The sequence below is a fragment of the Bos javanicus genome, chromosome X (assembly GCF_032452875.1).
Source record: "Bos javanicus breed banteng chromosome X, ARS-OSU_banteng_1.0, whole genome shotgun sequence".
Lineage (NCBI taxonomy): Eukaryota > Metazoa > Chordata > Mammalia > Artiodactyla > Bovidae > Bos > Bos javanicus.
Genome location: NC_083897.1, coordinates 11,941,639 through 12,013,727, shown reverse-complemented (window position 1 = coordinate 12,013,727; position 72,089 = coordinate 11,941,639). Strand labels below are relative to the sequence as shown.

Here is a 72,089-nt window from a genome sequence, read left to right as displayed (position 1 = left end):
AATAACTAAGTTAGAATCATTCAGCAATCTATTCAATAAATATATTTTGAGCATGTTATGCATGATGGGTATAATAGATCAAATAAGCAAATAAATCTAATGCAGTTTGGTATATGCCACTGTAGAAGATATGCAAACTCCTGAGAGTGTACATCTAAAGCATTCTAATTCCTAGAATATGAAAACACTGTAGAAGATATAATCCTCCAATTTTTTCTTCAATAAGTTCTATAAAGTTAAGTAAATTATATATGTATTAGCATACAAACACAACAATAAGAAATCAAATACTATACAGGATTTGGAATATAAATGCTAAAAAGATTTTGAAAAAAAATAAAGGTCACTGGAGCAGTGAACTAAAAGAATTTGAGCAGGACCCTGATGAAAGAGTTGGCCTTCAGTGAGTGGAAGTGTAGTGCAAGAATATTATAGTCAGAGTATACAACATGGAATAGAGGAACAGCAACGAAAATGGCAGCTAAGGGGATGGGGAATAAGAAAGAGGCACAGTGAAGACTAGAACAAGAATTTTGTGGAAGGGGATAGTATGTGATAAGCTTGATTTAAAAAAAAAATCGTGGGCCAATATTGTGAAGTGTTGGAGATTTTTGGTTTGTTCAGGTCATTTATAATGAGCTCTTGGGTCAACCATAAAAATACAGCTCTAAGATCTCGTACTACAGAGAATGTAATAGAAGATTCCAGGAGCACCTAAAGGTGGCTGCCAGTGAATGACTGAATGCCACAGTGATACTAAGGCAGATCCATTCCTATGAGATGTAGGACTAATCTCACAGGGCAACTTTGGTCTCAGGATACTGTATCAACCTGACCTTAATTTTCCTAAAACTGTGTTGCAGTCTGAGACTCTTCATAGCTAATTCTTTTCTTCAAAAAGGCCAGACTTGCAGTGAAGAGTAACAGTTCTTTCCCTCTTCTCTAGCTTCCTGTCTCAACTTCCCCATGCTCCCACAGGACTTTATGGCAATAAAATTTCTTGCCCTTTGGATAACATGACTTATAAATTCTTAACCTGGAAAGTGCAATAATGAAAATGAGATTTTATTAGGACTAAAATTGTAATGCTATACCAAAAGAAGTGAAAAGTAAAGCCCTGGAAATTGGGAAAGTATGGATTTATTTAAGAGCTATGTGAGATGATAGGAAATTCAAATTTGACAACACATATGGCAAGAAACCTGTGTTATGAAGATTCCCCAGGAGGAGGGCATGGCAACCCACTCCAGTGTTATTGCCTGGAGAATCCCCATGGACAGAGGAACCTGGCAGGCTACAGTCCATGGGGTTGCAGAGGCAGACCAGACTGAGCAACCAAGCTCATCACAGATGGCAAGAAAACAATAAAACAGGTATGATGTAGAACGATTTGCTCTGATAAAAAGAAGCAATACATATATCCAATCAAGGATTTCCTTCCAAAATACATAACGAACTTCTTCAAATCAGTTTAATAAGACTGTTCAAGTCAGATTAGCTTGAACAGGTTCTTCCCTATAGATGATTCCAAATCTCCAATAAACATATTAATATGTAGTCAGCATCAATTAGTTATCAAAGGGATGCTAATTAAAATCTGAGGAACTATTAAATGCTTGTAATAATGCTGAATTTTTTTTTAATTTAAATTTATTTATTTTATTTAGAGGCTAATTACTTTACAATATTGTATTGGTTTTGCCATACATCAACATGAATCCGCCACAGGTAAAAGCAGATAGATAGTATCAAGTTTTTGTTAAGATGTAAGACAATCTGATTTCCTGTATACTCCTGGTAGTGTAAACTGGTACATTCACTTTGGCAATGGCTAATATAGTTGACTATATGTAAACTCGCTAGTCCAGGATTTCCATTTCATTCCTGGTATATTAATTCTCATTGCTGTGTAGTTTCTATTATTTGAATATACTAAAGATTATGTATTCATTCTACTGTATGTATATAAAGGCATATAAAGTTTGAAACCAAGGGGAACTAATCTGTGAAGCTAAAAGTAAACACAGTGGTCATTCTTGGTTGAGTGTGCTCCAATGCTGTTGAAAATATTATATTTCTTGGTTTGAATGATGGTTATCCATTTATTCACTTTGAAAATTCATATAATTATATGCTTATGATTTATGCATCAATAAAATATTTTATGTTGTGTGTTATACATGCATATTGTACTTATATATAAAGGGAAATTTTAAGATAACAAAAAGTTACAGTCTTGTGGATTAGACAGTTAAGAATTTGCCCGCAATGCGGAAGAGCCGGGTTCGATCCCTGGGTCAGGAAGATCCCATGGAGAGGGAATGGCATCCCACTCCAGTATTCTTGCCAGGAGAATTCCATGGACAGAGGGGCCTGGTGGGCTACAGTCCATGGGGTCGCAAAGAGTCGGACACACTTTCCAAACTAAAATGTTCACATTATTCTTGTTCTATCGATCTTACTGTATACAGTTTTACTGTTGGATTTGTTCAATGTTTTTTATTTTATAGATTTATCAGGTTAAATAGGATTTGACTTTCCCATTATAGAGCAAAATCCTGAGCACTAGGATAATCTTCATATTCATTCATGGATCTCTCCTTAAACAGAAGATACCTTGGTCCCAAAAACTTTGGTCATTGCTCTTGTATCTCCATTTCTTGTATGAAGGATGCATCAATACACACATATTCCATGTTTGTGTGTGCTAGGTTGAAAATTATATGTATTTTTAACTTCCCAATATTATCACCTTAAATTTCCACTATTATGTTTTAATAAATAAGACTTTTTAATTATTTAAAATTTTTATTAACAGGTGCTTACAGTTTGTTGACTTTTTTGAAAAAATCAAGCTGTAAACTTTTATTACAAATTAGAAATGAGGTTTTTAAAAATATCAAACCTTGACCAAATATTAAACAATATTAAACAATTAAAAAACCTTTAAAGGTATATAAAGAAAAACCAGGCTCTTCGAAAAAAAAAAAAACACACCTTTTTTATTAACAAAAAGAAATGTCTTTATCTAAAAATAATAAAAACTCCATGCTAAATAGATAATGCAGACAGTTCTAGTTATCTGTTCAATGGACAAAAAGCAAGAACTTATGATCTTCTGTTGCAATATTTTGTTCATTTCTAATTGCTGGAATTTGATTTTAATTACTTCTTGTAGAATGACTAAACCAAACGATGGTAGAGATGATAGACTGTCATTGACTCAGCTCCGTCCTGCTCAGTCTAGAAAGCAGACAGATTCTTAGCTTATGGGTCAGCTGCTGTTTCTTTCCCATCTCCTGGTTGAGTGTCTGTATCAGTAACTGAGGTTGTGGCAGCACCAAGGTTGAGGTGGCTGCTGACTTTGGGCCTCATCTTGATTTTCCTTATTTTCTTCATTGCTGTCCTCTCTGGTCTGTGTTTGGCGAGGACAGCCTCTGTAGAATTGTGATCTAGGTATAACCCCATAGTTTATTCTGTCTCACTGGTCTACCTTGTTCTCTTGCACCCTGGTTTTCAGCACCCTCCATCACTTCTCCCTGCACAGGATGGTTGGAATGCTGTAGTCATTGTCCATAGGGTCTCCATACGTACTAAAGTGGGAACCTTCGCCTGCCATAGGGCCCTGGCATTCAGGAGCATTCTCCAATCTCTCATTCTCTTCCTCATTCTCACTGTTCTGCTAATTCTGCTGATAACTGGGTGGACATGGATAGCTTCCCTAATGGTTATGGTCTGCTATATTTACTGCCTGGTGATGGAACTCCACCAGGACCAGTAACATCTGCTGCCTCCACAACCTTTTCTCCTTCAACAACATCAGACTCCACACTCTCTCCATTTCCTACTCTGCAAAGCTACTTCCTGGGGCTATTTTTCTTTATGGGGTTTGCTGTACTAATATTGATACATTTTCCTTGGTGGCATTCCTGTTGGTGAAACCATATCTGTTTCTTACATTGAACCATTTAACAGTTCCTTCAACCTTCATTGTGATGACCTTGTCGCCACTGATATATGAGCCTGCCCAGGCCACTGCTTCTTGCATGACTGCCCATTTGACATGGTTTGTGTCCTCTGTGCTGAGGGCAGGGCAGCAGGCAGCTGTTGGGTCAGCCTCTCACTGTTCATGGTTGCGATGATGACTAGGACCAACTGTGGCAGCTGGGGTTCCTCCCGGTTTGTTATGATAACAAGGTGGCAATGTGGGCTGCTCAGGACTTTCTGGGGTCGTGCTCTTCAAATTTCAGTGAAACAGTTGTCACTACACTGTCATTCAAGGACTCGCCGTTTGCCCTAATGAGCCATTTTCACATCTTTGCTATGAAGGTTCTAGATATAATTTAGATTCTGACAATGAGCTGCACCAGAAATAGACTTATAGAGCAGAAGAGTAAAAGAAGTTGTTTGTCTTTATTGCAGTAGGCAGCAACTGTTGATATTGCATTCACCAGACCTGACTAATTGTAACAGTCAGCAAGAGTTCTTTCCTCCCTGTAAGTCACAAATGTCAGAGCTCCAGGGAAAGTGTGACATTTTCAGATGTTTCCTACACTGTCCTTACCAAATTTATTTTCAGTTCAGTTCAGTCACTCAGTCATGTCCGACTCTTTGCAACCCCATGAACTATAGCAGCCAGGCTTCCCTGTCCATCACCAACTCCAAAAGCTTGCTCAAACTCATGCCCATTGAATCGGTCTCATCCTCTGCCATCCTGTTCTCCTCCTGCCTTCAATCTTGCCCAGCATCAGGGTCCTTCCAATGAGTCAGCTCTTCGCATCAGGTGGCCAAAGTATTGGAGTTTCAGCTTCAGCACCAGTCTTTCCAATGAATATTCAGGACTGATTCCCTTTAGGATAGACTGGTTGGATCTCCTTGCAGTCCAAGGGACTCTCAAGAGTCTTCTCCAACACCACAGTTCAAAAGCATCAATTCTTCAGCACTCAACTTTCTTTATAGTCCAATTCTCACATCCGTACATGCTGCTGCTGCTACTAAGTCACTTCAGTCATGTCCAACTCCTTGTGACCCCATAGATGGCAGCCCACCAGGCTCCCCCGTCCCTGAGATTCTCCAGGCAAGAACACTGGCATGGGTTGCCATTTTCTTCTCCAATGCATGCAAGTGAAAAGTGAAAGTGAAGTCACTCAGTCCTATCTGACTCTTAGTGACCCCATGGACTGCATCCTACCAGACTCCTCCGTCCATGGGGTTTTCCAGTCAAGAGTATTGGAGTGGGTTGTCATTGCCTTCTCTGATGACAACTGGTAAAACCATAGCTTTGACTAGACAGACCTTTGTTGGCAAAGTAACGTCTCTGCTTTTTAATATACTGGTCTAGGTTGGTCATAGCTTTTCTTCCAAGGAGCTAGTGTGTTTTAATGTCATGGCTGCAGCCACTATCTGCAGTGATTTTGGAGCCCAAGAAAATAAAGTCTCTCACTGTTTCCACAGTCTTGATTCCAGCTTGTGCTTCATCCAGCCTGGCATTTCACATGATATTCTCTGCATATAAGTTAAGTAAGCAGAGTGACAATCTACAACCTTGATGTACTCCTGTCTCTATTTGGAACCAGTCTGTTGTTCCATGTCCAGTTCTAACTGTTGCTTCTTGACTTGCATACAGATTTCTCAGGAGGCAGGTCAGGTGTTCTGGTATTCCCATCTCTTTAAGAGTTTTGCACAGTTTATTGTGATCCACACAGTCAAAGGTTTTAGCATAGTCAATAAAGCAAATGTAGGTGTTTTTCTGGAACTCTCTTGCTTTTTCTATGATCCAGCGAATGTTGGCAATTTGATCTCTGGTTCCTCTGTCTTTTCTAAATCCAGCTTGAACATCTGGAAGTTCATGTACTGTTGAAGCCTGGCTTGGAGAATTTTGAGCATTACTGTGCTGCACTCAATATGCCAGCAAATTTGGAAAACTCAGCAGTGGCCACAGGACTGGAAAATGTCAGATTTCATTCCTATCCCAAAGAAAGGCAATGCCAAAGAATGCTCAAACTACAGCACAATTGCACTCATCTCACACGCTAGTAAAGTAATGCTCAAAATTCTCCAAGCCAGGCTTCAGCAATACGTGAACTGTGAACTTCCAGATGTTCAAGCTGGTTTTAGAAAAGACAGAGGAACCAGATACCAAATTGCAAACATCCACTGGATCATCAAAAAAGCAAGAGAGTTCCAGAAAAACATCTATTTCTGCTTTATTGACTATGCCAAAGCCTTTGACTGTGTGGATCACAATAAACTGTGGAAAATTCTGAAATAGATTGGAATACCAGGCTACCTGACCTGCCTCTTGAGAAATTTGTATGCAGGTAAGGAAGCAACAGTTAGAACTGGACATGGAACAACAGACTGGTTCCAAATAAGAAAAGAGTACGTCAAGGCTGTATATTGTCACCCTGCTTATTTAACTTATATGCAGAGTACATCATGAGAAACGCTGGGCTGGAGGAAGCACAAGCTGGAATCAAGATTGCCAGGAGAAATATCAATAACCTCAGATATGCAGATGACACCACCCTTATGGCAGAAAGTGAAGAGGAACTAAAAAGCCTCTTGATGAAGGTGAAAGTGGAGAGTGAAAAAGTTGGCTTAAAACTCAACATTCAGAAAATGAAGATCATGGCATCTGGACCCATCACTTCATGGGAAATAGATGGGGAAACAGTGGAAACAGTGGCAGACTTTATTTTCAGGGGCTCCAAAATCACTGCAGATGGTGACTGCAGCCATGAAATTAAAAGACACTTACTCCTTGGAAGGAAAGTTATGACCAACCTAGATAGCATATTCAAAACCACAGACATTACTTTGCCAACAAAGGTCCGTCTAGTCAAGGCTATGGTTTTTCCAGTCGTCATGTATGGATGTGAGAGTTGGACTGTGAAGAAAGCTGAGCGCCAAAGAATTGATGCTTTTGAACTGTGGTGTTGGAGAAGACTCTTGAGAGTCCCTTGGACTGCAAGGAGGTCCAACCAGTCCATTCTGAAGGAGATCAGCCCTGGGATTTCTTTGGAAGGGATGATGCCAAGGCTGAAACTCCAGTACTTTGGCCATCTCATGTGAAGAGTTGACTCATTGGAAAAGACTCTCGGATGACAGAGGATGAGATGGCTGGATGGCATCACTGACTTGATGGACTCGAGTCTGAGTGAACTCCGGGAGTTGTTGATGCACAGGGAGGTCTGGCGTGCTGCGATTCATGGGGTCACAAAGTGTCAGACACGACTGAGCAACTGAACTGAACTTGCTAGCATGTGAGATAAGTGCCTCTGCCAGAGACTCCTGGACCCTCACAGTCTTGAGGGTGAGGGACCTTCACAAAACTTGACCCCCTGGAGAAGGCAATGGCAAACCACTTCAGTATTCTTGCCTTGAGAACCCCATGAACAGTGTCAAAATTTGCTTTAGTAAATCTGAAATATGCTGGTGCTCTGCAACTGACTTCCAAGCCTAGCAATGGTTTTAAGCACTTAATTCCTTGTATTAAATCCCTTTTCAGAAGAAATACCTAGAATGATTTTTATATCCCATATCATGCTGATATAGTCTCAATATTATAATGTTGTAGGAAATAACTATTTTTAGCAAACATAACTACTCCAATTACATTTTCTTAGGTGAATTGTTGAATTCAGCAAGTACATGTGCTTTTATTGTTTTTAAAGTTCATTTTTACCCTTATATCAGCTTACATTGGGGCTTCCCTGGTGTCTTAGTGGTAAAGTATCTGCATGCAATGCAGGAGCCACAGGAAACATGGGTTTGATCTCTGTGTCCTGAAGATCCTCTGGAAAAGGGAATGGCTACCCATTCCAGGATTCTTGCCTGGAGAATTCTATGGACAGAGCAGCCTAACGGGTTGCAGTCTGTGGGGTCACAAAGAGTCAGACACGACTGATTAATACTTTCACAGCTTATGTTAGGGCACATGTAAATTACAATTATTCATTGATCATCTACAGCCATGCCTCTGAGTATTATAGGTTTAGTTTCAGACCACTATAAGAAAGCAAATAGTATAGGAAAGTGAGTCAAACAATTTTTTTGGCTTTCCAGTGCATATAAAAGTTATGTTCATACTGTACTGTAGTCTATTAGGTATACAATAGCATTATGTGTAAAAAAATTTATATACCTTAATTATAAAGTAATGCTGAGGGGGAAGGATAAACTAAGAGTTTGGGATTAATATATACACACTACTGTATATAAAATAGATTACCAAGAAGGACCAACTGTATAGCACAGGGACCTATGCTCAGTTTTCCATAATAACCTATAATGAAAAAGATTATGAAAAGGAATATATTTAATAAAAATTATATGTATAATTGAATCACTTAGCTGTATATTTGAAAAATAACACAATGTTGTAAATTAACTATACTTCAATAAAAATAATACTGCTGTTGGGAAAATGGTCCTATACACTTACTTGAGGAAGGGTTGTCACAAACCTTCATTATGTAAAAAGCACTATCTATGAAGAGTGATAAAGCAAAGTACATTAAAACAAGATACGCCTCTTCTATCTTCTTAACATTGTTCTATGTCCTGGTGTTATAAGAATATTGTATAACATACTTTATGCTTACAATATATTATAAATTATAATCCTTGGTTTGGCAACTAAGACTTCTTTTGTTATAAGGACACTTGGATTAGGTAAAAGATTGTCTTATTTTATTCCACACTATAACCTGTCATATTGTAAGAATTGATTGCATTATAAACTTTACCATTTACTTAATAAACATAATTTCCTTCTATGTACAAAAATATATATTTGTTTGCAGAATTACAAAGATGAATGCAAAGTGGTCTATTTCCCAATGCACACACAATCCAAATGACAAGGATAAGCATAGTCATGGCAAATTATAATGAGTTTAGCTTATGTTGAACTCAACATAGAAGTATTAAAAAATAGCAAACTATGATAGCATAACCAAAGGGTTTCTTTCTGCATCAAGAGTTTAATAAACCTTGACATTTGAATAGAAATGTTGTCTGCCCCTAATTTGAATTCAATCAAGGCTAACAAGGAAGAAGGACATTTTGGATATACAGAATAGCTAGAAAATAATATAAATGCATCAAAATAAAAGCACTCTTAGGTAATTAAAAATATTACATGATACTGGAGTATAAATTTTATGCTATCAGGATGAGTTTGAATTTTATTCTCTAGGCAATCAGAAGCCAACAAAAGAGAGTTCTCAGTGGAAAACATGATCAAAGTTGAATTTAGAATTTCAGTGGTAATAGGAATTATGGAATAGAGGGGAGAATAATAGGTGTTCTGAAAATACCAATATCCTTCCTTTTCCTTGTCCTTAATGTCCATTTTGCAAAGGTGATGCTGTGTCTTTGACATAACTGCTGGAGTGTAAGCGCTTGACATTAAACTTTTAAAATTATTGATTGTAATGTAAGTGTCTGATGTTAAGTTTTTGATTGCCAAGGAATCCATTTCAAAGGCATCCATCTCAAACATATTGTCAGCTATATGACATAGCTCAACTAAATGAAAAACAAGGCTGCCCCACCATGAGATTTTCCTTTTAGAAAACCTTGAGTAACCTAGGTTTACCGAGAGTGATCTCTATTTTTCCTTCCCATGCTCTAATTCCCACTCTTATGCTTAAATTCTCCAATAAAGAGTGAACATGTGAAGTCTTAGGCATCCCTCTTTTGGACACCAATAAAGGCAAAGCTCCAGGTTGGCATGCTTTCTCTCTCTTTCTCCATGACTTTGCTATGTGGCCCTTGAGTGTGCCATGTACCTTCCAGGACCTCTGTCTGAGTAATACATATCTTTTTTCCCAGAAGTTCCTTGATGGCTTTTTTGCTGATGTGCATCTTGCAATCAAAACAAGAACTGCAAGAGCCTGTCCAGCCACAACACTGACTTTGGTTGGGAAGCTATCTGTGGGAGATCCCATAAGTACATCAAACATTCTTAGACAATAGTGTCACTATTGATATGCCGAGAATGACAGTAAAAACCTGGCTTATAACAAAAATGAGGTACTTAACAACTGAAGTTCTTCAGAAGTGAAAATGAAAGTGAAAGTGGCTTAGTCATGTCCGACTCTTTGCGACCCCATTGACTACACAGTCCATGGAATTCTCCAGGCCAGAATTCTTGAGTGGGTAGCCTTTCCCTTCTCCAGGGGATCTTCCCAACCCAGGGATCGAACCCAGGTCTCCAGGATTGTAGGCAGATTCTTTACCAGCTGAGCCAGAAGGGAAGTTCTTCAGACAAGGGTCCAAACCAATCTTTCAAAAGTTATATTTTTTTGAATTCTGCTATGTATAATAAGAAATATTAATGCATGACTTCATGAACTCATACCTGGTTAGTTACCTTAATATTATAATTTTAATGTTTTGTTTTTTCAAAAAAGCATGCCCATAATTTGTATAGTTGGTCTAAATTCTACCCATTTTTATATTTTGTCTAATGATATTGTTGATCAATTTACTTTTTGAATAAATTTGGCCTATTATCAAATCCCCAATAAGCAGTAAGAACTGAGAAATCCTCCAAGCTAAAGTGAAGCATTAACAATAGGGTTTCAAACCTAAAATGGTTTATGACAGACCATTTTATATTTAAGAAAATCAATGTAAAAGTGTCTAGTAAAAGCTAGCTCATTACCTATATTTCTCCAATTTTTCAAGGACAAATATAATGTCTCTGATATTTTTCCCTTATTATTCTTTCTTTGGCTGTCTTTTTTGTCATTGAACAAATTTTGCTGGATCCCAAGGGATGAAAAGTTCATTTTAAAGTCAAATATATAAGCTGTAATTAGGTTCAGGACTTTATTTCTTTAATGAAAAAACTGAGGTCACAGTATAGTTCTGGTTTATCCTTATGGATAAAGATGTTAAGATCCCTTCTTATTAAGTTTTGTGCTTTTTTGATCACATTCAAGAAACAAACAAAAAATTCAATTATTTAATCACTGTGTCTTTTTCTATGATGGAGTAATGGAACCATCATATTATTCCTGTTTTTATTATCCATCTTCCTATGTTCTATTATGACTGAATAAATGACAAAGTTAAAAACAATACTTTTTGTTCAATACTTCTGAGTGTCTTTGAATGCCATACTTTTGCACCAAACTAAACATTACTTTGGCCACCTCATGCAAAGAGTTGACTCATTGGAAAAGACCCTGATGCTGGGAGGGATTGGGGGCAGGAGGAAAAGGGGACAACAGAGGCTGAGATGGCTGGATGGCATCACCGACTCGATGGACATGAGTTTGAGTGAACTCCGGGAGACGGTGATGGACAGGGAGACCTGGCGTGCTGCAATTCATGGGGTTGCAAAGAATTGGACACGACTGAGTGACTGAACTGAACTGAACTGAAACATTACTCTTAAAATTTATTATATTCCCAAAACAGGGAAGTTTCTCATAAGGAAATATTTAAAGAGTTCTAGTTTCTCAAATTACCCTTGGATTGACTAGTGAGTAAAAAACAATGTTCTTGACTCACTGGGTTTTAATTCTCTGTCAGAGTTATCTCCAGAGAACTGCATTTCTACATCTAGGGAGACTCTTGCCTGTCATTCTTAATTGAGAACAGCAGCCCAAGTAACACAACAGTGTAAAGAAAGAGCATCAGTAAAAACGTCACATCACTATGAATTAAAGTAAATGGATTTACTAGCTATCAGTGCATCTGTCAGGACATTGCCAGTCTTGACTCACATATCATATGTATGAACTGTTGATCATGGTTGATTTTTCCTGATACAATATGTACACCAACAATTATAGCAATTGCCTGCACAATGTAAAATCAGTTGGCAAAAGCTGTAATAAAAATTGTGTTATACTACTGTAAGTATGTGCATACAGATTAATTGGACAAAACGGCAATTATAGAAGGACAAAGAGAAGTTAATTATTTATTATATGATAAATAGAGCATACCAAATTGGAATGAAAAAAAATTATTATCCAGTCAAGTATCTTAGGATAAATAGTGATTTAGGAAACATACATTTAATTTCTATAACTGCATCTGTACGTTTACTTCATTTTTTTTTTTTTACTTCAATAGGTACTTGATGGACTAAAGCAGTACTTTAAAGCTAGGAGATACATGTCAGAATAACTTTTTCAGCTCTCTCAAAATATGCATTACAGCTGTATTCACTTGAAAAATTTGGGCAAACTAAAATATCAAACATAGAAGATGTTATATATTGGTACATCAAATTAAAAGACTGTAATGGAAAAGATATAAGAATAACACCTAATTTTATTGATATGAAAAAACATCATAATATGGTATTGAGAAAATTGACCAGGATATAAAATTACATGTGTAGTATACCAGAGGTGGGAAGTAAAAGAGAGAGAAGAATTAGAGAAAATATACCACAAAACAATAACAATTATTCCTAGATACTGGAATTAAAATAGATTTTCCTATTTCATTTACTCTGTTACCTTTGCTTATCTATATTTTCTAATTCGTCTTCCCTTGGTACATACTTATTTTGCATTAATAATATTATCAAAGTTAGAAGAATGACTGAGTTATGTATTATGTGTTATATATAATAATTATACATAAATAGGGCTTCCCTGATAGCTCGGTTGGTAAAGAATCTGCTTGCAATGCAGGAGACTCCAGTTCAATTCCTGGGTCAGGAAGATCCCCTGGAGAAAGGATAGGCTACCCACCCCAGTATTCTTGGGCTTCCCTTGCGGCTAAGCTGGTAAAGAATCCACCTGCAATGAGGGAGACCTGGGTTTGATCCCTGGGTTGGGTAGATCCCCTGAAGGGAAAGGCTACCCACTCCAGTATTCTGGCCTGGAGGATTCCATGGACTGTACAGTCCGTGGGGTCACGAAGAGTGGGATGTGACTGAGGGACTTTCACTTTCATACATAAATAATGCATTAAATTATATTTAATGTGCAATTTCATATTATGTATTAGGGTTTCCCCAGTGACTCAGATGGTAAAGAATCTGCCTGCAATGCAGGAGACACAGGTTCAATCCCTGGGTTGGGAAGATCCCCTGGAGAAGGAAATGGCAACCCACTCCAGTATTCTTGCCTGGAGAATTCCATGGAGAGAGGAGCCTGGAGGGCTACAGTCCATGGGGTCACAAAGAGTCAGACAGAACTGAGCGACTAACACACTAATATTATATATTATTTATATTCTGTATTATATGTTATATATTTCTATACTACTGTAAATTTTATTCTGTGTTATATATTATAATTTCTAAATTGTATCATATAATTTATATAATTTCTATATTATATATAATATATGTAATTTCTACAACCAGTTCTATTTCACCTAACATAATTATTTTTACTTACCTTTCTTTTTACTGTGTCAGCATGATATAAATACAACTTGTTGAAAAGTGAAAATTGAAAAATCCAGTCAACTGTGCCTCTTTTCCACACATTTCTTTCTGTGAAGTGAATTAACTGAAAGATTGGATGACTTGTAGAAATAATGATAGAATACATTGAATGGTAAATGAAAACTATATCTGTCAAACTATAATCATTATAGATCTTTAGAATTGCAAAAGACTTTAGACATCATATAATATAATCCTATCTTCCAGGAAATGAGAAAACTGATTAATCAGTAGTCTTTTTGAAATATAGTATGGACTTTGAACATGTATTTCTCAAAAGACTGTATAAGAAACAGTGGAAACAACAAAACAAGCCATACAAATTAAGAAGCAAACCACTGAAACACCAGCTACAATGTTCTGGCAATTCTTTCCAGGTCTATGTAATTTTGGATTAAACTAAACTGTCCCTTTAGAGATAGGGTATAAATCAGACCTAAGGAGTTGTTTTCAAAAGGAAAGGCTGATCATCTTTTTCTCCATGGCTTATCCTCATTCTTAAACTTGTACAAAAATTTCTGAGCCTCATAGAAAAACTGTCTTCACTGGTACGGTGGTCAGATTTCCAACAAATTAAAATTCTCAAGTAATTCACTTGGAACTAAGGCAATGGGGAAAAAGAAAAGATCCACAAGTTCCAAAATCTTATGGAAGAAGACTCTGCCCATAAAACAGAAAGAAGCACAATGTACTGAAATTTCACTGAGGTGGTAGATTGAAGGCAGAATCACCATGATGATATCACAGGCATGCAGAATTAGAATAGACAGTAAAATCAATATAGAAAGTTTTGTTGTTATAAAACAATTGTCACAGTGGTAAAGAATCTGCCTGCAATACAGGAGACAAGGGTTCCATCCCTGATCTGGGAGGATCCCACATGCCAAGGAGCAACTGAGCCTGTGTACCACAACTACTGAGTCTGTGCTCTTAGTGCCCAGGAACTGCAACTACTGAAGCCCAGGCACCCTAGAGCCTGTGCTCCACAATAAGAGAAACCACCTCAATAGAGTAGCCCCTGCTTTCTGCAACTAGAAAATAGCCCATACAGCAATGAAGACCCAACACAGCCAAATTAATTAATTAAAAAAATTGTCTATTACCATTCAAACTGCATCCATTTTTGTAATCAAAATTTATGATTATTTTTAAATTTTATTTATTTATTTATGTTGTTGTTGTTGTTCAGTTGCCCAGTCATGTCCAACTCTTTGTGACCCTATGGGCTGAAACAGAGGCTTCTCTGTCCCTCTGCATCTCCTGAAGTTTGCCCAAGTTCATGCCCTTTGCATCAGTGATGCCATCCAGCCATCTCATCCTCTGATACCCTCTTCTCCTTCTGCCCTCAATCTTTCCCAGCATCAGGGACATTTCCAATGAGTCAGCTGTTCACATTAGGTGACCAAAACACTGGAGTTTCAGCTTCAACATCAGTCCTTCCAACAAGTATTCAGGAGTGATTTCCCTTAAGATTGACTGGTTTGATCTCCTAGCTGTCCAAGGGACTCTCAGGAGTCTTCTTCAGCACCACAGTTTGAAGGCATCAGTTCTTCGATGCTATGCCTTCTTTATAGTCCAGCTCTCACAACTATATGTGACCACTGGGAAGACCAGAGCCTTGACTATAGAGACTTTTGTTGGCAGAGTAATGTCTCTGCTTTTCAACATAATGTTTATGTTTGTCACAGTTTTCCTGTCAAGAAGCAATTGTCTTGTAATTTCATGACTGCAGTCATCATCTGCAGTGATTTTAGAGCCCAAAAAGAGGAAATCTGTCACTACTTCCACCTTTTCCCTCTCTATTTGCCATGAAGTAATGGGGCCAGATGCCATGATCTTCTTCTTCTTCTTTTTTTTTTTTTTAATATTTAGTTTTAAGCTAGTTCTTTCACTTTCCTCCTTCACCCTCATCAAGAGGCTCTTTAGTTCCTCTTCCTTTTTTTGCCATTAGAGTGGTAGTATCTGCATATCTGAGGTTGTAGATATTTCTCCCACCTATCTTGATTCTAGCTTGTAACTCATCCAGCCCAGCATTTCTCATGATGTGCTCAGTGTATAGATTAAACAAACAGAGTGACAGCAGACAGCCCTGTCGTACTCCTTTCTCAATCTTGAACCAATCAGTTGTTCCATACAGGGTTCTAACTGTTGCTTCTTGACCTGCATATGGGTTTCTCAAGAGACAGGTAATATGGTCTGGTATTTCCATCTCTTTCAGAGCTTTCCACAGTTTATTATGATACACACAGTCAAAGGCTTTGGCATAGTAGATGAAAGAGAAGTGGATGTTTTCCTGAAATTCCCTAGCTTTCTGTATGATACAGCGAATGTTGGCAATTTGATCTCTGGTTCCTCTTCCTTTTATAAACTGAGCTTGGACATCTGGAAGTTCTTGGTTTGCATAATGCTGAAGCCTAGCATGCAAGATTTTAAGCATGACCTTACTAGCATGGGAGATGTGTGCAATTGTCCAATAGTACATTCTTTAGTACTACCCTTCTTGGGAATTGGGATAAGGATTGATCTTTTCCAGTCCTGTGGCCACTGCTAGGCCTTTCAGATTTGCTAACATATTGAATCCAACACCTTGATGGCATCATGCTTTACGGTTTTGAATATTTCCACTGGAATTCCATCACATCCACTAGCTTTATTAACAGCAATGTTTCCTAAGGCCCACTTGAATTTGCTCTCTGGAATGTCGGGCTCTGGGTGGCTGACCACACCATTGAAGTAATCGGGTTCTTTAAGATCTTTTTATTTATACCTGATTTATATTCTCACTAGACTTTCTTTCATATGATAACTTCCCCATTATTTTGTTTTATCTCTCAGTTTATATTTATGTCTTCAATTTTTTTTCAAGATAAGTAGATAGTTTATTTTCAAATTTCTTACATATTACAACTTCATTTCTGTTGTCGTCATTCATTAAAGCAACTTGGTTGGTAGAACTGCTTGTGCTCCAAATTTTATCGGCTCACATTCTCTGAATATTTCTTTGTCTTGCCCAGAATGTTTCAAGAGAATAAATCTGATGACAGCTTGATTCTTATTTTTTTTGGTTTGAACCAATTTGCTTTTCAGGTCTTAATGCATAAACAATTGTTTTGTAAATATTTGAAATATTTTATTTTTCCCATATGTGTCCATATGTGGGCCATTTTCTCTTGAATCCATGGGTGTATGGTGATTGTGGCTTATTGATTGTAAAGTATTTTTGAGCACTGTTGAAGTAATTCTTGTATGAAAACAAATAAATTAGGATGTAGCCTTTAGCCATTGAACGATGATCATTTTTTCTGGGAAGGATTGATGCAAGGTTAGAACCCTATTTTTATCAGTTGCATGTGTGAGTCATCAACTCATTACATGTGCCTAGTGACAAAGGATAGTGAGGAAAAATGTTTATTTTTAGTTTTTATTCATGTAAAGCTCAAACTGGGAGTTTCTTCTCACATTATCTTCATTATTACTACCGTATATCATCTCCACTGCATCAGAAAATATTTTCTCTTAGGCATTTTTAGCTTTTGAAGTTTAAAGATTGACTTTGGAAAGAAGGTGCTGTACTGAGGCTCTGTAAATATTTAGAGTTTACTGTTTTAGGTTGAGACTAATTCAGTGATTTGATGTTGCAGGTATGAATCTGTCTGATATCCAGTTAGTGTCTGTCTGTCTTATAATGTGTCAGGGTAGATAAGTAGGCCCATTATAAAGACTGAAACATTAAAAATGTCAATATTAATAAAGTCCAGAAACTGAACATATGTCATTATTATGTGTATTCTATATACCTTAATTTGTATGAGTCTGATAGAAGATGGATGATGGGAACTGGTTGCAAAAATCTACAAGTTAATGAAATTAAACTGTATTGTTTGTGATGGATGAAGTCTCAGTTACCAGGTGTTTAATAATAATATAGATAATGCAAACACTGAAAAGGGATTCTGGTTTAATTATGTATTTTCTGTGTAGCTTTACTAATGAATTTAATTGGTCTCTGGGAGATAGCACAACTGAAATGTCAAAAAGCATTTTTTAGCCTCCCAATCCAAAGTAGAATGGCACTTTAAATAACAATCCTGAGTAATAGTAAAAGAAATAATATTAGAAAGATTTATTGAGATAAATATATGCAATTGTAACTGAAGCATCATATCATATAATTCTGTACATCATCTGTGTATATAAACTATGAGAATTAATTATTTGTATTTACTTTTCTTGATAATTCCCTGTTTTGAGTTTGATATATTAACACTTAAAAAAATATCAGGAGTATGCTGTTTGCTGTCCTCTAAGCCATATGCTTTTTAAACATCCCTATTAATAATTTTTACTTTTTTAAGTTTGATATATGCCAGCTATCTTGGTTGTTTTGGGTTGCTGTAACAAAAATTCCGTGGAAACACTTATTTCTTTTTTTTTTTTTCTTGTTCCTGATTTTATTTTATTTTTTAACTTTACAATATTGTATTGGTTTTGCCATATATCAAAATGAATCCGCCACAGGTATACATGTGTTCCCCATCCTGAACCCTCCTCCTTCCTCCCTCCCCATACCATCCTTCTTATAGTTCCAGGTTAATTGTCTGGTGACGGTTAACTTCCTGGTTCACAGATGGCCGTCTTCTTGCTATATCCTTACATGTTGAAGAGGGAGAACTCTGGTCTTTTCAGTCTCTTATAAGGGAGCACTGTTCCCATTTTTGAGGGTTCCGCCCTCATGACTTAATTACCTCCCAAATGTTCCAGCTCCAAATACAAGCACACTGGGGACTTAGGCTTAAACATATGAATATTGGGTGAAAACAAACATTCAGAGCATAGCACCAGCAAACTAAGGTATTTCATAAATTATGATTGCTATATTATTATTTTCTAAAATTTATACATAAATGCTGGGACAAATGTAGAGGTTTTTCTCTACTTACATGCCAATATTGGAAATTTTATCCATATTTTCACCATGATTTGGGCAATAGAGGATTTTTCCCCTACCTTCTTAAATGTTGTCTGTGCATGAGGCTTGAAGGAATATTGATGCTTTCTGGGTTAGACTTTGTATGAGAGATGATTACTGAAAATCTGACAGACTGATTTTTAAAAATTCAGCAGATACATCAACATGAATCCACCACAGGTGTACATGTGTTCCCCCCCAAAAAAAAATAAATTAAAAAAAAATAAAATAAAATAAATTAAATAAAGAGAGTTGGAACTGGAAAAAAAAATTCAGCAGATAGAAACACCAAGCAAAAATCAGTGGTATTTTTTTTTATTTATTTATTCATTTTTGGTTGTGCTGGGTCTTCGTTGCTGTGTGGGCTTTTCTCTAGTGGTGAGCTGGAGTTACTATCTAATTGTAGTGAATGAGTTTCTCATTGCAGTGGCTTCTCTTGTTGCGGAGTGGGGACTCTATGGTGTGTGGGCTCAGTAGTTGCAGCTCCTAGGCTCTAGAGCATAGGCTCAGTAGTTGTGGCACACAGGCTTAGCTGCTCAGCAACACGTGGGATCCTCCCGATACAAGGATCGAACCCATATCTCCTTCCTTAGCAGGCAGACTCTCCACCACTGAGCCACCAGGGAAGCCCCAAGTCAGTGATCTTTTACATGCAATAAAATATTGCCACATTTGTGCTATAGAAGGCTTTCCTGGTGGCTCAGCTGGTAAAGAACCTGCCTGCAGTGTGGGAGACCTGGGTTCGATCCCTGGGTTGGGAAGATCCCCTGGAGCAGGGAAAGGCTACCCACTTCAGTATTCTGGCCTGGAGAATTCCATGGACTGTACAGTCCATGGGGTTGCAAAGAGCCAGACACGATTGAGCGACTTTTACTTTCACTTTGAGCTATAGAAAGGACCTGCCTGATATAGAGAACAGACTTGTGGACACAGGCGAGGAAGGAGAGGGTGGGACAAATTCAGAGAGTAGCATTGAAACATATACATTATCATATGTAAAATTAGATAACTAGTGAAAATTTACTGTATGATGCAGAGAGCTCAAACCCAGTGTTCCCTGGTGGGATAGGGTGAGAGGTATGAGGAAGGTTCAAGAGGGATGGGAAACACATATACCTATGGCCTGATTCATGCTGATATATGGCAGAAACCAACACAATATTGTAAAGCCATTATCCTCCAGTTGCAGAGGAAGGTAAACTTCCAAACTCATTCTATGAGGCCACCATCACCCTAATACCAAAACCTGACAAAGATCTCACAAAAAAAGAAAACTACAGGCCAATATCACTGATGAACATAGATGCAAAAATCCTTAACAAAATTCTAGCAATCAGAATCCAACAACACATTAAAAAGATCATACACCATGACCAAGTGGGCTTTATCCCAGGGATGCTAGGATTCTTCAATATCCACAAATCAATCAATGTAATACACCACATTAACAAATTGAAAAATAAAAACCATATGATTATCTCAATAGATGCAGAGAAAGCCTTTGACAAAATTCAACATCCAAAAATAAACAAAATTTTTTAAAAGTAAGTGTCTGCCTTACTGAGACACCGATATCTGAGTTGAAAGGGAATGGACAGATCTGCTTTCATGGGATACAAATACATTCCAAACACACGTTACTCAGAAATGCAGTTATTAAAACACTGAGCCAATTTTGTATCAGGACAATAGTCCAGTTTTTTACAAAGCAAGTCCACTCATTCTGTGATAGAAAAGGTTGAGAATGAAAATCTGGCTTGGCTAAGACTTGTCTAATGCCGCCTTCCTTAGTATGCACATCACATCCTGCCAGCTGTAGCAGGGAGCAAACAGTTATCACACAAACGAGCATCCTTGAAGCCAGAATAAAAACGCTGCTACTCTCCATCTAAACTAGTTTTATAAACGGAAGATAAAATAAATAGGGACAAGAAAAAAGACAGACGGAGAATGAGGAAAGGGGAGAATGAAATAACCCTTTTCTAAGAAGGCAACAACCAATAGAATCTTTTTTTTTTTTTTTTTTTTTTTTACCATTTTCTACTAGAAAAAATAAAATAAGTGTTATCTCAACCACTAAACAGAAGAGCCAATGACTAGGGTTCCAAGCTGTGAAAGGAAGTAGCAACTTATACCAGGTACAAATTCCTTTCTGTCTCCTCTTTAATTTTTCTAAACCATGATTTCTCTATTAAAATCCTAGTACTGACTTCTAGAGATCTGGTGTCTGTCCTCTACCTGTTCCTGAGTGAAAAAGCCCTTGGGGAAACTTCATTACTAATGACCTTCAGGATATTTATTGGAAAGGAGAGGAGGCAGTGCAATAAAAGGAGGCAGTCTCTACTTCTATTTTCTTGAGCAGAGGTCTGTGGAACATTAGAATGCAGCTGACAAAACTGCAGCTGTTGCCTATCTATGAACTCGTGTCCCAAATTAGTAAAAATTAGCTGTTTTGCAATTATAGAAACAGCTGTTCTGCTTATTTAGGAATACTGTTGCAATAGCTTTTATAAAACCTATCACCATATGTTTTGTTCTGTACAATAGGTGAAAGTGGCTGAGGGTACTCAGACATGCTACAACTTAACATATTGTTTTTGTTTTCTGAATACGTTACATGTATTTCATTCACAGTTTTTCAGCACTGAGTTTCTTTAGTGGCAGTTGTTTTTCTTACAAAAAAATCGATGTCTTTCCCTTTTTCTACTGTATATATTTAACAATGTATGCTTTTTCCATTTCCTGTACCTATTGGGATTTGAATGTGGAAGGCATTCTTGAATTTATTCATTTTACTGTGCTTCATTTATAAAATTCTTAGATAGTGACTAATTTATTAAAATTCTTAATTTGAGAGAGATTTTTTTTTTTTTTTGAAAAAACCCATCTTTCGGTTTATTGAAGGAGGAAAAGGGGGTAAGATGGGGGGGGCAATAAAATGCTTTTGCTTCATTTATAAAGAGCTAGATTTCAGGAGGCCCCTTCTCAAGGAGGAGGGGGCCACCTCTCCCTCAACTACAAGCAGCAGCAAAGCCAAGCCAAGGAGGGGAGAGGGAAACCAGAGGGGTCAGGGGACCCCAAACACCCCCTCGGACAGAAGGTTTCTCCCCCCACCCTCAATGCATCTACCCCAGGGGACCCATCTGGGATAAGGAAGTGGGTATGTACACAGGTGAGGGAGGCACAGGCCTGGGTAGGGGAGGGAATAATTTATCCACAGCAGCGGTGGGTGGCAAGGGGTGGAGGGGGGCGGGGGTGGATGGGCAGTAGACTGGTGGCAGTGGTGGCCTAGGGGTCCCGTTCTTTCTTAACCTTGATGTCTCCAGCAAGGATGGTGGCGATCTCTCCCTGCATGAAGGCCCAGGGGACAGAGGAGCCCACTAGCGGGCACTTGTCTCCACTGGGGCAGTAAACCTCTCCAGCAGGGCCCTGAGCCTTGATGAATTCGCGGGAGCAGGGAAAACAAAACTTATGTCCTGGCACTGAGGGGCACTGGACAAAGTGGGTGTCTTCCAGATGCTCCCGGCAGAGAGTGCAGCACAGGGGGGCCCCAGGGGTTGCCCGGGCGCCACTACCACCCCCGCTAACAGCTTCCGCCCCTGCTGTGGGGCTCACTTCTGCCTCACAGTTGCGGGCCACTAGACGATGCTGGGCTGGAGGCGGGGCCGTGGAGGAGGCGGCGGGGCTGGCACCCCCGGCGCGCACAGGGCCCCCACTCCCGGCAGGGTCCTTGGGGGAGTGGCCCAGGGCCTCGGCCACGTTCTTCAGGGCAGCAATGGGGGAGGGCACACCAGGGGTATCAGCGGAGAATGGGCCACCGGGTGCCACCCAGTGCCGCTGCTGCTGCTCCTCTGTGGTCATCTTCCCAGCTGCCTCGCCCTCTGGCTCAGGGGAGGCCTTGCGACGGCGTGGAGTGGGAGCCAGATTCCGGTATGGGGCTCGTGGGGGGAGGGCCGCAGAGGGCTGCAGGGGCCAGCTCTGGATACTGCTGGGGCAGGGCCTCCGCGGGAGCTGGCTCGCGGAAGCTGTGGACCCCATCCGTTAGCAGCTCCCCCAGCTGGCGCCATTCCCCAGAGCCGTGCTGGCGTTCATATTCGAGGTACTTGAAGCCTGATGAGGCCAGCGCCTTGCCCGGCTCGCGCAGAGCATCATGAAACATCTGGCGAGCGACGGCCAGGACTCCCGCGTACACGTTGCCAGAACCACAGGGGTATTCGGTGAAGAGCTTCAGCTCGAACTCGTAGCCTGGCGGGCGGGCAGTAGCATTGAAGGCGAACACACGTCCCACCAGCCCATGATCCTTCTTGAAACGGACATTGAAAGGGGCGCAGGCGGACAGCGCCAGCAGTTGTTCCCGGACGGCTTTGGGGCGCCCGTGCCATTCCTCTGCCCGGCCCCTCATGGCCTCGTTCAGTTCTGCAAGACAGTCCACATTCCTCTGTTGCTTCTCCTTCTCGAAATCGGAGCCGAAAGCTGGACGGGCAGGACTCAAGCCAGGTGCCAGCGTCAGGCCTCGGCTTCCCAGGCCAGACACTGCAGCTGCTAGCAGCCCGGGGGGCACCAAGCCGGGCATGGAGCCAAGCAGGGCCCTTCGCGCCCCCTCCGCCACAGCCTCTTCACGGCCCAGCCCATTGGCCAGGCGGGACCCCAGGGTGTACTCCAGGGCGGGCGAGGGCAGGGGGAGGCGGCCCGATGATGTGGCCCTGTCATAGCGGTCCTGGCCGGAGACAGCGCCGCCTGTCCCCGACGGCTGGGGCTGGGCCTGTGGAGGCGGCAACTGAGGGCCCTGTGCGGCGGCGGCAGCCAGGTCCTTAGTGGCTGGGTGCTTGAGGGCCGGGGGCCCAGGCGAACGGCCCTCGGGGAGCACGTGGCTGTGCTTGAGCTGGCGGGCGGCATCAATGAGCAGCTCGATGCGATCCGCGCCCTCAAAGTTCACGCATCCGCGGCACTAATTTGATAATTTGATATTTGATTAATTTGATATTCATTTTTTTCTTAGCTCTCTTCTTATTTCTCATATTTAACTTGATTTGTATACTTAATTTCGCTCAAGCCTTCACTTTCTGTATTAGATTTAGGTTTAGATTTAGTAAATTTAGATTTAGATTTAGTAAATCTGCATTTACTAAAATGGAATCTAAAAAAAAATGATACAAATGAACTTATTTACAAAACAGGAACAGACTTAGAGAACAAAGAACTTATCATCACCAGGGGGAATGGTGGGGTAGAGGGATAGATAGGGAGTTTGGGACTGACAAGAAAAGAATTGTAAATTACTATATTGTGCACTTGTAACATATATGATGTTGTATACTACACATCAATAAAAAAGAAAGTGAAAAAAATTAATAAAGTTATGCTTCCTCTCACAATGAGTGGCTATTTTATGTTAAAATGTCTTTGAATTGAGCTTAATAAGATCCCTGTTTTCAAAAGTGGGATTTCAAACACAGTCATGATAGCTTACCCAAGTACTAATATAAAAAATTTATAGTAATTTAATGCATTATTATGAATGATCCATCTTAAAGAGTCTAACATCATGTTTGCAGTGTAACTGTTTTGATTCATATGACTGTAGAGAGATTTATACCATATATAAAGGAGGGCAATCCATTTAATGTGTGAATAAAATTAAGAATAAAATTCTATGTGAGGGAAATTCTCTAGTGGACCAGTGGGTAGGACTCTTGTGCTTTTACTACCATGGCCCAGGTTAGATCCCTGGTCAGGGAACTAAGATGCTACAAACCACGGGGCACAGCCACACAAAAAATTATGTGTGTTTTGTGATAGGACTATGAAGTGAGGTTTTTGTTTTTATATTTGTCTTTGTAACTCAAGAATGAAAGTCAATATTCATTTTGCTACAAATTTTGTGCATACATAGGACTTATTTAGATGCATACAACTTTTAAAATACACTTAGGCTATTATCACCAAGAAACCAGTCAGTACAAGCAGTGCAGCATTAGTTTTTTTTAGTTCATTGTGATCAATTAATGTTTTCAACACAATGATTGCTAAATAAAGTAGCAGTATCCCCATAGAGGTGGCTTTTACAATTGAATTATGCATGTGCTATAGTCCTTTCTCCCAATAAGAAACAGAGAATTTATAAATTTTAAATGTAAAACATAATTTGATAAATAAACATCTCATATTTGGTGTATTTAAAGGAAGCAGCACCTAGCATATGTGTGTAATAGAAAGATATAGCATTCCACGTGACTGTTTTATTGTTCTTGGACTGTTCATTTATTCTTGCACTGTTCATTTATTTATTTTTGAATTATCTGCCTTAATGAAAGATAGTGATGGCTCATATAAAATTGGATGATGGATGTTGTTCATTCACATTGTATTTGGTGCTGGAAGGGCCTTTTATTCTTCTGTTCAAATATGGATTCTGGGAATTCCTGACAATGCAGTCCAAAAACCAATCTCACAGAGAAAAAAAAAAAATCAGTAGATAGCTTCTGCATCTTTTGTTTTTCACTCAGCCTCTTCTCTTGCCCTTTCCTTTATGCAGGACCTGATTTCATGTCCAGTACAAGAGAATCTCACAATTTGTACAATACCACATATACTGCTCTAATTGCCATTACATTTCTGTCAACTAGTCAGGAAACCTCAGTTGTAACATTTCAGGTAATAAGGATCATTATCTTCCTTTGGACTCCTTTGAACCTTTCTGACTACAAGTCAATTGTTCTATGTTGAGAAAAGTCAGATTGCATAGCATATTAAAGTGCTTTGGTTCTAAAATCAGAAAAACCTAGTTATGAGTATTAACTCTCAAAGATACACAAGTTGCTTACTTTCTGTGAGCTGAGTTTCTTCTACACAAAATGGGAGTAAAAATAGCATTACCTCCTACGGTTGTGGCAATTCAGTGAGCTAATGTACCCACAAAAGCTAAGCTCAAGTGACTTAAAAATAGTTCAGTTCAGTCGCTCAGTCATGTCCGACTCTTTGCGACCCCATGAACTGCAGCACGCCAGACCTCCCTGTCCATCACCAACTCCCGGAGTTCACTCAAACTCATGTGCATCAAGTCGGTGATGCCATCCAGCCATCTGATCCTCTGTTGTCCCCTTCTCCTCCTGCCCCCAATCCCTCCCAGCATCAGGGTCTTTTCCAATGAGTCAACTCTTCACATGAGGTGGCTAAAGTATTGGAGTTTCAGCCTCAGCATCAGTCCTTCCAGTGAACACCCAGGACTGGTCTCCTTTAGGATGGACTGGTTGGATCTCCTTGCAGTGCAAGGTACTCACAAGAGTCTTCTCCAACACCACAGTTCAAAAGCATCAATTCTTCAGCACTCGGCTTTCTACACAGTCCAGCTCTCACATCTGTACATGATCACTGGAAAAACCATAGCCTCGACTATACAGACCTTTGTTGGCAAAGTAATATCTCTGCTTTTTAATATGCTATCTAGATTGGTCATAACTTTCCCTTCAAGGAGTAAGTGTCTTTTAATTTCATGGCTGCAATCACCATCTGCAGTGATTTTGGAGCCCAGAAAAATAAACTCTGACACCATTTCCACTGTTTCCCCATCTATTTGGCGTGAAGTGATGAGACCAGATGCCATGATCTTCGTTTTCTGAATGTTGAGCTTTAAGCCAACTTTTTCATTCTCTTCTTTCACTTTCATCAAGAGGCTATTTAGTTCCTCTTCACTTTCTGCCTTAAGGGTGGTGTCATCTGCATATCTGAGATTATTGATATTTCTCCCGGCAATCTTGATTCCAGCTTGTGCTTCTTCCAGCCCAGCGTTTCTCATGATGTACTCTGCATATAAGTTAAATAAGAAGGGTGACAATATACAGCTTTGACGTACTCCTTTTCCTGTTTGGAACCAGTCTGTTGTTCCATGTCCAGTTCTAACAGCTCCTTCCCGACCTGCATACATGTTTCTCAAGAGGCAGGTCAGGTGGTCTGGTATTCCCACCTCTTTCAGAATTTTCCAGTTTATTGTGATCCACACAGTCAAAGGCTTTGGCATAGTCAGTAAAGCAGAAATAGATGTTTTTCTGAAATTCTCTTGCTTTTTCCATGATCCAGCAGATGTTGGCAATTTGATCTCTGGTTCCTCTGCCTTTTCTAAAACCAGCTTGAACATCTGGAAGTTCATGGTTCATGTACTGCTGAAGCCTGGCTTGGAGAATTTTGAGCATTACTTTACTAGCGTGTGAGATGAGTGCAAATGTGTGGTAGTTTGAGAATTCTTTGGCATTACCTTTCTTTGGGAATGGAATGAAAACTGACCTTTTCTAGTCCTGTGGCCACTGCTGAGTTTTCCAAATTTGCTGGCATATTGAGTGCAACACTTTCACAGCATCATCTTTCAGGATTTATAATAGCTGAACTGGAATTCCATCACCTCCACTAGCTTTGTTGGTAGTGACGCTTTCTAAGGCCCACTTGACTTCACATTCCAGGATGTCTGGCTCTAGGTGAGTGATCACACCATTGTGATTATCTGGGTCATGAAGATCTTTTTTGTATAGTTCTTCTGTGTATTCTTGCCACCTCTTCTTAATATCTTCTGCTTCTTTTAGGTCCATACCATTTCTGTCCTTTATCGAGTCCATCTTTGCATGAAATGTTCCCTAGGTATCTCTAATTTTCTTGAAGAGATCACTAGTCTTTCCCATTCTGTTGTTTTCCTCTTTTTTTTTTTTTTTGCATTGATCACTGAGGAAGGCTTTCTTATCTCTCCTTGCTATTCTTTGGAACTCTGCATTCAAATGGGAATATTTTTCCTTTTCTCCTTTGTTTTTCACATCTCTTCTTTTCACAGCTATTTGTAAGGCCTCCTCAACAGCCATTTTGCTTTTTTGCATTTCTTTTTCTTGGGGATGGTCTTGATCCCTGTCTCCTGTACAATGTCATGAACCTTCATCCATAGTTCATCAGGCACTCTATCAGATCTAGTCCCTTAAATCTATTTCTCACGTTCACTGTATAGTCATAAGGGATTTGATTTAGGTCATATCTGAATGGTGCAGTGGTTTTCCCCACTTTCTTCAATTTAAGTTTGAATTTGACAATAAGAAGTTCATGATCTGAGCTACAGTCAGCTCCCAGTCTTGTTTTTGCTGACTGTATAGAGCTTCTCCATCTTTGGTTGCAAAGAATATAATCAATCTGGTTTGGGTGTTGACAATGAAAATAGTTACAACCCAATAAATGTTAGCTATTTTTATTATTATTAACTCTCACCTACAAATCCTAATTCTAGCTTTCATATTGTGGCAAAGTTAACAAAATCCTGAATGAAATCATGTATAAACGTGTTGATAAAAATTTGCAATTAAGGTTGGTCTTCAGAGCGTTCATAATGGAGATAATCTAAATTTTCTGCATGCAATCAAAAAGTCATCTACAGGATATATATTTGCATATCTATATACATATGCCCATATATACAAAGGTACTTACAAATACCAGAACGAGAGGATATAATAAAGTGGAAAAGTCGGGACAGAGTGAGGCACTCCACCCATGGCAAAGGTCATGAGGAAGGAGGCTCGACATACGCAAAGGTGGGATCGAGCCTCAGGAGTCCCCCTGGAAATCCTCGAGCATCTACCCCCATAACCAGAGCCTGCCTGCTTTACTACATTGTGCTCCCACCTACACCTCTGACTTTACAGGGGCTGTCCCCCACCACCTCTTTCAGAGAAGGAGTTAACCTAGAGCTCCAGTTAATAAAAACTCGTGGGCGTGACAAGAGTGTTTTAACCTATAAACTCCTCTGAAGTTTCTCTAGCCTGCCTGACAGGCTTGTCTGGCCACATGTGATTGCTCACAGCCTCCCAACCGTGAGAGGCACGAGATGCTTTAAACCCTCTAAAAACAGGTTCTTTAGAGAAGTTAGAAAACTATTAGTATAAGTATAGTGGGCTGATTAGAAATTGTATTGATGAAGGGTTTTTCATTTGTTGAGCCAATGTTTGTTGCTAAGTCTCCACATCCCCTGCCCTTACACACATTAATGAATATATAGAAGAAATAAGTATTAACCTTTGATATTAATCACGTTAGACCTTAGGCTAAGTAAATTCTTTCCTTAACTAAAACCCACTACACCCTCACCCTGTAGGAATGTAACTTTATTTGGGTGGCGTCTGTTTTGAGAATAATCACCCCTGGAGAAATAAGTGTCCTGGTTGACTGACCGCTGTCACAAGGAGAGGGTCATAAATTGTCAGCAGGCCCCCTGGCCAGAAGATGATGTAACACCCCTAAGACCTCTGTATACATTTGTATGAAGCACCTGACTTTGATAAAAGTCAGGACTGCTGACCCTGCGTGACTTTTGCATAACATCTCAATGTATAAAAGTAGACCATGGAAAATAAAGAATTGGGATCAGTTTCTCGAAATACTGGTCTCCCCATGTTGCTCTCTCTCTCACTCTGGCTGAGTCTCCATCTGGAGCGCGGAACCCGCCATGCTTACTAATTATGCCTGGGCTTCTAAGATCCGACCAGGCAGGCCTCAGTGTCTCCTCTCCTTCAGGAGAACAGAAGAACGCCTGCGGCCTACGTAAGTGGTGCAAACTTCTTGTCTTGAAGTTTTATTGGTCTCCCGCATAAACCAAGCTACTCAGCCTCTTTTCTCCGCTGAATTTTCCTACTGAGCTATCCTCATTCTATTACTCTTTACATCTCTAATTAATATCTAATTGAAGCTATTGTATCCTGATCCTCGCCGACGCTGTCCCCGCTTCAAATACCCTGGATCTGCCGGGGCTGGACCCTGGCAATATACCATCCCGTATCTATGAATTTTAGTCTTCTTTGACATTAATTTATTGAGAAATAGCTAAATATCTGTGAAGTTTTCCTGTACCTTGACTTCATTTGCTTGAAATCTAGGTTCTCTTGGCTACTGATCAATTTGTGCTCTTTATTACTAATTTGATGTATACATTCCAACTGAAGTTTAACTGAATAATAAAGCATATATACTAGTTGCACTTTTAACAGTTGTTTTTAATGAATTGGTCACAGTATGTTAATAATCAGGACAATTGCAGACCTCCAGGTAGGGTGATGGAGGAGCTTTGTGAGATCTGTAAGAAGTTTTTCAATTAATATCATGTAAGTCATTGGAAGGACTGATGCTAAAGCTGAAACTCCAATACTTTGGCCACCTCATGCAAGGAGTTGACTCATTGGTAAAGACTCTGATGCTGGGAGGGATTGAGGGCAGAAGGAGAAGGGGATGACAGAGGATGAGATGGCTGGATGGCATCATGGACTCAATGCACATGGGTTTGAGTGAACTCCGTGAGTTGGTGATGGACAGGGAGGCCTGCAGAAGGAGAAGGGGATGACAGAGGATGAGATGGCTGGATGGCATCATGGACTCAATGCACATGGGTTTGAGTAAACTCCGCAAGTTGGTGATGGACAGGGAGGCCTGGCACGCTGCAATTCATGGGATCGCAAAGAATGGGACATGACTGAGAGACTGAACTGAAACAATGGACCAATACACTTATATACATGGTCACATATACCTATTTTATCTGTAGGTGTGCCATCTTAATATGTTAAATTGCTTAAATAACATATAGTAAGGTAGAAGTAATGCTAGTATATTTCTTATCAAACAATTGGAAATATTCAAAAGAAGATCATCAATTTTTTATTTTTATTTTTACTGTTTCAGATGACAAAAATTTTGGAATATTGAGGAATGGTATAAAATAGAGAGATTTAATAGCTTCATGTTTTGGTAACTATGTCTGATAGATGCTCTTCTGTTCTCTGTTTTAATGCCATAAAAAATAGGCAGAAAAGCTGAATTATGACATTTGGGGGACCCATTTTATTCTTTAAAAAACTTGCAATATCAGGTAAAATATTTCGTCCGATAGCTCATGCAAGTTTAGCTAATAAAAGCGTAATGAAGAACTCACTAGGCTGAATGGACTTTCACAGTCTATATTATTGACCAATAGGAAGTAAAATAGTGAAATTAGTTTTATCTTTGAGGAAGCCAAAGTTGAAAACATGGGACATATTTCACTTCCTTGAAAGGAAAAAAGTGATGTAAGAATAAAGAAGAATTTAGATATTGAGAATATTATTGTTTAACTTATATGTTACCTGATTCTTTTGAAAAAATAAATAGATGCAATGGAAGTGCTTATGCATCCTGAAAATGAACAAGTATGATGTTTTTTCAATATTGTTTCATGCACATTTATGAAAAAGGCATTGTATCTCTTGAATGGAAATTGTTTTTTCAGATTTGCTTTTGGAAAGAACTTGAAAGTTCTTCTGGTAGATTTTCTTCCATGACTTAAGTGATTCATTGCTCTACATGCAGTATATATATTGGTTAATTTTCCTAAGCATGTACTGCTTTTCATAATGAAGTCACTCAGTTTATCTACCAAATTCAGTGTAACTTTTTAATCCATTATAATTGTAAAAATTTCAATTAACTTGTAGATAACTTAAAATATTCTCTAAAATTCAATTGCCTAGAATTTTGCAAGATATATTACCTGTATACTGAGGTGATATATCTTCTAGTAAATAATCATATTGTGGTGCAGAAATTCGGCAATAGAGATTGTCCTGCTAGGTTCCCCATGTTTGAAGAATTATATTCTTTCCTTTACATATATTGGACAATCCCTTTGATGCAGACGCAAACTATTTGTGCAGTATAAGGGGAAAGCATAGCCCTCACAAAGTTGAGTATTTTGGACAAATTTATTGAAGCAAATGTTCCCATTTCCATGTTCCACCTCTTCATCATTCAAGTATGAATTAAGTTTAAGTACAAAGTATGTTTGTACTTAAAACATAAAGTAAGTTTGCCCCATATGGGCTGAAAGATTACATTATCTATTTGTTAAACGTGAAGCTGGGCTTAAAATAGGGTACATTGCTGAGAATCATGAATCAACTTCTGACTGGTCTACTTTCTCACACTGAAAATTAACATTCTATTTCACTACTCTAACGGTAATATTTATGTTAATAAAAACAACAACTGGCTTTTCCCCGTGATCACAATTCTTATTCAAGAAGGATTAAAGAAGAGTTCCCTTAATTTTCATATTGCTTGTATCTATTTTGTATAATAGAGGAGAGTCCTATAATACAGCTTAAATGAGACCTAGGAGAGAAATTAATTGGGCTTGCTGAGTACCTTGTAAAACATAGATAGAAATCTAAGACTCAAAGATCCATATCAATGACATATTTCCATGTAGAAGGCTCCAGGTTATAAGTTTTGCCAGTCAAAGAAAGAAATGACATTGGAATAATTTTTAAATGACTAATAAATTTATTAGTAATCATTTCTCAATCACTCGATATAATTATACTATTGTGAAAGTAAATAAGTGTAGGGCTATTTTTCTGCACACCAATCTACATATAGGAAAATCTGAAAAGCATTGATGTTCAAAGAAGAATGCAGTATTCATCACTGGTTTTTAAGTATTCCCACTGTTGATGATAATATACGAACCCTATCATTTGTCTGAGTATTTGAAAATAATTCTGTATATAATGTTATAAAAGTGACAGAGATAGAATTGCTATAGTTTTTGAAAAAGGAAAGTAATGATGCTGGCAAAGACATGGAGAACCTGGAACCTTCATATATTGCCAGTGAATCCTCAATAAGTTCAACACAGAATTTACATATGACTCAGCAGTTTCACTTCTTCTTTCTTATGTTGGAGTCTTAACCACCATTACCTCCAAATGTGATCTTATTTCAAGAAACAGTCTACACAGGTAACCAAGTTAAAAATGAGGCCATTAGGGTGGACCTGAATCCAGTATGACTGGTGCCCTTATGAGAAGGAGAAACATGGACATGGACATGCACATAGGGAAAATGACATGTGAAGATGAAGGCAGAGATAGGAGTGATGCTTCTATAAGCTAAGGAATGCCACAGATTACCAGAAAGCCACCAGAAACTAAAGTAGAGTCATGGAATAGATGTTTCTATTTTTCAAAAGAAAACAACTCTGATAACATCTTGATCTCTGACTTCTAGCCTTCAAAACTGACAACACATTTTTTTTTATTTGCTGGAGCCATACAATTTTTAATACTTTTTTACCGTACAGCAACCCTAGAAAACTCACACAGCACCCAAGAATTTAAAACATATATTCAAACAAAAGCTTGCATGGAATGTTCAGAGCAGCAGTATCTACCATAACCAAAAGGTAGTAAGTGTCAGTAAACCAATGAATGGCTTAAAAAGATGTGGTATATCTACACAATGGAATTTTATTCAGTCATAGAAAGAAATTAAATACTGATACATGCTAGAATATGGATGAACTTTCAAAGTGTTATTATGTTAAGTAAAGGAAGCCAGGCACAAAAGGTCACATGTATGATTCCATTTGTGTGAAATATCCAGAATAAGCAAATCCATAGAGACAGAAAGCAAATTAGTGACCACCAAGGTTGGAGGGAGGAATGAATGCAAAATGTCTGCTTAATGAGTATAGTTTTTGTTTTTGTTTTTTTTTGGGGGGCGGATAAAATTATTCTGGAATGTGATAATAGTTGCATAACATTGGAAAATACTAAAAGTCACTTGGATTGTACACTTTAATATTGTGAATCTTATGTGAATTTTACCTCAATTAAATAGTGAGAGCTATATTTCAGGCATGGGAATCTGAATTTTATTGTTTTTCTGAGGCAGGAAATAATATAGATATTGCAATTCAAAAATCAAGGTTTTAGCACTGCAATTTAGGGAGACAATCATCCTTTTACTAGTAAACTGAGATAATTTTATATGAAAGTCATTGAAGAAAAACATTGAATCCCCTAGTGTCATTTTTATTATCATTTTTCTCATCTTAAGAGCAATTATAAAATAGAAGTATGAAAAATTATGTTTATGGGTTTCTCATTTCAGTTGACTTAATATTATTTATGACTTTTTTGTGAGATGACCTTTGTTTTCTATGTAATATGTATGACAGAATATTTATTTTATAGCTCAGATGAGTCATAAGAAAGTGAACAACAGGAATTTATTACATTTAATTGCTGGGCCCTTAGCTATTCTTGCCTAAAAATCACTCTATTCAAAATCCAAGTTTTGTCAGTGGTATGGATTGTCAGTAAGTTTCTTGAGTTAGTCAACTCCTACTATGTATCTAATTCATGATTGAATTAAGTCATCCCTGAACTAAAGTGTGTGTATGAAAAACTACCACACACTATCACACCTTATTATTCATCTTTAGCTTGAATACTTCCAGTGAAGGGAAACTCATTAGCTCTTGAAAAAAATCCTTATTATTTTTGATAGTTTAGGCTATCAGAAAGTTTTCCCCCTTCAAATTCTATTAATTTGTCATAGTTCTGTTATGTAAGATAATATGGAATGCATGTAATCTTTATTTCATACATAATTAGGAGTGAGAAGCAGTCTGAATTTTTTACTAACTTCTTACCTACTTCATTACTCCATTACATCCTAGAAATATATTCAGAAAGGCTGCACGCCACCCTACTTGCTGCATTTCCCTTCAAGTATTCCTCTATGCCACTTGACAAGGAGATGCCTACCTCCTTCATAGATTTTCTCTGTACTTGCTAAGACATATGCTGCATCCTTACTGTTCCGTGTAAAGTGAGATGTGTACTTTGAGTCCATTTCTATGCAAAAGTCTGAGGAGTTTTCTCAGTTATCTTCAAAATGAATTGGACCCTTTGATAGCAGGGAGGGAGGAATACTAAATTATTCAAAAATTAAATGTGTGATATTACGCAACCAGATAAATAATTATAAGAAAAGAATTGGGGCTCATGAAATTGTTTTTAGTCATTAAATACCAAGCATTGCTTTATAGCATTCTGTTTCAATTATTTAATAAATCTATTGGGAAAATTTTTAAATAGTATATAAAGACTGGATTTGAAATAATATTATTGTATCATGAGTGTAGAGTAGATGGTGATATAAATGATAGAAATGCTGTGTTTATAGTTTATTGTGACAGCAAATTTCCTAATAGACCTCAGCAACCTCTCAGAGTTGTTCTAGCAATCATTCCGATTTTACAAAACCTTTTCCTAGCACTTGATGAATTCCAAAATTGGTTTTATCATTGTCATTGTCATTGGCTTGTTGGTTGCTAACTAATATGAGACATATGCATTTGGATTTATATGCTATTGAATCATGGCATTAGAAGAAACCCTAAAATGCCACCTTGTACTTTTGCTTGCTCCTAGACATCAGATAGAACAAAAGTAATCTTCAGAAACAGAGGATTCAAGGAAAAAGATTTAGTGAAAAATCACAAACATACATTGGTTTTGATTTTTAATAGATTCATACATTGTTAACTCTGTTTTATCCACAGGCATTTATCCAATTACATAGAAATTCTCTTCTCCACAGATAATCCAAAGCAAGGACAGTTCATTAATGGTAGCCAAATTTGGTTGTAAAAAAGCAGGAGGTAGTTTTCAATGTAGATTTAATTGACTAAAGTCTCCTTTGTGACAGCTGGATACAAAATTTAATAATATTTCATACACTTTTCTTATTATTCATTGTTGGCATTTTAATAATGTCTTTTGTTTCCTGTCTCTCCCATGTACCTTTAGACTCAATTAAATGCATTCATCAGCCTATTCACCTTAGGGTTTACTCTTTCAGTTTCATGCTTTTTTAGCTGGGAGCTTATGAACTATCATTTATAATTTTGTTTGTATTCTCTTCACTATGCTGCTGAGCTTTGTTTACAGCTTTCAGTAGTTTCTACACCTACTCAACACTTCATGCTCTTACTGTTTCTTTTCACCATCTTTATCAGTAATTTACCATAAGTGTCATCACTTTCGAATGAGACATGTATTAGGATAAGTGTAATTTCTATCTTGTTGTTTCTATAGTTACTCAATAATTTTTATCAATAATCACAATAATCAATGCCATAACTATAACTTATAATTTTTGATCATGCTAAAAAATCTACATAGTTCCTCATGTTCTATAAGCTAGTTGATGACTTTAAAAGAAATCAAACTCTGTATCCAAAATTCTTTAAACTTTTTATTTGAAGCTAAACATGGGATTTCTTACTCAGCAGAAAGGCATTACAATACTCATTTGTTTCTTTCATTATTCCATTAAAATTTATTTAGTGTCTTCTATAGTTCAGATACTGTACAATACAATAAAGATTTATTGTGAGCAAAACAGACATAGTCCCTGTAATCACACATGTCATCTTTTGCTTGGAAATAAACAAGAAATATATGTGGGATATAATAAATATTAAGATTCAAATATGCTGATGGTAGTATATAGGAGGACTAAGTTTTAGGTTATAGAATGAATTTACAGTCATGAGTGTATAATTTGTATACAGTAGTAGGCTAAAAATTAGCCATGTAAATATGTGTGTATGTGTGGATTTGTGTTGCCTTGCATTTATCAAATTGCTCCTTCTAAACCAAAAAACCATAAACTAAAAACTCACCAATAATAGCTAAAGCACACTACAGCTAATCCAGAAAGTTTCCAAATTTTCATGAACTGAGTATGATTGTACTATGTAGTTTTGCATCAGTGAAGCTTCATTTTATTGATATCCTCATCATTGTACATACATGCATGATTTTCTGTGTTCTCTTCTTTGATATGGGCTTCCCAGGTGGCTCAGTGATAAAGAATCTGCCTGCCAATAAAGGAGATGTGGATTTGATCCCTGGGTAGGCAAGATTCCGTGGAGAAGGAAATGGCAACTGACTCCAGTATTCTTCCCTGGGAAATCCCATGGACAGAGGAGCTTGGTGGGCTACAGTCCATGGGGTCGCAAAAGAGTCAGATGCAACTTAGCAACTAAACAACAACAGCAACAATATCCTTTCCTTCATTAAACTATCTGGATCAGGGTTTACAGTCAAACAATAAATGTTACCAAAGCATGAGTATACTACTGATTGATAGAAAGCTAAGGATAGCTTTTTAAAAAAATGAGAACTGACAGTAGAGGACAATGCCCCTTTTAGAAGCTGCAATAAAACAAAGAGGATGAGAAGAAACCCATATCAACAGAGAGAGTTAATGCTTTTACATTTAAGAAGAGACCCCTTCTGTACCCATGTTACTAGCAATACTAAGTTTGTGCTTAAGCAGAAACAGTCTACCAGTGTTAACACCTTGGACTGTGAAGGTAAAGCTGAAGGCCAAGGCAAAGTGAAGGTTAACAAAATTAAATCCTGATGAATCAAATATCTTCTTACTATTTTTAATGCAAATAAAATAAATTAACAATAAATATTAAAATGTTTGTAATAAGAGAAAATTCTGCACCATAAGGTGGAACAACCCCAAATACATAGAATTTGTCAGCACTCAACATGAATGACATACATTTACTATGGTTGATAATTCTAGTTGCCATGAAGGTCATTTAGTGTGTCTATTCTCAAGAAAATGTAATGCATAACAATTTTGAGGCTACTCCTTTCATTCTTAAGGGAGAATCCTTAGATAATTTATGTTGATTTAATTATCACTTATATGTGCCCTAGAATTGGAATTATCCAGGGTTACCTAACACCATTGACATATTCCATCACCACTTGTAATTTTAAGTAATAACTTTATAGGAAATTACTGTGCCCAAAAGGAACTTAGATGGGATATGATACAACAGGCTTTCTTTCTTCTGCTACAATGACCTTTCAGCCTATATAAGACTAATGCACTTGTTTCAATTTCTTTAGTATAGAAATAGAAATAGGAAAATTTAATATCAAAATTATGATGGGATGGGGAGAAAAAGAAAGTACGCATTTTTACTTCCCCTTCAGTTCAATGTCATTGTTCAGTCGCTCAGTCATGTCCAACTCTTTGCAATCCCATGGACTGCAGTATGTCAGGCTTCCCTGTCCAAGTTCCCTAAGTTCATAAGGGAAGATATCTAATAATTTATGCTTTCTCAGTGAAAGCCTTTCCCATGAATACTTTCTCCGCTCCAACTGTGGCTCTCCTCCTTTCAGTGTTGTACTCATATCTTCAAAGCATTCTTTTATTCAAGTATTTCAGTCATAAACACTATCCCTATCCTTGAGAAAATCCTGCCCCTTTCCAGAGGCAGAAAAGATTGTCTCTGATCCTGACCAAATCCTACAGTTTGAGGTTTTAATCGTGTCTTACTCTGTTCCAGCTACTGTAACAAAATAACACAGACTGGGTGGCTTATAAACAACAGAAATTCTTTGCTCACAGCTCTAAAGGCTGAAAGTCTGAGGTCAAGGTGCCAGAGTAATTGGGTGAGGGCCTTTTTCCAGGTTCCAGACCTGTCATTGTGTCCTTGCATAGCTGAAGGAGCTAGAGAGCTCAGAGGGTCCCCTTTTATAGAAGCACAAATCCCATTTATAAGGACTCTACTCTCATGACCTAATCACCTCCCAAAGACCCCGCTTCCAAATACCATCATATTGGGCATTAAGATTTCAGTATATAAATTTTGTAGGGACACGGACATCCAAACCATAGCAAGCAGTAATCCCATATTCCTCAGACGGCTTTAGCTGGATGGGAATTAGTAGTTCTTTCTGAGATTCTCAGTGATTATTTTATTTTCAGTAACTCAAGCAGTGAAAATTCTTAGCCGGATAGTTATTTTATTATTTGGCCTATTAAATGTGTACATCTCCGAAGGTAAACATTTTTTTCTTTCTTTTTGTAAGAAATAGCCCAATCTTATAACATGTTGAAGAAAAAAATATCCTATAAGCAAGATTTTGGTTCTGTCATGAAGTAAATGTCTCTCTTACAGAGCTAGGAAATAACTTTTTTGCCTGAAGTAATCAGAAAAGTGTCATACAAGTTTCTTTATTTCCTCGGGGAATGCTGCTAGCCTCAACTCAGTGTTTTTCATAAAACTGAGGAGTGGCAAGTAGAGTTCTTTGCGATCGTTCTTACCACACATCATCTCTAAAACTCAAGTACCTATAACAATAAAGAAGAATCAGCAAATCTATGTTATGCCTAATTTTACAGATCAGTTCAGTTCAGTTGCTCAGTCGTGTCCTACTCTTTGTGACCCTATGAATCACAACAGACCAGGCCTCCCTGTCCATCACCAACCCCCAGAGTCCACCCAAACCCATGTCCATTGAGTAGGTGATGCCATCCAACATCTCATCCTCTGTCATCCCCTTCTCCTCCCACCCTCAATCTTTCCCAGGATCAGGGTCTTTTCCAATGAATCAGCTCTTCGCATCAGGTGGCCAAAGTATTGGAGTTTCAGCTTCAGCATCAGTCCTTCCAATGAACACCCAGGACTGATCTCGTTTAGGATGGATTGGTTGCATCTCCTTGCAGTCCAAGGGACTCTCAAGAGTCTTCTCCAACACCACAGTTCAAAAGCATCAACTCTTCGGTGCTCAGCTTTCTTTGTAGCCCAACTCTCACACCCATACATGACCACTGGAAAAGCCATAGCCTTGACCAGACGGACCTTTGTTGGCAAAGTAATCTCTCTGCGATGGCACACGAGCACACATGGCTGCGACAGCACACGAGCATGGCCGAGAGGAGCTACCCCACGCCTGAGGTCAGGGGTGGCTGCCAGGAAGAGCTACCCCACCTCCAAGGTAAGGAGCAGCAGCTGCAGTTTGCTGGAGCAGCCGTGAAGAGATACCCCACATTGAAGGTAAGTGAAAACCAAGTAAGACGGTAGGCACTGAGAGAGGGCATCAGAGGACAGACAGACTGAAACCACAATCACAGACAACTAGCCAGTCTGATCACATGGACCACAGCCTTGTCTAACTCAATGAAACTAAGCCATGCCATGTGGGGCCACCCAAGAGGGAGGGGTCATGATGGGGAGGTCTGACAGAATGTGGTCCACTGGAGAAGGGAATGGCAAACCACTTCAATATTCTTGCCTTAGGAACCATTTTACAGATAGACTCACCTAATTAAGTCCTTAGATTAACTCTAAGGACTGTTAGGGCTAGAAAGTTTTTCAAGAGATAATCAAGTCCCAAATTATCTTTAGATATAAAAATGCTGAGGCTTAATGAAGAAGTGACTTGTCCAGTTGTCTCAGCCAGAAAATTTTATATTTCACAAGCATATGCTAAATTGTAAGTCCTGAATTTACTACCAGGAGCCCATTTCATCCAAACTATATTATCACCTCTGTTAGCTAACTCTAGAAGTGTGCTTAAATTTCTTATTTAATCAGTAAGTTGTGACTGCAACTATTTTGCAACCCCATGGACTATAGTCCGCCAGGTTCCTCTGTCCATGGGATTTCCTAGGCAAGAATACTGGAGTGGGTTGCATTTCCTTCTCCAGGGGATCTTCCCAACCCATTGATCAAAGCTATGTCTCCTGCATTGGCAGGCAGTTTCTTTACCATTGAGCCACCAGGGAAGCCCCAGTGTGCTTAAATAAACAGTTTTAAATGAATGGTCCCACAGCACTACCATAAATTACTTGACACTTAATATTTTATAGCTAAACACACATTTTCCATATTCCACATATACTTAAGGGTAAAAATGTTGAGAAGTTTTCAAGATGGACATTAAGTGAATTAAAGATATGCTGATGAGCAATGATTTTAAAAATCATCTAGAGAATGGGAAAATAATGGGAACATTTGAATTTATTACGTATTTTCATTCTATAGAATAGCGATTACCAGAAGAAAGTACAAATTTATTTCTTCCATTGTATGTGATTTAAATTTAGTTTACAGAAATTTATGCTTTAAATCTGACCTATCTGGAAACAAATACAAAATTAACCCATGAATTATATAATTATAATGAGTGCTCATTTAATACCCATGGTGACTGTGATGAAACCTAAAAATATTTAGAAAAAATAGAATTTTTATGTTTAGAATGTGATCTCAGAACCTTGATCAATGATCAAGATAGAGAATAAAGAGGGAATAAAAGACATTCTATTCTTTAGAACAAAAGAGAACCATATGGCTATATGTTAGGAAGGTAGTCAGTTTGCCAAAGAGCTGTATTATTTGCTGAAGGAAATACCTTTTTAAGTTCATTCTTCACAACTTAAATTAATGGAGTTTATATACAAGAGCTCATAATAAATTCCATTTTGGAAGAGCAATAATTTCATGTGGCCATTTTCTTAGTATTTTTGTTATGGTAAAATATTGTTCTAAAAATATAAGCCAGGCTTATATTTGACTAAAAAGAAAAAAAAGTAGAGTAATCTTGTAAGTAGTAGGACATATCCATTGCAAATTTGAAACTGGACTTTAAAACAAACATTAAAGAAATTCATGAAATTCTAAAAAGATTAAACTCATGCAAAGGTGGTAACTGTAAAAAATAATTTTAATATACTACCTTATGAATATGTATCTTGCACTACAATCTCTCAGTCTCTCATCCTTTCTGTCTCTGTCTCTCTCCACTCTCCTTTTTTTTTCTCTTTTTTTGAATATTCACTAGGTTAAACTGGGTTTTTTAAAGGGTTTTGGCATATCTTTTTAATATCTTCACTGCTGCATGTAGGCTTCCTCTAGTTGCAGAGAGCAGCGGCTACTCTCTAGTTGCAATGCATGGGCTTCTTATTGTGGTGGCTTCTCTTGTTACAAGAACACAGATTCTAGGGCACACTGGCTTCAGTAGTTAGTGCACATGGGCTCAGAGGTTGTGGTACACAGGCTTAGTTATCCCGTGGCGTGTAGGATCTTACCAGAAAAGGGATCAAACCAGTGTCCTCTGCATTGCAAGGTGGATTCTTAACCACTGGGCCACCAGGAAAGGCTTTTATATATCTTTTTAAACTTGAAATCATTAGGGAAATTTGGTGTTTTCATGCAGTGCATTTAAACCTCAAAAAAAAAAAAATATTAGAGCTGCAAATCTATAAAGGAAAAAGAGACAAATATATGCAGTATGTAAAAAAAGTTATAAGAAAATTTGAACTTGGAAGGCATGATAGAAATAGGAAACCAATAAAAAGAAAAAGATTGGTTGATTAGAGTTAGTTCCTGAAGATTAAATGCTGTATTAGAATTATTTCATTTACATCCTTCCAACATGGTTATGTGTGTCCAAAAAAAGTAACATAGTTTGGTTTCCATGTAAGATGTATAAGGCAGAAGGACTACTGCTATCATAATTAACAAATAAGAAAATTCAGATAATCTAAAATATCATTTATTTTCTTGATCTCATCAAAGAGTTGATGACACAGGGCAAACATGGAAAATAGGGCAGAGGTCTGAATTCCAAAGAGACACGAACCTTTCCCCAAAAAAGGGACCCAGGACAGAAAGTCTATCCCCTGAGGGACAGCAATCCTGCTCAGGGGCTGGAAATGTAGGTTGTAGGTAGAAGAGAGGGCTGACTACAAAGTAGCAGAGAGACCAACTTGTGATTATGAAAGTGTTCTAAATCTTGACTATGTTGGAGGTTGCATTATTATATGTGCTTGTCAAGATTCATAGAATTATATCTAAGAAGAGTGAGCTTTAGTACATGTAAATTATACTTCAATAAACTGAGTTTTGATAAAATGTACTAAAATAATTTTAATACTATTATAATATGAGTTGTAAAATGTTATAATAGTATTAATAATTATTTATTATTAAAATAAGAATTAAGAGGCTGAAGAGTGAAGAAAAATAAGAATGAAAAGTGAAAAGCTGGCTTAAACTAAACATTCAGAAAACTAAGGTCATGGCATCCAGTCCCATCACTTCATGGCACATAGACAAGGAAACAATGGAAACAGTGAGAGACTTTATTTGGGGGGCTCAAAAACCACTGCAGATGGTGACTGAAGCCATGAAATTAAAAGACACTTGCTCCTTGGAAGAAAAGCTATGACCAACCTAGACAGCATATTAAAAAGCAGAGACATTATTTTGCCAACAAACGTCCGTCTAGTCAAAGCTATGGTTTTTCCAGTAGTCACGTATGGATGTCAGGGTTGGACTGTAAAGAAAGCTGGGCAGCAAAGAATTGATGCTTTTGAACTGTGGTGTTGGAGAAGACTCATAAGAGTTCCTTGGATTGCAAGGAGATCCAACAAGTCAATCCTAAAGGAAGTAAGTTCTGAATATTCATTGGAAGGACTGATGCTAAAGCTGAAATTCCAATATTTTGGCCACCTGACGTGAAGAACTGACTCATTGGAAAAGACCCTGGTGCTGGGAAACATTGAAGGCAGGAGGAGAAAGGGATGACAGAGGATGAGATGGTTGGATGGTATCGCCGACTCTATGGACATGAGTTTGAGTAAGCTCCAGGAGTTGGTGATGGACAGGGAAGCCTGGCATGCTGCAGTCCATGGGGTTGCAAAGAGTTGGACATGACTGAACAACTGAACTGAACTGAAAGCTCACTCTTTTTAGATATAATTCAATGAATTTTGGCAAACACATATAATAATGCAACTTCTAACAAACTTTGAAGAGGTTTCAGCAAATACCGTGTGTGTGTGTGTGTGTGTGTGTGTGTGTGTGTGTATAAAATGAGTTAATTCTTAGAAATCATAAATTTTAATTTTGTTTTATATAGTAAAGAGATTGGAATATACATTCTTGATTGGGAAATTAGTTCAACTGATGTTTGATAAGCAACTTACATTAACAAAGCTGTTTACCATTTATCAAGTGCTTCCATCTCTCATTAAATACACAACTGGGATATGTTTACAACAGAGGATATTGTATTGTACCAGGATCTTAATTTTAAAAAGTGACTGAATGATGGCATAAGCTAATTCCATTGAAAGAAAAATTTAAAAACAGTTTCCTAAGAAATGACAGACACAGCGGACCATGCAGGAGCACACAAGACTTATCATATGAAGGAGTCAGTAAGTAGAGGAATTGGGATTCTGCCGTATGACTATGACGTGACTCATGATGTGACCTTATGATGTGACTAGGTGGAGACATCTCTTATTGCAGCAGTCCCCATATTTTTTGGCATTGGGGACCGATTTTGTAGAAGACAATTTTCCATGGACTGGTGTGGGAGGGGTGGTTTCGGAGTGATTCAAACACATCCCATTTGTTGTGCACTTTATTTCTATTGGAGAAGGAATGGGCAACCCACTCCAGTCAGTATTCTTGCCTGGAAAATCCCATGGACAGAGGAGCCTGGCGAGCTATAGTCCATGAAGTCACAAAGAATTGGACATGACTGATTGACTAACACACTTATTTCTATTATCATTACATCAGCTCCACCTCAAAGTGAAGATATTAACAATTTTGGTCATTAAATCTGGCACTGTGACCTAGTGAACTTATGGAGAGGTTGGGAATAATTGATGTCAAATAGCCAATACAGAATTTAGAAACATGTTTAATACAGACAGCTGTTATTTCTACTTAAACTGAGGCTTACACACATTAAACCATTTGCTTAGAAACAGACACAAAACCAAGAGCAGAGCCACTTTTGAGACCTCTTAAACAAGTTTCAAGTTATCCGCCCCAGAGACACACATACAAATCTACATGTAATAAGAACAAGCATTTTGATAAAATTAATTTAAAAAATGCAAGTATACTAGGCACTATTTGAGATCCTGGAAATGAAATACTTAAAAAAATCTCATTTTGCATTGCAGGCAATAACTAAATTGACAATAAAGGACTCAGTTTCAGGGAACATGTAATCTTCACATTACCAACACTATGTTTGCCCCAACCAGTCTAAGAAGCTCAGATAAAAATATTCATTGTTTAAAATGCATCTAGGGACTTCCCTGGCAGTCTAGTGGGTGAAACTCAGTGCTTCCATTATGGGGTGCATGGGTTTGAATACTGGGTGGGGAACTGTGATCTCACATGCCATACAGTCAAATAAATAAAAATAAAATCCATCTATTTCAAAATCATATAGGTATCTTCTTTTTTCTATAAGAAGAGGAAATAACTTTTAGATCATTTATAATAATGACAATGACTAGTTTTTATAGTTTTTTTAGTTTTTATATGCCTGGGCCAACAGGCACTCTTATAAATACTATAGTTATAATACCTCCCTTAATCCTCACAAAAATTCTCTGAGTTATATACTGTTATTTTAGGCTTTTTATAGATGTGAACCAAGAGGGATAAAATATTATTTAAATAGATACAGAGTTGAGATTTGAACCCAGGAACTCTGTATCAGTCCTTATTCTTAACTATTACATTAAATGGCAGTTATAGAATTCTCAAACAATATAAACTTGGGGTCACTGAAAATCAATACAATGAAACTTGAAAAGTAATGTCCCAAGGCAACTTAAATCTATTGTTTATTTTAGAGAAGATGAAGACATTAAGCCCCACAAAAATCTCTCAATGGGATGATAGATTGAGCACTAACAAATAATGTGCATGCTTTGAGAGGTAATATGGCTTGGTGGAAAGAAAACAGGGCTTTGGGTAACATAAATTGTATTCCAGATTCTCATTTATTAGGTCTATGGTTTTACAAGCTACTCTAGTCAAGTGGGCCTTAGGAAGCATCACAACGAACAAAGCTAGTGGAGGTGATGGAATTGCAGTTGAGCTATTTCAAATCCTGAAAGATGATGCTGTGAAAGTGCTACACTCAATATGTCAGCAAATTTGGAACACTCAGCAGTGGCCACAGGGCTGGAAAAAGTCAGTTTTCATTCCAATCCCAAAGAAAGGCAATGCCAAAGAATGCTCAAACTACCGCGCAATTGCACTCATCTCACACGCTGGTAAAGTAATGCTGACAATTCTCCAAGCCAGGCTTCAGCAATATGTGAACCGTGAACTTCCTGATGTTCAAGCTGGTTTTAGAAAAGGCAGAGGAACCAGAGATCAAATTGCCAACATCCGCTGGATCATCGAAAAAAGCAAGAAAGTTACAGAAAAACATCTATTTCTGCTTTATTGACTATACCAAAGCCTTTGACTGTGTGGGTCACAGTAAACTGTGGAAAATTCTGAAAGAGATGGGAATACCAGACCACCTGACCTGCCTCTTGAGAAACCTGTATGCAGGTCAGGAAGCAACAGTTAGAACTGGACATGGAACAACAGACTGGTTCCAAATAAGAAAAGGAGTACATCAAGGCTGTGTATTGTCACCCTGCTTATTTAACTTATAAGCAGAGTACATCATGAGAAACGCTGGCCTGGAAGAAGCACAAGCTGAAATCAAGATTGCCAGGAGAAATATCCATAACCTCAGATATGCAGATGACACCACCCTTATGGCAGAAAGTGAAGAAGAACTAAAGAGCCTCTTGATGAAAGTGAAAGAGGAGAGTGAAAAAGTTGGCTTAAAACTCAACATTCAGAAATCTAAGATCATGGCATTTGGTCACGTCACTTCATGGCAAATAGATGGGGAAACTGAGGGAACAGTGGCTGACTTTACTTTTTGGGGCTCCAAAATCACTGCAGATGGTGACTGCAGCCATGAAATTTAAAGACACTTACTCCTTGAAAGCAAAGTTATGACCAACCTAGACAGCACATTAAAAAGCAGAGACATTACTTTGCCAACAAAGGTCCATCTAGTCAAGGCTATGGTTTTCCAGTGGTCATGTATTGGTGTGAGAGTTGGACTACAAAGAAAGCTGAGCGCCAAAGAATTGATGCTTTTGAACTGTGGTGTTGGAGAAGACTCTTGAGAGTCCCTTGGACTGCAAGGAGATCCAACCAGTCCATCCTAAACGAGATCAGTCCTGGGTGTTCATTGGAAGGACTGATGTTGAGGCTGAAACTCCAATACTTTGGCCACCTGATGCAAAGAACTGACTCATTGGAAAAGACCCTGATGCTGGGAAAGATTGAGGGCAGGAGGAGAAGGGGATGACAGAGGATGAGATGTTGGATGGCATCACCGACTCAGTGGACATAGGTTTGGGTGGTCTCCAGGAGTTGGTGATGGAGAGGAAGGCCTGGCGTGCTGCGTTTCATGGGGTCACAAAGAGTTGGACACGACTGAGCAACTGAAATGAATTGAACAGATGTCTGAGAGAGTTATATCCTCTGCTTTGCTCTTTTTTCTCAAGATTGCTTTGGCATTTGGGTTCTTTGTGGTTCGAAATAAATTTTAGTATTATTTGTCCTAGTTTTGTAAAAAATGTTCTGAATATTTTGATAAGAATTACATTAAATCTGTAGATTGCTTGGGTAGTATGGCCATGTTGCTGCTACTGCTGCTAAGTCGTTTCAGTCGTGTCCGACTCTGTGCGACCCCAGAGATGGCAGCCCACCAGGCTCCCCCGTTCCTGGGATTCTCCAGGTAAGAACACTGGAGTGGGTTGCCATTTCCTTCTCCAGTATGGCCATATTAATACTATTACTTCTTCCAGTCTAAGAGCATGAGATATCTTTTCCCTTATCACTTTTAGTTTCCTTCATCAATGTTTTATAGTTTTCAGTATATGGTTTTTTCACCTTGGTTAAGTTTATTCTTAGAGTCTTTTTTGGATGCATGTATAAATAAGATTTTTTTTTACTTCCTCTTCCTGATATTTCATTACTAGTTCAGAGAAATGCAAAAGGTTTCTCTAAATTAATCTTGTATTGTGCAGCCTTGATGAATTTATTTATTCATTCTCATATTTTCTGGCTTCTTCATGGCTTCTAGATGGCCACCTTTTTGCTGTGTTTTCACATGCTCTTTTCTCATTGTATGTGTGTGTGTGTGTGTGTGTGTGTGTATGTGTGTGCACATGTATGCACTGGAATTGTAAGAGAAAAGGAGAAAGGAGAGGAGAGGAGAAGCGACAGGGAGACACACACACACACAGAGGAAGCTAGGTCTTTGATGTTTCTTCTTATAAGGACACTAATCCTCTCACGAGTGTCCCAGACTTATGATCTTGTCTAATCTTACCTAACATTACCTCCCTAAATTCCCATCTCCAAATACCAAAAATTGTGAGTTAATGATTCAAAATATGAATTTTGAAGGGAAATATTCCACCCATAAAAAACCAAAAGCCAAAATCTTTTCATCACTTTTTTCTTACTTGTGTGTTAAAACATAGAGCTTTTGACATAAATATTTCAGTTGATGAACTATGACAGGATATTTTGAAGCTTGAATTATTTTAAATATATTTTTATTTACATATTTTACTTTGTGTATTGACTTCTAAAATAATTTTATTAGAATGAATCATCACTTTGAAAATCAGGATGACTCTTCAGCAGAAAACTACTTAAATGCTGTGTCTGTAGAGATCTTGGAGCTCAAAATACATCAATATGGATTTTAAATCTATATGAAAACAGAATATATGGCTTTAAAAAACGTATTTATTTGGCTGTAGTTGTGGCATGTGGGATCTTTGTTGCATCACACAGGATCTTTTGTTGTGGTACACAGACTCTCTAGTCATGGCACATCAGCTCTGGAGCATATGGGTGCAGTGGTTGTGGCACAAGAGCTCTGCAGCATGTGGGATCCGAGTTCCCCCAGCAGGGATCAAACCCACATCCCCTGTACTGCAAGACAGATTCCCAACCACTGGAGCACCAGGGAAGTCCCATCTGTGTCTTAATCATTTGTTTTCCAGAGTTACAGGGTATCTACATTCCTGTTTGTATTTACTTTGGTGAGTATATATCAAGCATAAGCAGATATGTAGAATATGCCTATAGATGACCTCCATTTCCCCACATATTTAATGTAATATCTGGTTGTTTACTCTCTTTACTAGAGACTTTACATTTTCAGAGTCATTGTTGCTTGATTATTTTTCTCATCATGGAAAACTGATACATGATTTTTACTTGTTCTTCCTAAAAGTTAATTGATCTATAATACTGATATGGAGACTGACAACTGATCATAGAAATAATGGTCATTGGTCAAAATAACAAACAAATAACCTAGAAACCCAATTTTAGCAGAAACACCATTTAAAACTTTGTGGATTTTTAAATAGCTCTTAAAATAAACTATAAACACATTAATTTGAATTTGAAAACCAGTTTCTTTCCAGAAAATATGTAATTTTTCTCTTGAATCACTTTTCAACATCAGAAAGCCACTCGATGTATACCAGGCATATATTAGGATTGATTGGCTTGAAAAGTAGTTAGTTTGGTACTTTTAAATAGATGCAGTTATTTATAGAAGATGAACTTCCACTTTCCTTGTGTTATGAAAGAAGCTGAAGTGCCATTGAAAACCACTCGATGGCCTTGGATAGAAACCATCATAGGAGCAAAGCTGAGGGAAGTTGGCCTGTGACCAGTGTCTGAGCCAGTTTTGCTGCTGTTAGGAAATATCTCTTGGAAGCCAGTGATTGTAGATGCAGATGCGGTTCATTGGAAACAATCCATGGCATACTTTGATCAGTGGTTTTAAATGGTTGCTGATTTCAAAGTGCCTCCTCTCCTAAAAAAAAAAAAAAAAAAAAAAAAAGAGATTGGTTGGCACTAAAGAGCAAGGCTACAGCTCATCCAAGAGAAGACCAAAGGGATCCACACTGAAAAGCTGCTGATGGGAGAAGATCCCTAAAAGACCTTGATCCATATTCAATCTTTTTTTTTTTTTTAGATGTCCATCAAAATATCAGATTTTCAGAATTTCAACTATGGAATGTATGATTACAATTGGAGAGAGATGGCCAGATTTCCTAAAATAAATGAATAAATAAAAAATATACCTAAAAATAAATGAATAAATAAAAGCAGAGCAGAGGAAGATGAAAAATTGCTGAGTAGACGAGGTCAGTCAGTGCTTATTTGAATTCAGGACTGAATTATATCTCATATCATTAATGTATATTCTAGGATTAGTGACATCTCATTGAGAAAGGATATCACTCTTTTTATATACAAATGTCATGAATAAATAATACAAAAGTTTACAAAGTAAGAAAATGTTCTGTGAATTTTGCTTGTGTGGCTAATAGAGATTGCAGATATGGTAAATGAGAGACTTAGAAAAAATGTTTACTTTTAAGCTACCCATATGGTTTTGCTTCTTTTAATCGATATAGACGTATGAGATGGCTGATCCACGTTAAGTAGGCCACCTGGAACTGCTGAACAGTTTTACTTGCTTTTCTTTCCTTTTTCTGAACAAAGTAAATCAATAAAAATGAGCATAAAATCAGAGAAGATAGCTTCATTACCATAGTATCCAAGTTTAGAACCCAAGGAAATAGAAATACATTTTTATCTGTGTGTGTTTGTATATACATACAGTTGTCCCTTGGTATCTGTGGGGGATTCTTTCAGGACTCCCCGAGGATACCAAAATCCATGATTACTCGAGTCTCTTGCATAAAATGGTGAAGTATTTGCATATAACCTAGACACATTCTCCTGTATACATTAAATCATCTCTAAATTACTTATAATACCTAATACAATGTAAACGCTATGTAAGTATTTGTAAATACAATGTAAATGCTATGTAAATATTTGCCAGTGTACTGCAACTGAAATTTTTGTTTTTTGGAATTTTATGGAATTTTTAAGAAGTATTTTGATCCACAGTTGATTGGATCCATGATTGTGGAACCTGTAGATAGAGCCAACTGCATGCATATATTTGTACATATATAAATGTATATATACATCATTAAATATATACATTTATATTTCCAATGTTGGAGAAAATAAATATTAAGCATTCAATTTGAGTCATAAGTGACAGCAATATGAAGCTCCTTTCAATTCCTAAAAGAGTTTTAAAATATACACTTCATAGCTATATTAACCTTATATAAGGAAGAAGGGAATTAATGGGGATGAGTTGGCAAAGGAGATGAGGAAAGTGGCAGCTGTACAATTTTAATATTTTTCAAAGTATGAAGAGGTAAACGTCACCTCATTTACTAATATCCATTTATTTATTCAGAAATATTTATTGAGTACTTAAGATATGCTGTTTACTGGTCTGGCATTGATGACACAACAACAAACAAATGGAGAATTTCCTCATTTTCATGAAGCTTAAATTTTATGAAGATAAATAAATACTGAATATTTTAATATATGTGAGATAATGACGAAGAAAGATAAGGCAGGAAAAAGGAAACAGATTGCCAATGGAAGGTATGGGAATTGGGAGTGCAAGTTTTGAGAGAGTAAATAGGAAGTCCTTTCTGAAAAGGTGACATTTGAGAAGCTACTTGAAGTGAGAGAGCAAATCCTAAAGCAATGTGAGAAAAAGTGACATAGGCAAAGAATGCATTATGTGCAATGGCCCTGAAGAGCTGGCTAGGTATATTCAAGGGATTTCAAGGAGGCTAGTGACTGGTGTCAAGTGAACAATAGAAAGAATGGTAAAAGATCAGGTAATACAGGTAGTGGAAGACCAGACTATGTAGGACACTAAACACAAAAACATAAACTTTGTGTTTTGTTCTGAGTTAATTTGTAATGCATTGGGGATTCTGTGTAAAATAGCAATATGATATGTATTTCATAGAAGCAACTTTGGCTGCTGTGTGGAGAATGGTAAATAGATGGGATAGACTTTGTTCTTTTTTTATTTTTCAAGATGGTTTTGCCTATAAAGGACCTTGAAATTTCCAGTGAATTTAAGATTAGATTCTCTGCTGCTGCAAAAAGTTCAGCTGGAATTTATATAGGAATTTAAATAAATTTTTAGATTCCTTTCAGCTGTATTGAAATATTTTAAAAAATATTTATTTATTTGCCTGCTTCAGGTCTTAGTGGTAGCATGTGGGCTCATATTTTTAGTTCTGGCATGTGAACTCCATTCATACTGTTTTACCTTTTCATACTGTTCATGGGGTTCTCAAGGCAAGAATACTAAAGTGGTTTGCCATTCCATTCTCCAGGGGACCACATTCTGTCTGAAAAGGCAAAATGATAGGATACTTAAAGAGGAACTCCCCAGGTCAGTAGGGGCCCAACATGCTCCTGGAGATCAGTGGAGAAATAACTCCAGAAAGAATGAAGGGATGGAGGCAAAGCAAAAACAATACCCAGTTGTGGATGTGACTGGTGATAGAAGCAAGGTCCGATGCTGTAAAGAGAAATATTGCATAGGAACATGGAATGTCAGGTCCATGAATCAAGGCAAATTGGAAGTGGTCAAACAAGAGATGGCAAGAGTGGATGTTGACATTCTAGGAATCAGCAAACTAAAATGGACTGGAATGGGTGAATTTAACTCAGATGACCATTATATCTACTACAGCAGGGAGGAATCCCTCAGAAGAAATGGAGTAGCCATCATGGTCAATAAAAGAGTCTGAAATGCAGTACTTGGAGGCAATCTCAAAAAAGACAGAATGATCTCTGCTCGTTTCGAAGGCAAACCATTCAATATCACAGTAATCTAAGTCTATGCCACAACAGTAACACTGAAGAAGCTGAAGTGGAACAGTTCTATGAAGACCTACAAGACCTTTTAGAACTAACACCCAAAAAAGATGTCCTTTTGATTATAGGGGACTGGAATGCAAAAGTAGGAAGTCAAGAAACACCTGGGGTAACAGGCAAATTTGGCCTTGGAATACGGAATGAAGTAGGGCAAAGACGAATAGTTTTGCCAAGAAAATGCACTAGTCATAGCAAACACCCTCTTCCAACAATGCAAGAGAACACTCTACATATGGACATCACCAGATGGTCAACACCGAAATCATATTGATTACATTCTTTGCAGCCAAAGATGGAGAAGCTCTATACAGTCAGCAAAAACAAGACCAGGAGCTGACTGTGGCTCAGATCATGAACTCATTATTGCCAAATTCAGACTTAAAATTGAGGAAAGTAGGGAAAACCACTAGACCATTCAGGTATGACCTAAATCAAATCCCTTATGATTATACAGTGGAAGTGAGAAATAGATTTAAGGGACTAGATCTGATAGATAGAGTGCCTGATGAACTATGGACGGAGGTTCGTGACATTGTACAGGAGATGGATCAAGACCATTCCCATAGAAAAGAAATGCAAAAAAACAAAATGGCTGTCTGAGGAGGCCTTACAAATAGCTGTGAAAAGAAGAGAAGCAAAAAGCAAAGGAGAAAAGGAAAGATATAAGCATCTGAATGCAGAGTTCCAAAGAATAGCAAGAAGAGATAAGAAAGCCTTCCTCAGCGATCAGTGCAAAGAAATAGAGGAAAACAACAGAATGGGAAAGACTAGAGATCTCTTCAAGAAAATTCAAGATACCAAGGGAACATTTCATGTAAAGATGGGCTCGATAAAGGACAGAAATGGTACAGACCTAACAGAAGCAGAAGATATTAAGAAGAGGTGGCAGGAATACACAGAAGAACTATACAAAAAAGATCTTCACGACCAAGATAATCACGATGGTGTGATCACTCACCTAGAGCCAGACATCCTGGAATGTGAAGTCAAGTGGGCCTTAGAAAGCATCACTACGAACAAAGCTCATGGAGGTGATGGATTTCCAGTTGAGCTATTTCAAATCCTGAAAGATGATGCTGTGAAAGTGTTGCACTCAATATGCCAGCAAATTTGGAAAACTCAGCAGTGGACACAGGACTGGAAAAGGTCAGTTTTCATTCCAATCCCAAAGAAAGGCAGTGCCAAAGAATGTTCAAACTACTGCACAATTGCACTCATCTCACACGCTAGTAAAGTAATGCTGAAAATTCTCCAAGCCAGGCTTCGGCTATACATGAACTGTAAACTTCCAGGTGTTCAAGCTGGTTTTAGAAAAGACAGAGGAACCAGAAATAAAATTGCCAACATCCAATGGATCATCGAAGAAGCAAGAGAATTTCAGAAAAACATCTATTTCTGCCTTATTGAATATGCCAAAGCCTTTGACTGTGTGGATCACAATAAACTGTGGAAAATTCTGAAGGAGATGGGAACACCAGACCACCTGATCTGCCTCTTGAGAAATTAGTATGCAGGTCAGGAAGCAACAGTTAGAACTGGACATGGAACAACAGATTGGTTCCAAATAGGAATAGAAGTACGTCAAGGCTGTATATTGTCACCGTTCTTATTTAACTTATATGCAGAGTACATCATGAGAAACACTGGGCTGGGAGAAACACTGGGCTGGAAAAAGCACAAGCTGGAATCAAGATTGCCAGGAGAAATATCCATAACCTCAGATATGCAGATCACACCACCCTTATGGCAGAAAGGGAAGAGGAACTAAAAAGCCTCTTGAAAAAGCTGAAAGAGGAGAATGAACAAGTTGGCTTAAAACTCAACATTCAGAAAACGAAGATCATGGCATCTGGTCCCATCACTTCATGGGAAATAGATGGGGAAACAGTGGAAACAGTGTCAGGCTTTATTTTGGGGGGTCCAAAATCACTGCAGATGGTGACTGCAGCCATGAAATTTAAAGACACTTACTCCTTGGAAGCCAAGTTATGACCAACCTAGACAGCACATTAAAAAGCAGAGACATTACTTTGCCAACAAAGGTCTGTCTGGTCAAGGGTATGGTTTTTCCAGTGGTCATGTATGGATGTGAGATTTGGACTGTGAAGAAAGCTGAGTGCTGAAGAGTCAATGCTTTTGAACTGTGGTGTTGGAGAAGACTCTTGAGAGTCCCTTGGACTTCAAGGAGATCCAACCAGTCCATTCTGAAGGAGATCAGCCCTGGGATTTCTTTGGGAGGAATGATGCTAAAGCTGAAACTCCAGTACTTTGGCCACCTCATGTGACGTGTTGACTCATTGGAAAAGACTCTGATGCTGGGAGGGATTGGGGGCAGGAGGAGAAGGGGACAACAGAGGATGAGATGCTGGATGGCATCATTGACTCGATGGGCATGAGTCTGAGTGAACTCCAGGAGTTGGTGATGGACAGGGAGGCCTGGCGTGCTGTGATTCATGGGGTCGCAAAGAGCCGGACATGACTGAGCGACTGAACTGAACTGAACTGTGAACTCCTAGTTGCAGCATGCAGGATCTAATTCTCTGTCCAGGGGTTGAACCTGGACCTCCTGCACTGGGAGCACAGCGTCTTGGCTACTGGGCCACCAGGGAAGTCCCTTTATTGACATCTTAATAATATTAAATCTCCCAGTCCATGAACATATAATATGTTTATATTTATTTAGGACTTTGTTGTTTGTAGTGGAAAATTCTTACACTTAAACTTTTTAAAGTATCTTTTAAAAAAGATATGATTATAAATAGATTTAAAAGTTTTTTTTTTCTTTCTGATTATTCATTGGTATTGTGTACAAATATAACTGATTTGTGTATATTCTTCCTGTATCCAATAGCTTTGTTGAAATTGTTTATTATATCTACTACATTGTGTGTGATCTTTAGTTTTCTATATATATGATCATTACTTCTATAAACAGACAGTTTAATTATTTATTTTTGATCTGAATCTTATTTTTCATGTTATTACTTTATGGCTTTGGCTAGAACTTCGAGTAAAATGTTGAACAGAAGTGGCAAAAGTGGACACTGTCCTTTTTTCTGACCTTAGGGGGAAATATTTCAGTCTTTCTCCATTGAATATGATGTTAGCTGTTTTTTATAGATGCCCTTTCTGAGGTTAAAAAAGTATCCTTCTATTCACAATGTTTTAAGTGTTTTTTTACAATTTAAATGTGTAGGATCTTGTCAAATGCATTTTTTTTCTAATTTTATTTTATTTTTAAACTTTACATAATTGTATTAGTTTTGCCAAATATCAAAATGAATCCGCCACAGGTATACATGTGTTCCCCATCCCGAACCCTCCTCCCTCCTCCCTCCCCATACCATCCCCCTGGGCCGTCCCAGTGCACCAGCCCCAAGCCTCCAGCATCGTGCATCGAACCTGGACTTTTGTGTGTCTTTTGAGATGATTTTTAAATTTGTTCTGTTAATACAGTATATTACATTGATTTTGCTTTGTATGTTGAACCACACTTGCATTTCTTGGTTAATCCCAATTGTTCATGGTGTTAAGTCTTTTTCATATCCTTAATTTGGTTTGCTAGCATTTTCTTGAGGATTTTTTTTTTGGATGCAGTTATTACTTTATTTTGTTTAATGTTATGCATGCAGTTACAATAATAACTCTAAAATATTATAATTGTGATATAATCTAATTTCTATTATTCTGTTCTGTATTAATATTTAAATTTTATAAAGACTGGTTGGTTTGGAAAGGAAATAATATTCTTCCTAAAGTTATCTAGCTGATACTCTCAATATTTGTATTGACTGTTACTCTATCTCCCTATTTGTTTGTCAGCTGAAAATATGTTAAGATGACTTAGCAAACAAAAATAACTTTCTTTTTTTTTTTTTTTCAAAATCGATGGAAGAAAAATCACCATTTTTTTTAAATTAACCTCCCTTTTCTCCTTCATTTTGAAGTGATTGGGAGAAAAATTATATTTTAAGTGTAAAAATATTGATTATAATTCACTATTTTTACTTTTTGTTCACCACAGCTGGACTATTACATGAGTCTGTACAGAAAGACTAGTCATTTCTAATTTGATTTGAATCATTTATAAATGCCAGTTCCAAATTGTTATTTCTATTTACACAAACATTAAAAATTTCCAAACCTGGAACTTCCCTCATCTAGAGCTTGGCTAATTAGCTCTTCCTAGCTTCTCTACAAAATTCTTTTTGTTGATCATGATAGCCAGTTCACATATCATATTCTTTTTTTTTTTAGTGAGCTTTATAGATACATTTTTTTTTCCTTGTTAATTTTCTGTTTAGTTGATCTATCCATAAGTGTGAGTGGGGTATTAAAGTCTCCCACTATTATTGTGTTATTGTTAATTTCTCCTTTCATACTTGTTAGGATTTGTCTTACATACTGCGGTGCTCCCATGTTGGGTGGATATATATTTATAATTGTTATATCTTCTTCTTGGATTGATCCTTTGATCATTATGTAGTGACCTTCTTTGTCTCTTTTCACAGCCTTTGTTTTAAAGTCTAATTTATCTGATACGAGTATTGTGACTCCTGCTTTCTTTTGGTCCCAATTTGCATGGAAAATCTTTTTCCAGCCCTTCACTTTCAGTCTGTATGTGTCCCCTGTTTTGAGGTGGATCTCTTGTAGACAACATACGTAGGGGTCTTGTTTTTGTATCCATTCAGCCAGTCTTTGTCTTTTGGTTGGGTCATTCAACCCATTTACATTTAAGGTAATTACTAATAAGTATGATCCCGTTGCCATTTACTTTATTGTTTTGGGTTTGAGTTTATACACCACTTTTGTGTTTCCTGTCTAGGGAATATCCTTTAGTATTTGTTGGAGAGCTGGTTTGGTGGTGCAGAATTCTCTCAGCTTTTGCTTGTCTGAAAAGCTTTTGATTTCTCCTTCATACTTGAATGAGATCCTTGCTGGGTACAATAATCTGGGCTGTAGGTTATTTTCTTTCATCATTTTAAGTATGTCTTGCCATTCCCTCCTGGCTTGAAGAGTTTTATTGAAAGATCAGCTGTTATCCTTATGGGAATTCCCTTGTGTGTTATTTGTTGTTTTTCCCTTGCTGCTTTTAATATTTGTTCTTTGTGTTTGATCTTTGTTAATTTGATTAATTATGTTAATGTGTCTTGGGGTGTTTCTCCTTGGGTTTATCCTGTTTGGGACTCTCTGGGTTTCTTGGACTTGGGTGATTATTTCCTTCCCCATTTTAGGGAAGTTTTCAACTATTATCTCCTCAAGTATTTTCTCATGGTCTTTCTTTTTGTCTTCTTCTTCTGGACCCCTAGGATTCGAATGTTGTAGCGTTTAATATTGTCCTGGAGGTCTCTGAGATTGTCCTCATTTCTTTTAATTCGTTTTTCTTTTATCCTCTCTGATTCATTTATTTCTGCCATTCTATCTTCTAATTCACTAATCCTATCTTCTGCCTCTGTTATTCTATTTGTTGGCTCCAGAGTGTTTTTAATTTCATTTATTGCATTATTCATTATATATTGACTCTTTTTTATTTCTTCTAGGTCCTTATTAAACCTTTCTTGCATCTTCTCAATCCTTGTCTCCAAGCTATTTATCTGTGATTCCATTTTAATTTCAAGATTTTGGATCAATTTCACTATCATTATTTGGAATTCTTTATCAGGTAGATTCCCTATCTCTTCCTCTTTTGTTTGGTTTGGTGGGCATTTATCCTGTTCCTTTATCTGCTGGGTATTCCTCTGTCTCTTCATCTTGTTTAAATTGCTGAGTTTGGGAGTCCTTTCTGTATTCTGGCAGTTTGTGGAGTTCTCTTTATTGTGGCATTTCCTCGCTGTGTGTGGGTATGTAGAGGTGGCTTGTCAAGGTTTCCTGGTTAGGGAAGCTTGTGTCGGTGTTCTGGTGGGTGGAGCTGTATTTCTTCTCTTTGTTCAGTCGCGCTATGGGGAGGGAGGGAGGGATGCTGCAAACAAATGACACTGGCGTGCGCTCGCAATGCCTCAGCCACACTGGGTCTGCCCCCGCTCACGGCGCGTGTAGCCTCCCTGCCCACACTGCTCAGGCTCTAGGTTGTTCCGCCGGGAACAATCCGAGGCTGGCCCTGGGTTGCATGCACCTCCCAGGTCCAAGCCGCTCAGGTTCAGGCACTCGGGTAGTCCTCAGAGGCGCAGACTCAGTTGGGGCTGCGTTTTGTGCTCTTCCCAGGTCCGAGCAGCTCAGGTGATGAGGTGTTTGGCGAGCGCCAATGCTGCGACTTAGCGCCTCCCCGCCACTTGGTTATCTGGGTGTAAAACCGGCGCACCTTCTCAGGCAGATGTTGACCGTCCAGACCCCCAATAAGTTTTAGTTAGCAAAGAAGCCAGTTTTATAGATAATGTCTCTCTGGGGCTGCGATTGCCCCCTTCCGGCTCTGGCTGCTTGTCACCGGAGGGGGAAGGTCTGCAGCCGGCTACCTCTGTTTAGTCCTTTGTTCCGTGCGCGGGCTGGCGGTGTCTTAGGTTAGGGCTGGCTTTTCGCATGGTAGATATCCCACAGTCTGGTTTGCTAGCCCAAATTATTTCGCTCAGATAGTGCTCAGGGTATTCAGGCCAGATTCTTACTCTCAGCAATGCAGCCCGCGCCGCGCCTCCCTGCCCAGCCCCCGCTTGCTAATGGCGGATGCAGGCGTCTGCGCTGCTTCTCCGCTGGACGAGTTACCGTAGGGCTCGCAATCTGCGAGTTTTAATTGTTTGTTTATTTTTTCTCCCTGTTATGTTGCCCTCTGTGCTTCCAAAGCTCGGCACGGATTCGGCAGTGAGAAGGTTTCCTGGTGTTTGGAAACTTCTCTCTTTTAAGACTCCCTTCCCGGGACGGAACTCCGTCCCTCCCTCTTTTGTCTCTTTTATCGTCTTTAATATTTTTTTCCTACCTCCTTTCGAGGAGTTGGGTTGCTTTTCTGGGTGCCTGATGTCCTCTGCCGGCATTCAGAAGTTGTTTTGTGGAATTTACTCGACGTTTAAATGCTCTTTTGATAAATTTGTGGGGGAGAAAGTGTTTTCCCCGTCCTACTCCTCCGCCATCTTGGCGCCTTCCCCGAGGATTTTGCAATTCAACAGGATATTGGTCTTTGGTTTCCTTTTCCTATGATGGTATCAGGCAATTAGTGGCCCGGTAGAATGAATTAGGAAATATCCTGCTCGCCTCTATTTTGTGAAAGAGTTTCCAAAGGCTGTTTTTTTTTTTTTTTTTCCTTCAAACATTTGGTAGAATTAACCAGTGAAGTTGTATGGAACTGAACTAAAAAATTAACAATGTGCTTTAGAGTGAAAAACACAGAGTAAGACATTTTTCTTATTTAAAATGATACATTTTAATAAAAATGATAAATTCTGTACAATTATTAACATTTTTTACATAATACCTCTAGAATTTGGGGTTGCCTGTCCTTTACAGAGATAATGAAGTGGCATGAAATACAATTATTGACTGTAACAGAATATCACCCAATGTCTGATAAATTTTCTTTTTGCTCTCATTTTAGGGGTATTTCATATATACTGAGAAGTTGTATACAATTTTAGAGGACTAAAAGAAATGAAATAAATACCAACTCACAAAGCTGGCATTCAATATGATTTTGCTAAAAGGTTGATTTGTGACTGAACCCAGGTTCAGCTGCTTGCCACTCAAATGTCAGTAGAAAAGAAAGGTGCTTTAATCAGAAACCAGCAATCTGGGGAGAAGGTGGACTCATGTGCAAAGACCAATTTCAAAGATTCTGCTCAGCCTTGACAGTTTGTGAAATGAAAAGTGGAAGGAAGACTCTCAGTGAATCATCAAGGTAGGAGGTTGAGTTCTGCATCCTTCTCCATTGTGTGCAGATTGACTGATTCTCTCTTCAGATGTTATCTTGTCTCCATGATTTGCCTTGTAGGATTCCTTAGTGGGGCTATTGCAGTCACTAGACAGCTAGTCATTTAAAAAAATTTATTTATTTTTGATTGGTTGATGATTGGTTTGCAATATTGTTTTGATGTCTGTCATACATCAACATGACTTAACCCTAGGTGTACATATGTCCCCTCCAACACAGGAAACTCAAACTGGGGCTCTCTAATAATCTAGAGGACTGGGAATGGGCAGGAGGTGGGAGGCAGATTCAAGAGCTAATCATTTTTAAACTGCTTAATTCTCTATTCTTTCATTTTATCTAGGAAAAGAATCAACAGGTTAGACAACACATGGCATGTATTCAGGAGAGCGTAAGTCCAGAGTTAGTTTCAATGGCTTAGTGATCTCATTCGTATAATTAGGCTCTTTTAAGGTTAGAGGGGAAGAGAAATGGACAAACCAAAAAGGCACTTTTGGATATGCCAATAAGCTATCCAAAAAATACTCAGCATAACCTCAATTTTTCTGAAATTTCCATTTATCATGGTCTTCAATCTTATACTCACTAATCAGTCAATCAGCAACATCATTCTAGCCAGCCTACATTATTTCTACTTAAACACAAGTAATTCATGCATTTTTGCATAGAAACACATTAATTTGGTAATATACCTCTAAATGACTCAAAAAAAAAAATAGAGAATAGCAGTGACTGTCCCTATTCAACTAGCTTCTAAATTCTGTTAGATCTTAATAAATCTGTGAATTAATGAAAAGATATGCTAATAAATCTGTGAAATATTAAAGCCAGACATGCAAATCTTTGTTCCTGGCCCTGAAGTCATAGAAAGACAAATAATAGCTGCAGAGGGCATTAAACCATGTTTAAGAGGAAGCTGCTATTTGAGGCATGCAACAAAAGATTTACACTTACCACTTCATAATTCCTGTTCAAAACCTAATCCAAAGAGTGGAGTAAAAAGTAAATCAAAGGAATTTAAGTTTATTGCTTAATGTAAGTATTACTGTAACCAAAAGGAGGGGGCAGGCTGTTCTCTGATCAAAAGCCAATAAAGAGACAAGATTGATAGAAAGGAAAGTTTGCTTTACTTCAAATGCCAGCATGGTGGGCAGGGGAGGGGGGACTCCTATCCAAAGGCTGACTTCTCCCACACTAACAATCTGTGGACAAGAGTTTTATAGATGGAGGGAGGGGGGTTAAGGGGTACATGCAGAAACAGTACAGTCATCTCTGACAGTCAACTTGAAATTGGTCATGTGGTGGTATGACCAACATCATCTTGATTGCTTAAGGTAGAGTTAATCTCTAGTTCGAGGGGTGGTTTGTTGCTATATCTTTGAGGCCAGTTCTCAGGACTGTGGCTACTTTTGTCATGGCTACAGTCTGGTCTTCATGTAGTTAACTTCTTTCAACTGCTGAAGATTTCAGTATCTATAAGACAGCTCAGGATATGGCTCAGAATATTATCTATAGTCCTTGAGAAGGAACTAAAGTCCTTGACTACGCTTACTGACTAAACTATTATTTGGTCTCCTTTGTTTTCCTTTGTTTCTGCATTTTCTCTGTTCTCTTATTAAAACTATTCTTTGGCTAAAGTTTTTCCACAAACAAAAGTCAGGCTGAGGATATGGTCGAGGGGTGGGCGGGCAAGGACCATAGTGTCTTGCTCTGTTTCATTAACACACTCAATTTTTTCTTCTACCATCTATCTTTTTCCTTTCCTAACCTCTAATATAGAGGAGTGGATATAAATGTATGATGTTTTCCTTAAACTTCCCCTTTGTACCTAGCTCCATTCTGTGTTCAAACACTATGCCACAATTGCTAGAATAAACCACTTTGACTTGGTCCAACCAACCCTTAACAAAATTTGTAAACCAGGAGGTTTATTTTCATTGTCTTGTCAACTTGCTTTCTATCCTTGACTTCTCATTCAATTCTTAATTTTTTTGTCATCATGTCACCTGATTGTACCTTAAAGCTAACGAATAAAAGTTTCTGCCAATATCTGTTTGCTGTAGATAAAGCTGGAAAGTTTAAGCATTTTTGCTGCTTAAAAGTAATTTTCTATGTCTCATAAGGTATTTCACTTCAAATTAGATAAAAAATTATATGTCAGTTTCTGTGTTAAGATGTTATTTGTGATAGTAACTGAGACATATTGGCAGTTTATCAAAGAAAACACCTTTCACCAGGGGTTCTTATTTAGGGTTCACAGATCTCTTATAAAATTCAGAATGTTCATAAACCTGGGTGGTGGGAACAAATAAAATCTCCATTTTCTCTGCAAAGGCACTGATAAATAGCATTTTCTCTATTGTAAAAATTGACAACAGTCTAACACATTATTAGGACTGGGATTGCCTCAGTGACAGAAAGATAAATATTGTTCACGTTCATTGAAGTTGTTACAGATAAATGCCACTGATGTTCATCACTTATTAAAAATTCTGATACAATAAGTCCCCTACAATACGAATCTTCAAGTTGCGAACTTTCAGATGTGAATGTATGTTTGCATGTTCAGCTATGTAACTTTGTTCACGTGTCTGGCATACATTGTTATGTACATGCATGCTCTACAAGTGGTTGGGATTTTGTGTACTGTATTATACAGCATGGTTACTGTGCAAAGAAGGAGCAGGCTAATGAAAAAATGATGAAACTGGAGGCCCACAGAAAGGATGAAGAGAGAGAAGAGGAAGAAGTAACTGAAGAATGAAAGAGAATCATGACACAGGAAATGGCAAGGGGCTTTTCTTTATCTGAGGAGACACTGTTAATTTTTGAGGTACAGGACCCAAATGTAGAATGGTTAATGAAGGTTGCAGCAGCCGTTCAGAATGCAGCCCAGTGCTACCATGTCACCTATGATGAGGAAAATGAACAACTGCCCAGTTATCATTTGCTTTTTCAAAACGGAAGATAGAATTAAATGCAGCAAAGAACCAGAATCTAGGCCATGAAAATCAGGTGCCAGTGAAATTGGACCTTGGCTTCTGTCTACTATTGTGGACAATCAGTTAGCTATATCATTTCCCATCTCTTCTATGGCCTCCATTCAAAAACCCTTCTTGCTTGTTCACAAGATGCCAGCCACTGTATGCCAGCTGTTATATTATCAGTTTAGTTCAGTCGCACAGTAGTATCCACCTCTTTGCGACCCCATGGACGGTGGCATGCCAGGCTTCCGTGTTGATCACCAACTCCCAGACCTTGCTCAAACTCAGGTCCATCGAGTCGGTGATGCCATCCGACCATCTCATCCTCTGTCATCCCCTTCTCCTCCAGCCGTCGATCTTTCCCAGCATCAGGGCCTTTTCCAGGGAGTCAGTTCTTCGCATCAGGTGGCCAGAGTGTTGGAGTTTCAGCATCAGGCCTTCCAATGAATGTTCAGAACTTACTTCGTGTAGGACTGACTGGATGGATCTCCTTGCAGTCCAAGGACCTCTCACGAGTCTTCTCCAACACTCAACTGTTCAAAAGCATCAATTCTTTGCTGCCCAGCTTTCTTTACAGTCCAACCCTGACATCCGTACGTGGCTACTTGAGCAACCGCAGCTTTGACTAGACAAAGCAATACTGTCTCTGCTTTCTAACATGCTCTCTAGGTTGGTCATAGCTTCTCTTCCACGGGGCACGTGTCTTTTAATTTCATGGCTGCAGTCACCATCTGCAGTGGTTTCGGAGCCCAAGCAAATAAAGTCTCTCACTGTTTCCATTGTTTCCACATCTGTTTGCCACGAAGTGATGGGGACCGGGTGCCGTGATCTTAGTTTTCTGAGTGTTGAATTTTAAGCCAACTGTTTCACGCTCTTCTTTGACCTTCATCAGGGAGGCTCTTTGGTTCCTCCTCCCTGTCTGCCTTAAGGGCGGTGTCGTCTGCATATCTGAGGTTATTGATATTTCTCCCGGCAGTCTTGATTCCAGCTTGTGCTTCATCCAGCCTGGCATTTCGCAAGATGTACTCTGCCTTTAAGTTAAATAAGGAGGGTGACAGTATACAGCCGTGACTTAATCCTTTCCCAATTTGGAACCAGTCCATTGTTCCACGTCCAGTTCAAACTTGCTGCTTGACCTGCATACAGATTTCTCAGGAGGCAGGGCAGGTGGTCTGGTATTCCCATCTCTTTCACAATTGTCCACAGTCTGTTGTGATCCACACAGTCAAAGGATGTAGTTACACTGTACTACTCTACTCTCCAAGGTACTGTAAAATTAAGAGTTTGCTTTGTATGCATGGCGTGAAAATTATTATACGCCGATTACGGTACAGAACTATACAGCTTGATTGTGTTAGTAGGGTATCTAGGCTAACTCTGTTGTCCTTATGAACAAGTTGGACTTACGAAATCACCCTTGGAATGGAACTCACTCTCGTATGTAGGGGGCTGACTTTAGTAGATTCACTGTTACAGGTTTTCAAGCAAGTTAGTTGCTAGGTATGCATTATCATTATGTCACACCTTGGAATATTTTGATAAGGATGTCAATAAATATCTTCCATTGCCATTCCATGTATTTTATTTATGCATTTGTACATTCTTGCCCTCGCACTCTCTCTCTCTCTCTCTCTCTCTCTCTGTCTCTCACACACACATACATACACACACACACACGCACACGCGCACACACACACACACACACACACACTCAAGCATGGGCGCATGCACTCAAACAAATGTGCTCTCGGGTAGAAGTCTAACACAGGCACAATGACTCCTCTCTGGTCCCCGGGAAAGCTTCCTGTGGTCGCCCGGGGACCTTCTGTGTCCTGAGGCCCGCTCCCACCCTGCCTGGCCTCAGGGCTGCACCGCCGGGCCTTTTACTCCAAGGCTGGTTAGCAATCACCTCCGAGAGAAAGTCTCCCCCGCACCGAGCCCAGGCAGCTTCCGACCGACCGAGGCTTATTCAGGCAGCCTGGTGAGCCAGGAGAGCTCCCTGAGGGTCGGCCGAGGTGGGCCTGGCCCACCACAGGTGCGTCATGGCCGTTTCCCCGACTTGGATCCTGGCGTCTCCAGGGTGACCACCCAGCAAAGTGCCTGGTGGGGGACACAGTGCATCTTGGACATTTACAGGGTTTTGTCCCCAGCTCCCAGCCAGGTTTGTGGGTGGGGTTTCCAGGCGCAGAGCTGCCACGTGCGCGTAGGGCCCCGCCCCCGCGCTCAGCGCCTGCAGCCGCGTGCCACGCCGGCTGACGTGCATTGACGTGCGTGACGTGCGTAACCCACGTAACCCGTAACCCGGGGACGTATGTTTCCCAGCAGCTGCGGTCGGACCCTCGTGGCAGCTGGGGCGGCAAAAGCCGGATCCTTCCGCCCACAGGGGCCTCACCTCCAGGGTCTCCCAGCCGTACAGTGGCTCAGAGGTACTTAAATGTTTCTTTTGTTAGTTTCGCCACGCTTCTCTTGGGGTCCGCTGGTCCCCCGCTCCTGGGAAAGCTGGGGGGAGGAGTAGAGGCCGGCTCTAGTTGTCTGCGCCTGAGGCTGGCCGTGTGGGCTTGGAGTTTGGCACGGCGTTGGTTTCAGCATCTCCTCAAGTCACCGCTTGTTTACCGTGGCGGTCGGGTTTTCAAAACTCCATATCTGAAACGGTATTTAGAAACCAGGAGCAACGACGTGACCGCAGAACTTTCTCCCGAATTCGTGCGCGGCCTCTGTAAGGTCGCGCTTTCAGGAGAGCTGAGCTTGTGGTAGGCTGGTGTTTGGAAAGTTGTTCTCTTAGGCGTGCCGGTGGAGTGGCTGTCTTCAAAAGCTTCCCGGGCGAGGTCTTCGCCCAGACGCGTTGGGACCTCCCTGGCCCCGTGCGCTGGCCCGGCCGCCATGCTACAGAGGGTCGCCACGTCCCTGCGCATGTGCGCGTGGCGAAGGCAGCCAACGCAGGGACAGCCCAGATAATGAAACCCACAGGGAGCAAAGAGAAGCGTTCCAGTGGAAATCCCTGTGCTTGCTGGGTACCCCATGTGGTCCCCGATATAATAATTAGGAGCAGGCGTGTCAGCAGATAAGTTGCCCCCTGCTTACAAAACCACTACTCACGGATGTTGCTAAAAAGGAAAGTTGCCTTTAGTCACAAACCCAGCAATCTGGGGAGGTGGCGGGCACATCCTCCCTCCCCCCAAAAACCACCTCTGAAACTTGTCTGCTCACCGTGGAAGTTTTTAAAGAGAAACCGGGAAGTGATCTCCGTCCATCATTGGAACTAGGGGATCAGAGTTGTCACCACCCCTCTCTGCAGGCTTGTCAGCTCCTGGTGATGTTCTGGACATTGTCTGGGTCACACAGTTTGGTCGCATAATTTGTTCAGGTTAGTGAAGGGGAAGCTGGGGAAGCGATCTGGTCGTCTGTTCATTTCTACTTCTTTATGGAAAGAACCAACACGGTAGACAAGGTATTGGGTGAATCATGCTCAGTCGTGTCCACCTCTTTGCGACCCCATGGACGGTGGCATGCCAGGCTTCCCTGTCCGTCAGCAACTCCAAGACCTTGCTCAAACTCAGGTCTATCGGGTCGGTGATGCCATCCGACCATCTCATCCTCTGTCATCCCCTTCTCCTCCAGCCGTCGATCTTTCCCAGCATCAGGGCCTTTTCCAGGGAGTCAGTTCTTCGCATCAGGTGGCCAGAGTGTTGGAGTTTCAGCTTCAGCATCAGGCCTTCCAATGAATGTTCAGAACTTACTTCGTGTAGGACTGACTGGATGGATCTCCTTGCAGTCCAAGGACCTCTCACGAGTCTTCTCCAACACTCAACTGTTCAAAAGCATCAATTCTTTGCCGCCCAGCTTTCTTTACAGTCCAACCCTGACATCCGTACGTGGCTACTGGAGCAACCGCAGCTTTGACTAGACAAAGCAGTACTGTCTCTTGCTTTCTAACATGCTCTCTAGGTTGGTCATAGCTTCTCTTCCACGGGGCACGTGTCTTTTAATTTCATGGCTGCAGTCACCGTCTGCAGTGGTTTCGGAGCCCAAGCAAATAAAGTCTCTCACTGTTTCCATTGTTTCCACATCTGTTTGCCACGAAGTGATGGGGACCGGGTGCCGTGATCTTAGTTTTCTGAGTGTTGAATTTTAAGCCAACTGTTTCACGCTCTTCTTTGACCTTCATCAGGGAGGCTCTTTGGTTCCTCCTCCCTGTCTGCCTTAAGGGCGGTGTCGTCTGCATATCTGAGGTTATTGATATTTCTCCCGGCAGTCTTGATTCCAGCTTGTGCTTCATCCAGCCTGGCATTTCGCAAGATGTACTCTGCCTTTAAGTTAAATAAGGAGGGTGACAGTATACAGCCGTGACTTAATCCTTTCCCAATTTGGAACCAGTCCATTGTTCCACGTCCAGTTCAAACTTGCTGCTTGACCTGCATACAGATTTCTCAGGAGGCAGGGCAGGTGGTCTGGTATTCCCATCTCTTTCACAATTGTCCACAGTCTGTTGTGATCCACACAGTCAAAGGATGTAGTTACACTGTACTACTCTACTCTCCAAGGTACTGTAAAATTAAGAGTTTGCTTTGTATGCATGGCGTGAAAATTATTATACGCCGATTACGGTACAGAACTATACAGCTTGATTGTGTTAGTAGGGTATCTAGGCTAACTCTGTTGTCCTTATGAACAAGTTGGACTTACGAAATCACCCTTGGAATGGAACTCACTCTCGTATGTAGGGGGCTGACTTTAGTAGATTCACTGTTACAGGTTTTCAAGCAAGTTAGTTGCTAGGTATGCATTATCATTATGTCACACCTTGGAATATTTTGATAAGGATGTCAATAAATATCTTCCATTGCCATTCCATGTATTTTATTTATGCATTTGTACATTCTTGCCCTCGCTCTCTCTCTCTCTCTCTCTCTCTCTCTCTCTGTCTCTCACACACACATACATACACACACACACACGCACACGCGCACACACACACACACACACACACACTCAAGCATGGGCGCATGCACTCAAACAAATGTGCTCTCGGGTAGAAGTCTAACACAGGCACAATGACTCCTCTCTGGTCCCCGGGAAAGCTTCCTGTGGTCGCCCGGGGACCTTCTGTGTCCTGAGGCCCGCTCCCACCCTGCCTGGCCTCAGGGCTGCACCGCCGGGCCTTTTACTCCAAGGCTGGTTAGCAATCACCTCCGAGAGAAAGTCTCCCCCGCACCGAGCCCAGGCAGCTTCCGACCGACCGAGGCTTATTCAGGCAGCCTGGTGAGCCAGGAGAGCTCCCTGAGGGTCGGCCGAGGTGGGCCTGGCCCACCACAGGTGCGTCATGGCCGTTTCCCCGACTTGGATCCTGGCGTCTCCAGGGTGACCACCCAGCAAAGTGCCTGGTGGGGGACACAGTGCATCTTGGACATTTACAGGGTTTTGTCCCCAGCTCCCAGCCAGGTTTGTGGGTGGGGTTTCCAGGCGCAGAGCTGCCACGTGCGCGTAGGGCCCCGCCCCCGCGCTCAGCGCCTGCAGCCGCGTGCCACGCCGGCTGACGTGCATTGACGTGCGTGACGTGCGTAACCCACGTAACCCGTAACCCGGGGACGTATGTTTCCCAGCAGCTGCGGTCGGACCCTCGTGGCAGCTGGGGCGGCAAAAGCCGGATCCTTCCGCCCACAGGGGCCTCACCTCCAGGGTCTCCCAGCCGTACAGTGGCTCAGAGGTACTTAAATGTTTCTTTTGTTAGTTTCGCCACGCTTCTCTTGGGGTCCGCTGGTCCCCCGCTCCTGGGAAAGCTGGGGGGAGGAGTAGAGGCCGGCTCTAGTTGTCTGCGCCTGAGGCTGGCCGTGTGGGCTTGGAGTTTGGCACGGCGTTGGTTTCAGCATCTCCTCAAGTCACCGCTTGTTTACCGTGGCGGTCGGGTTTTCAAAACTCCATATCTGAAACGGTATTTAGAAACCAGGAGCAACGACGTGACCGCAGAACTTTCTCCCGAATTCGTGCGCGGCCTCTGTAAGGTCGCGCTTTCAGGAGAGCTGAGCTTGTGGTAGGCTGGTGTTTGGAAAGTTGTTCTCTTAGGCGTGCCGGTGGAGTGGCTGTCTTCAAAAGCTTCCCGGGCGAGGTCTTCGCCCAGACGCGTTGGGACCTCCCTGGCCCCGTGCGCTGGCCCGGCCGCCATGCTACAGAGGGTCGCCACGTCCCTGCGCATGTGCGCGTGACGAAGGCAGCCAACGCAGGGACAGCCCAGATAATGAAACCCACAGGGAGCAAAGAGAAGCGTTCCAGTGGAAATCCCTGTGCTTGCTGGGTACCCCATGTGGTCCCCGATATAATAATTAGGAGCAGGCGTGTCAGCAGATAAGTTGCCCCCTGCTTACAAAACCACTACTCACGGATGTTGCTAAAAAGGAAAGTTGCCTTTAGTCACAAACCCAGCAATCTGGGGAGGTGGCGGGCACATCCTCCCTCCCCCAAAAACCACCTCTGAAACTTGTCTGCTCACCGTGGAAGTTTTTAAAGAGAAACCGGGAAGTGATCTCCGTCCATCATTGGAACTAGGGGATCAGAGTTGTCACCACCCCTCTCTGCAGGCTTGTCAGCTCCTGGTGATGTTCTGGACATTGTCTGGGTCACACAGTTTGGTCGCATAATTTGTTCAGGTTAGTGAAGGGGAAGCTGGGGAAGCGATCTGGTCGTCTGTTCATTTCTACTTCTTTATGGAAAGAACCAACACGGTAGACAAGGTATTGGGTGAATCATGCTCAGTCGTGTCCACCTCTTTGCGACCCCATGGACGGTGGCATGCCAGGCTTCCCTGTCCGTCAGCAACTCCAAGACCTTGCTCAAACTCAGGTCTATCGGGTCGGTGATGCCATCCGACCATCTCATCCTCTGTCATCCCCTTCTCCTCCAGCCGTCGATCTTTCCCAGCATCAGGGCCTTTTCCAGGGAGTCAGTTCTTCGCATCAGGTGGCCAGAGTGTTGGAGTTTCAGCTTCAGCATCAGGCCTTCCAATGAATGTTCAGAACTTACTTCGTGTAGGACTGACTGGATGGATCTCCTTGCAGTCCAAGGACCTCTCACGAGTCTTCTCCAACACTCAACTGTTCAAAAGCATCAATTCTTTGCCGCCCAGCTTTCTTTACAGTCCAACCCTGACATCCGTACGTGGCTACTGGAGCAACCGCAGCTTTGACTAGACAAAGCAGTACTGTCTCTTGCTTTCTAACATGCTCTCTAGGTTGGTCATAGCTTCTCTTCCACGGGGCACGTGTCTTTTAATTTCATGGCTGCAGTCACCGTCTGCAGTGGTTTCGGAGCCCAAGCAAATAAAGTCTCTCACTGTTTCCATTGTTTCCACATCTGTTTGCCACGAAGTGATGGGGACCGGGTGCCGTGATCTTAGTTTTCTGAGTGTTGAATTTTAAGCCAACTGTTTCACGCTCTTCTTTGACCTTCATCAGGGAGGCTCTTTGGTTCCTCCTCCCTGTCTGCCTTAAGGGCGGTGTCGTCTGCATATCTGAGGTTATTGATATTTCTCCCGGCAGTCTTGATTCCAGCTTGTGCTTCATCCAGCCTGGCATTTCGCAAGATGTACTCTGCCTTTAAGTTAAATAAGGAGGGTGACAGTATACAGCCGTGACTTAATCCTTTCCCAATTTGGAACCAGTCCATTGTTCCACGTCCAGTTCAAACTTGCTGCTTGACCTGCATACAGATTTCTCAGGAGGCAGGGCAGGTGGTCTGGTATTCCCATCTCTTTCACAATTGTCCACAGTCTGTTGTGATCCACACAGTCAAAGGATGTAGTTACACTGTACTACTCTACTCTCCAAGGTACTGTAAAATTAAGAGTTTGCTTTGTATGCATGGCGTGAAAATTATTATACGCCAATTACGGTACAGAACTATACAGCTTGATTGTGTTAGTAGGGTATCTAGGCTAACTCTGTTGTCCTTATGAACAAGTTGGACTTACGAAATCACCCTTGGAATGGAACTCACTCTCGTATGTAGGGGGCTGACTTTAGTAGATTCACTGTTACAGGTTTTCAAGCAAGTTAGTTGCTAGGTATGCATTATCATTATGTCACACCTTGGAATATTTTGATAAGGATGTCAATAAATATCTTCCATTGCCATTCCATGTATTTTATTTATGCATTTGTACATTCTTGCCCTCGCACTCTCTCTCTCTCTCTCTCTCTCTCTCTCTCTCTGTGTCTCTCACACACACATACATACACACACACACACGCACACGCGCACACACACACACACACACACACACACACACTCAAGCATGGGCGCATGCACTCAAACAAATGTGCTCTCGGGTAGAAGTCTAACACAGGCACAATGACTCCTCTCTGGTCCCCGGGAAAGCTTCCTGTGGTCGCCCGGGGACCTTCTGTGTCCTGAGGCCCGCTCCCACCCTGCCTGGCCTCAGGGCTGCACCGCCGGGCCTTTTACTCCAAGGCTGGTTAGCAATCACCTCCGAGAGAAAGTCTCCCCCGCACCGAGCCCAGGCAGCTTCCGACCGACCGAGGCTTATTCAGGCAGCCTGGTGAGCCAGGAGAGCTCCCTGAGGGTCGGCCGAGGTGGGCCTGGCCCACCACAGGTGCGTCATGGCCGTTTCCCCGACTTGGATCCTGGCGTCTCCAGGGTGACCACCCAGCAAAGTGCCTGGTGGGGGACACAGTGCATCTTGGACATTTACAGGGTTTTGTCCCCAGCTCCCAGCCAGGTTTGTGGGTGGGGTTTCCAGGCGCAGAGCTGCCACGTGCGCGTAGGGCCCCGCCCCCGCGCTCAGCGCCTGCAGCCGCGTGCCACGCCGGCTGACGTGCATTGACGTGCGTGACGTGCGTAACCCACGTAACCCGTAACCCGGGGACGTATGTTTCCCAGCAGCTGCGGTCGGACCCTCGTGGCAGCTGGGGCGGCAAAAGCCGGATCCTTCCGCCCACAGGGGCCTCACCTCCAGGGTCTCCCAGCCGTACAGTGGCTCAGAGGTACTTAAATGTTTCTTTTGTTAGTTTCGCCACGCTTCTCTTGGGGTCCGCTGGTCCCCCGCTCCTGGGAAAGCTGGGGGAGGAGTAGAGGCCGGCTCTAGTTGTCTGCGCCTGAGGCTGGCCGTGTGGGCTTGGAGTTTGGCACGGCGTTGGTTTCAGCATCTCCTCAAGTCACCGCTTGTTTACCGTGGCGGTCGGGTTTTCAAAACTCCATATCTGAAACGGTATTTAGAAACCAGGAGCAACGACGTGACCGCAGAACTTTCTCCCGAATTCGTGCGCGGCCTCTGTAAGGTCGCGCTTTCAGGAGAGCTGAGCTTGTGGTAGGCTGGTGTTTGGAAAGTTGTTCTCTTAGGCGTGCCGGTGGAGTGGCTGTCTTCAAAAGCTTCCCGGGCGAGGTCTTCGCCCAGACGCGTTGGGACCTCCCTGGCCCCGTGCGCTGGCCCGGCCGCCATGCTACAGAGGGTCGCCACGTCCCTGCGCATGTGC

General features: G+C 40.0%; 1 protein-coding gene and 1 pseudogene across 1 annotated transcript; both read right to left on the bottom strand.

Annotated features, from left to right (window-relative positions):
- Positions 1–3,183: 3,183 nt before the first annotated feature.
- Positions 3,184–4,118, bottom strand: LOC133242312 (Y-box-binding protein 1-like; annotated as a pseudogene).
- Positions 4,119–21,289: 17,171 nt separating this feature from the next.
- LOC133242309 (interferon regulatory factor 2-binding protein 1-like) lies at positions 21,290–65,519 on the bottom strand. The gene is given in 4 exon segments (XM_061408403.1): positions 21,290–22,349; positions 22,351–23,349; positions 64,742–64,955; positions 65,221–65,519. Coding segments are annotated over 4 exon segments (2,172 nt in total). The 3' UTR covers positions 21,290–21,689.
- Between the last annotated feature and the right edge of the window lie 6,570 nt (positions 65,520–72,089).